We start from the raw sequence: 52,240 nt of genomic DNA, 5'->3' as shown, positions 1-52,240 counted from the left end.
TTTAGTTTTGGCTACATGAACTAACTTCAGTTTGATGGAGTCTCCATTAGATTGAAGATAGTAAATCCTACTTGGAGAATGTATAGGTTTAAGGCAGTCTTGAGGATGCAGTGAAATATGCTCCATCACCATCATGCTGAAAAGTTATAATCCAATTAATCTCTTCTAAAAGATCTGATGAGAATCAGCAACCAATGGCTTCCGTTCCCATTTTCCAACCCAATCATTTACCAGCCCAAAGTTCAGTGACACAATATTTTATGTTCCATTGTATGCCGAAAGGCCAGATTCAGCACTGGCTTTGCCAGATAAGCTTAAAAAACAACAATCTACCATTGCTCTAATAATGATCTAATAATGATCTAACCATTGCTCTAATAATGATCCCAAACTAATCCATTTTTGGGATCTGCCAAATACATACAACAATAAACTCAGTGGTCTGGATTTAAGAAGCTGGACCAACCAAAAATAGCCAAAGTAAGGTTAACACCCATCAAGTTGAAAGTGAATACATTGCAGCAGATCTAGCTGACACTCAGACAAGAGTAGACCAGCTACAACCCCACAATATTTTTATCCATAATTTACTCAACCCAATTTTTTGAGTTTGTATGACACATGGGACTATAAACTAAATTTGGGAAACACATGGAACCATTAACCAAGTTTGAATGACACACAGAACCATAAACCAAGATAGAATGATACACAGAACCATTAACCGAGTTGGATAATACATGCAACCATAAATTAAACCATGCAGGTTGGGTCCAGACATACTCAACTATGGTACAATGGCCTGAATAGTGAAGAAACCCGACATTACCATTCAGGACTGGGTGGCCAACCCATATAAGCCAAGTCGGCAGGAATCTGATTGACCCCACCCTGACATTTAATGCAGAGCATTAGTAGCAGTTTCGGTTTATCCCGCAAAGGCCGTTCTGCAGACGTCGCTCTAATCTAGGGGCCGACAGGGAGCGGTGGCGCAACAGAAGCGAAGCCACTTCCTTCTCCAAACTCGCCTGAAATGCCTTTAAATATCCTTGTAAAGAAGTTTTCCCCCACCACACACACACACCGCCATCCCCGATTGGCTGTTCCTTTCCTCCTCCAGGGAGCGGCCTGAGTGCCACCAATCGATGGGTGGGAACCGGGCGCCGGGGGTCCCTGTCTGACAAGCGATCGGGGGCGGCGGGCTGAAGGAGGAGATGCTGCCGAGCCATCCAACTGCACGCGCACGCGCGCGCGCTCTCGCCCCCGCCCCCCCCGCCCCCCAGCCTCACACGACGAGCGGCTCCGCTTAGAGCGAAAGGGGAGGGCAGAGCGAAGGAAGGGGGGGGGAATAGAGGTTTTGTGTGCCTGCGCGTGTGTGTCTGTGTGTAATTGCTGTTACAGTAGACCAGCTGAAGGGTCAGCCAGGGAATATTTATACACTCCGGCGCGCGCATGCCCGCCCAAGAAGCGCTCGCCTCAGCCGGGCCAACCCCACTTTCTTCGCTTGGCCGGCCTCGGCTCGAGAGGCAGGATCGCCAAGCTCGGAGCTTGAGACGCGGACGAGCCGTTCCAGCGCCGGGGAAAGAAGTGGCGCAGCCGCGGAGCCGCTCCGGTCGGGAGGCTAGCCTGCCTGCCTGCCTGCCTGCCAGCCAGCCGGCCGGCGTGAAGCGCTACAAGGTGAGAGGCTGCTGAGGAAACGGTACCCGGCACGTGTAACGGAGGCGCCGGGCGTTTTCAGGCCGGCCTTGGACCAGGGGGCTTTTCCGGAGGTGCCCGGCCACCGCCACCTCCCGCGCTTGGGAATGCGCCGGGAAAGCCAAGGCCGCGGATCCGGAGGGGGGAGGGTGCTGGGACCACGCGTGTCCGGCCGCCCACGGGGTGGTGGGTGGACGGACACCTCTGGAGGCGTTTGAGAATGGGCGGAACGCGCGGGAATAACTCTGGGGGTCCCGGAACTGCCAGCAGCGAGGGAGAGATGGCCCGGTCCGGGTGGTAAGCTCCCGAGGAGGGCACACTGCGCAAAGCGGGTGGAGGCAGGCTTGGACGGGCACAGCCGAGTGGCCCTTCGCCGGGACTGCGCTTCTGTCCCTCTTCCGGATTCTCTCTAAATGTGATCTCGCTAAATCCCTTTCGCGCAGTCCGCAGCCAGCGCAGAACTGGACTCTCCGGAGCTCGTGGGCGGGCGGCTTGGGGAGGGGGGTTGTGTCAGGCGCTGCTTCATTCGCAAATGCCTCCCCGTCTCCATCTGCAATCCAGGGGCAAGGAACGTTACTTCTGTTCGACTCCCCCTCCTACTCCGGAGTAGGCTTTCGCGCTGATCCCCGCGGGCTCTCTGGGCGAGAGGGGGGCGCGCGGGGTCCCCTCTTCCCCAGGAAGGCTGCGGTTGAATTCGCCGCGCAACCGCCTGGACACCTGTGGCCGCTTTCCTTCCCCTTTTGGGGGTGGGGTTGCCCGCTCTGCCCACCCTCGGCTTCCTCCTGCCTTTGGCTTCCCCCTCGCCTGCTGCGCCCGCTCCTTTCCGCCAGCGGATCGCAAGACTATCAACCGAATCCATTCGGCCCGGGGGCGCCTCCCGTTCGCCCCCATTGATAGGCTCCTGGCTTAAGCCCCGCCCCCCTTCGCGCACGCTGTGTTGTAGGTAGGACGCGTAACCTTTGAGAAAGTTCGCCGCCGGCTGCGATCGCAAACGGCTATTGGGTTTGTGTCTGTGCTTTGCTTTTGTTTTGAATATATCGTGCGGAAATTGCTACCTGCATCTTTAGGACAATGTGGACTTTCCTCACTCTTATTTTCCCCTCTGGAGTTCACACGGCAGAATAAATCCCAGGCTTCCCAACTACGGCATCTCCCTCCCCCGCGCACCCCTTTTATGCGATCCAAGCTTAAAATACTGAATTCGTTGAGGAAAACAGAACCCAGTGAACACAAGTAACAAACTCTACTTTGAACTTCAGTTAGCCATAACATCCTTTTGACTTAGTGCACTGGTTTAAAAACACCTGTTGCAGGTTATTCAGTAACCATGATCAACCATTGTGGCTTAGAGCCATGCCTGAATTTAGCCATTTTTTTAATGTAACACTATCTGGTTTTGCAACATGTAAGCTTGTAGCTCAGTTATGTCTATTAACTGCAACTGAAAATATTTCAGCTTTTATGTTTACAGTCTTCTAAGAAAAAGATTATTTTCTGCTCTGACCCTTGTCCATCATTATTAGTATTAGCAGTAAGGATGCTTTTTAATGTTAGCATTATTAGTATTACAGTATATTATTAAATGTCTCCAGAATTGGGAGTTTTCCCTCCAGAAACTGACAGTTTTCTCTTAATGTCCAGCATTCAGGGATCAGGGAATTGGTTGGCTTCTGACAGAAATCCTGTTTTTCCAAGCTGGAGATTGCATTGTTTGGGGATGAGAGGACCAGGGGGGTGGGGTGGAGAAAGACTGTTACTATGACTGTTCTTAAATGAGTCGTTTCCTCTCCAGCATTAAGCAGAAGTTAGTTTTCCTTCCTGAGAGAGAACATTTCTCTGACCCACAGGGAGTGTTCCCCCACCCTTTTTTTAAAAAAAAAATGTTGATTTTAGACTAACAGCTTTAGGAAAAGGACTGTAGCTAAGCGTTGGGGGTAGATGTTGTGAGTATAAGTGTAAGAGTGTAAGAGATGAACAGCCTGAGCTGGAGCATGGGGTTAAATGTATCATCAGTTTAGAAACATTGTGTTCCCACAAGAGACCCATGTCCAGCCCTTCCCTATGAATTCTGTTGACCCTTATCTAATGCCAGTTTGGCTTGACCGCTAGCGCAGGGGTAGGCAACCTTGGCTCTTTTATGACTCGTGGACTTCAGCTCCAAGAATTCCTGAGCCAGCTTGGCTCAGAAATTCTGGGAGTTGAAGTCCACGAGTCATAAAAGAGCCAAGGTTGCCTACCCCTGCGCTGGTGCAAGTGGTCCTTGACTTAATGACCACAACTGAGCCCAAAATTTCTGTTGTCAAGTAAGACAGTTAAGTGAATTTTGCTCCATTTTATGATCTTTCTCGCCCCAGTTGTTAAGTGAATCACTGCAATTGTTAAGTCATGTAGATTGCCCCAACTAACTGTTTTCCAGATGGGCTGCAAGGACACCTTCTAGAAGTCTAATTAGCAGGTTTTCCCATCTGGCGCTGCAATTTGAGGAAGAAATTCACATTATTTGTCAATCAGCCCATGCATTTTTCTCTAGCTAAGTTAATATTACTAAGTTTTGCACTGATAACATCTCAGCAGGTCATCTTGAGTTGTCTAGGACCAGCTGTTGTGCCAGTGTGGGATGAAATGATAGTTAAATAGAATTGCACATTAATCATCCAACTTTGGTTGACATCCTTTGGTAAGGATCTGAGAATGTAATGTTTTATTTTGTTTAGCTAAGATGTCTTTGATTCTTATGCATTATCATAGAAACAAAAGGAAATACAGTATTAAAGAGGAATCCTTGAGAATGTGATTGTCCTCTTTATAAAGTTTTAAGTTACTTCATACTGGAACTTTAGCTATATTATAGTTCTTTAAAAAAGTAATTATGCCACAAAAGTACTCACTGTGAATTACCATTTAGAAACTTGAAAAGTCAGATTGAGGATGATGATTCTGGAGAAAATCTATCTGGTTATTAAGAGTTAACACCAACTTGATGATCTCTAATCAATCAGGCAGTTGGTTATCATATTAAAGAAACCAATAGCTCATTGGAGCTAATTCATAAACTGGCATTTCTATGCAGACTCTCTAGCTTTGACCAAGCTTCATTCCTCCATGGTAACTGAGGAATTCTGGGAATTGAAGTCCACACATATTAAAATTGCCAAGGTTGGGAAACCCTGATTTAAGTATTGAAATTTATCAGGGTTTAGCAAAAAATTAGCAAAAAAATTATGTCTTCACCATACTGGGAACTGACTTCTATGTCAAGACTATGTGGCTTATTAATAATTTGTGCATTAGTGATGCATGTATTAGAGAGCTGATTTGAAAAAGAGCTTAATACCTGTATTTGTACAACATGGTTCATTCAGCTAAAATGGGATTGAGTTTTGCACTTCACATAATTGCCTTTGCATATTGTACGAACCAATCCCATCAAGCTAAATATGGCTCAGTTGTTTGGTCATCTTAAGTTACTGGAGCCCAAAATTCTGCCTTCTGGAGCATTGTATGAACCAGACACTGTTTTATTGACCTTTAGTGAATTTGCTATGTTGGTCCATTATACCCTTAAGGTTTCTTAAAACCTTCCTTGTGGCTCTGCAAATCAAAAGGCAGGCTGTGGATTAGCTCATATCTTAAAAAGAGAGAGAGGCCAGATCAAATCTTTGGATTCCCAATTGTATAAATAGCAATATCTGGGCATCTTAAATGAAGAGCTTGATGTAATGGAACTACTGTGCTATTGTGTTCTGGATGTGAAAAGCCAATTCCCACCTCCAGACTCCATGGCCAAGCAGAACAGCTTTTATTAATGTCCTGGGTAAGCTAAAGCACTAATTTGCCTGGGGAATGTTCATTACTGGCAAAGCCCCTCCCTCCTAGCAATGTCTCTATTGAAACATATGTGGCTGTTCAAAAAATGCCTTGATGTGCATTCATCATGTACTTGGGTAGTCAGCAAGTACAAAATGTAGCATATGCAGCAGCCTCCGCAATCGGTCCTCACTCCCCACATCCGCACAAAGATAACAGTCTATTCAGAGTTTTCAGTGGGATCTGGAAAATTAGAACCTTGAATAGATTCATCAAAAATATTTTTTACTTAGCTTTTCCAGTGGTAGCTTTTCCAGTGTGCAAAGGGTTTTGTCATCCTTGCACTCACTGAGACAGTACATGGGGATGTAACAAAGCTTTCCTTTTGTGACTGGGATGCTTTGTGTGCTTTGGAACAAAACAGCCCGTATTTAAGATTAAAAAAAAAAATTATGAACAGGTTAGGGCCAGATTGTTAGAAATTCGGGTTTACAGCATTGACCAACTTTTTTTTCCATCTTTAGAAGCGTCATAAGCCATTCCATGGGGGAATTCTGGAAACCGAAGTCCACCCATCTCAAAGTTGTCAAACTTGAAAAACATTGATTTACAGGCAGTCCTCTATTTATGACTGCAACTGGGACTGAAATTTTGGCCATAAGTTGAGGCTCCCATGTGACTGGTTCCGATTTTGCACCATCATAAGTCTGAATCATGTTAAGCAAATCATATGGTTGTATCTACTCAGAATCTACGCTCCCAAATGAGTAAGATATAACCAAGGGATGCTACAATCAGTTATAAATATGAACTGTTGCCAAGCACCCAAAATACAGTCCTGTGACTATGGTGCGTGTGTGTGTGTGTGTGTGTGTGTCTGTGCAACATTTTACAATGGCCAGAAGTGCTTTATTGGCCATAAAGCACTCTATCTGAGGCTGTCATAACTCTAACCAATTATTTTATCAACCAGTCATAAGTTGAGATCTATTTATAGTTCAACCCTTTGCAACATGTAGGAAAACTATTTAAAGCATTCAGGAGAAATGGTTTCCCACCCAACTTTTAAAGCCTTCAAGAGATGCAGAAATCGTAAGCTCCATAGATGGATTTAATTATTTTGTTATGCCTTGCTTTGATTGTCTGTGGAAGTTCTCAGTCATCCAGGTCATGCTTGTCCCAAAGATTCTTTCGAAAAGGCAACCGGACTTTGGGACCTTGCTTTGATTGACATCTAATCTAGCCTGCCACTGAGTGAAATAAATCCAGTGCCAGCTATAAGCAATCATCCATCTTCTGCTAGGAATACTTCATGGACAGAGAGCACCCGCTGTTTCAAAGCTGCATTTACACTTAGCTACAAGGTCACTTGCATGGATCTGGCGCAGTAGGATGGGTGAACCCAACCACTGTAGATAATGATTAAAGGTTAGTTTTTTTTCTATAAGCCCCATCTACCTATTGGGGAAATGTTGGAGGCATGTCAATGACTCCTCCTCTCTGAATATTAGCTGGCCTCCGATCACCACTATTTCTACTCCAGCATTTGTCAGTTCCATTAACCCTTTGTTTCCTGAGTTCCTTCATACCCCTCACCTCTCAGTATAACACAGATGGAAGGGACTTTGATGGTCTTCTAGTCCAACCCCCTGCTCAAGCAGGAAACCCTATACCATTTCAGACCAATGGTTGTCCAGTCTCTTCTTAAAAACCTCCAGTGTTGGAGCACCCACAACTTCTGGAGACAACTCATCCCACTGATTAAATGTTCTCACCGTCAAGAAATTTCTCCTTAGTTCTAGGTTGGTTCTCTCCTTGACTAGTTTCCATCTGCTTTTCTATCTCCCACCTCTGTTTTTGAAATCTGCTTGTTTCCAAGCTTCTGCTAAGGTAGAAGAAAATGGAGAAGATCTCTACTACTTCATTTGGGGGAAAAAGGTGCGTGTGGGTGTATTTTGCAGAATTCTCCAAAATGGAGTCGTTGAGAATCTGCCCTGAAAATCCCCAGGTTTGTCTTGCTTATTTGCAATTTTTACTTTACTTGTGACTTTCAATTGGTTTCTTCCTCTTTCCCTTAAGAGAGGTGGTTGTCCTGCAGATCAGTTTCAGTCACTACAGTCTAAATATAGTCTTAGCGAGGGCTTTTTTTGTCATAGAACGCCTAGAACGGAGTTCCGGCACCTTTTTTGGATGGAACCTTGTAGGGTAGGGAAGGTGGGTTGTATGACATGTGTGAGTTCCGGCACCTTTTTTTTTTTTTTTTTTACAAAAAAAGCACTTAGCAAGTCCAATAGAGAGGGCTGGATCTACAGTACCTAAATCCTCACTGGTTGTTTTTGTGTCCTGATATTTCCCCATTTTTCAACTTATTTTTGCTTTATTTTTTTATTGGGAATTCTAAAATGGGGAATGGGATCTGGGGCAGACAAACATTACTGCATCGTCACTAGCATGGTAGACATCACATCAAAATGTGACAATGAAGATAATCAATGTTCATGTAAGCTTGTGTACTGGGATTACTGATCGTACCAAACCATGGGTCATTTGATGATGGTTTACTGATTATTGTAAGCCACATACCATGATTTACCATTGATAATCGCTGGAATCACACAGCTCTTACACCAAGAGCAAACACTCTGCAAGCAAAACCATGAGATTTTGGAAGTGATTGCACATCACCGGTTTTCCCCTTCTTGCTTGCATAAATCTATTGTTTGACAAGGTGATTGACACATATCCTGTTCTGAGTGTTGCCATTATTAGAACAGAGGCAGAAGATGACCATTTTTTTCCCCACTAGTTCCTAGGTTGATAAGTGAATGAAGCAATAAGAAATTTTGAGAAAAACTCAATAGAAGAATTCCGGTGTCCTGGCTTTTATGTTGATAAGAGAAGATCGACAATTGTGTTTGAATTCCTTGATATACAATCTCCAGTTTCTTTGGATATCCACACTTCTGTTTTTCCTATATATTTTTCATATTTTGGAATTTCTGTCAGGGAAAGGATGAAGGGCTAGTGGGTGCTCTCTCACTCTCTCTTTCTCTGTCTCTCTTTCTCTCTCTCCATCAAATAACTCTTCTAATTTTGAGTTCTCCGAAGTTTGGTTTGAGATGCTAATAGTTTAGAAATGAGGTTTTGTTATGATTCCTCTTTGGACCAGCCTTGATCTCGTAATGTTGCACAGTTCTGTTTTTCTTATGTGTTGACCATATCTAGACATAATCTCAGAAGCGGGAAAGGCATTTTGGTCTCCAGCAGCCTGATCCTAATGCTTCTCTCCTCATCCTATGATGGAAACCCTCCTAGCATGCGCTGGACCACAGGTTCTCCCAGTCAGAGAGCTGATGAAATGAGATTTCCCAGAATCCCCTTTCTCTCTTTCAATTTCCTCTGGTCCTCCAGCTGACTTCAGCTACCAGCTGCTGTATAGTCCCTCTGAGGATGCTGGGCTGTTTTCAACTCCATCCCTGTCCTTCCCCTGTCTTGCCCTCCCTCTTGCTTTGCTTCCTCCTTGTAGTTGCAGTGAAATGGACCGGAATCTGGTGGCTTCCTGTCTCCATCCTGTTTCCCTCCAACAAACGCCCTTTACTCTCCTGCACACTTCCTCCCTGCCCTGCTCCTTACTCAGACCCTCGCCTGCTCTTAAGACCTTGCTGCTGCTTGCCCTTCCCTTTTCAGGGACGCTTTGCAAATGTACCGCTCTCTCTTCTCTGTGCAGTGCAAGTTCTAAGATTCAATGCAAATATGACTTCATAGGAAACAGTGTGTTTTTACGCTTGGAGAAGAGCAGATAAATGTTTTGAAAGGTGCTGGAATTAGCAGCGGAGTCTCCCTTATTATGGATTACTTTAAGGGGTGTGTGTATCTCTTACCAATGTATTTTAAGTGCCATTCTAATTTTTCCACCATCCTTTGTATAATATAGGTAGTCCTCGACTTATAACTATTTGTTTAGTGGCTATTAGAAGTTATAGTGGCACTGGAAAAAGTGATTTAGGATTGGGTTTCACACAATACTTAGGCTGCTTGGCAACTGGTGTGCGTCTATGACAATTGCACTGTCCTGTGGCCATATGATCACCATGTGTAACTTTCTCAGCTGGCTTCCAACAGGCAAAGTCAATGGGGGAAGCCAGATTTATTCAAGGACTGTGTTATTCACTTAGCAACTGCAGTGATCCATTTAACAACTGTGTCAGAAAGGTCACAACATGGAGCAAAACTCACTTGACAACTGTCTTGATTAAAAATGGAAATTTGGGGCTCAGTTGGAGCTGTAATTTGAGGATTACAGGTATATAGTATCAGTTCAGTGTTGAGAAACACACAATAGGTGGCCCAAGATTGCAATTGTAATTTTTAATGTGATTTAATACTGGTCTATTGAGCAATTCTATTTACTATTTGCTATTATTAAATGTGAAGAAAAAATTATAAGTAATTTCTCTCCTAGTCTCACACTTTATTTTTTGAAGTATGTCCTCTAGCATCCCACTCTGAAGCCAGCAACGGTCAACAACCTACAGTCTGGAACAGTCGCACTCCAGGTCCTGCTCCAGAACTGTATGCTCCAGCTACTACCACTTGTTTTTCACTACCTGACTGGTAAAGTCAGTCATACGGAACAAGGGTGGGGGTAAAGGAGGAAAATGCAGAACTTCTTAACTTTGGGTGCTCAGCTGCTTAATATTAAGAGAACAAAGTTGACAGGACAGCTGCTTTTGAGCTAGAGCCCAACATTTGAAAAATTTCTGTATTTGGGGGGCTGTCCAGGTCATGCAGAATAACAGGATAGCAGAGTTGGAAGGGATCTTGGAGGTCTTCTAGTCCAACCTCCTGCTCAGGTAGGAAACCCTATACCATTTTAGACAAATGGCTGTTCAGTCTTTTCTTAAAAACTTCCAGTGTTGGAGCTTTCACAACTTCTGGAGGTGAGTTGTTCTATGGGTTAGTTTATTGAATAAGCTATAAGGAAAAGTGGGACCCCTCACTTCTTCATGCTTGCCATCTGTATCTTTTATGTTTTATTGTGATTTATTTGCTTGCTTGATGTGAGCCAGCCAAAGTCATGGAGAGTTGGGCGGGTGTCGTGATGGGGATGACCCTGGGAGAAGGAAAGGAGCCAAAGTCAGGAGAAGGGGTCGGACAAAAGGTAGCGTAGCCCACAAGAGGAATGTGGACATGCAAATATCTCTTAAGAGACTCTCCCTAGTGTCTTGAGATGCAAAGAGGATGGGGGAAAATGGACTTTCAGACTTGCAAGTTCAATGTCAACCTTGTGAGGTAGTCCATACAGGAAGCTCACCCAGATGAATTCATTCAACTTTATCGTAAAGTTGCAGTAACAGGATCTTGCAAGTCTGAAAATATATTTCTCCTGCACTGCCTTTTTACCCCAAGAAACTATTAATCCCTTCTGAGACATTTATCACATCCCTATTCTTTCTGTGGACTAAGCAGCCTCTTGTCTGATGTTCCTCTGGCTGTAGTCTTCCCCCTGTTTCCCAAGGCCATTCTTATATGTCTTACAGCAGCCTACAAGTTAGCATCACCACCATCATCACCACCATTTCTACAATTCTAAGCTTTTGGAATTCCAGAATTCCTCCTTGACTTTTTTTGGAGAGGAGGTCCACTGATTGTCTCTTAGCTCTGATTCTCACACTTGGCAAGACTTGCTGAATCCCAGCATCGTCTGCTTTGCTGGCCCTCTTAGAGACCATCTGCCTCCCTGGGTAGGTTGTGGTCTTCGTGCCAGGAACTTTGCCTGTTGGAGGGGCTCAGAGGCCACTCCATAGTAAGCTGTGCCTGCCTTGTTAATCTTAAGAAGACGATGTTCTCTGCAGTCTGGTAGCTTTACATTCTTTTTATATGATGCATGAGACCTCAGCTCTTTTCCCCAATAGATCTATAAAATCTACTTTGATTGAAATGCAGTATGGCACTTTTCTATTTCTTATCTTGCCTTAAAACATCCATACATGCAAATGGCTTACAGAGAGTAAAAAAAAAAGGTGTTTTGTGAAGATGCTGCCCGGGAACCACAGATATCAAATATCCAATGTGCTGTATTTATGTCAATTCTTTTAAGCTCTTTCTCTCCAAGGACCCAACAATAAACTCTCATCTAGAAACCTGGGGCAAATGCAACAGTTTAAAATCTGATACCATTAAATTCAGCTCATCTGTCCTGGGAACTTGTTCTTGTTTTTTTTGTTCAGCCATAAAGGATTCTGAGTGAAGTGCAGATATTGAGTATGAATCATCCTAAACCCGCTTACCTTGGGCTGGAATCGGAAGGATTGCCATACAGTTGTGCTGTGTTGATGTTTTGTTTTTTTGTTTTTAGATTACTTTTATTGTGCCTTTATTATTTTATAAATAACTCAAGGCAGTGAACATATCTAATACCTAATACTTTTTCCTCCAATTTTCCCCACCACAACAACCTTGTGAGGAGGGTTGGGCTGAGGGAGAATGACTGGACCAAACTCACCCAATTGGCTAGACTGCAAAGTAAATGTCTCTCTCCATTTACTCCTTGGCAGCTATTTGGTATTTATGACATGCTACCTGTGAGTTAGGAGTTGGTAAACAGACATCAAACTGAGTTATCCCTGACAGGCAACCATTACAGCCTCTATGATTGACAAATACATATAGGGTCTCCTTCAGATAGAGCTTGACTTCTGGTGTGCTTCATTGTGTCCATGTAGCTTTCTTGCTGTGAATAAGGAAGATGCTTGTCACTCCATTTAGTAACCATGATAAACCTGAGGAACAGACAGACTAAACAGAGTTTGCAATTCATTATTTTAAAAATCCATTTTAAAAATGGATTTAATCTTTCAGGCCTGCTAAGTTTCCTTCATTTTAAAAAAAAATTGTGAAGTTTATTCTGTGAAGCAGGGAGCCTGTTCAAAAGGACAGCTGTGGCTATCAAACTTTGAGAAAATTGTTTCCCGCAAACCACTGCTTGCAGTTGACTGCTGTGAACCTCGTTTCATCTACATCTGCTGTTACCAGTGTATGTGATGCTAAAAGGAAGCAAGGTCCATCTAGTTTGTACCAAGACACAAATAATCTTCAGGGACCCACAAGGGTTTCTTTTTGAAAGCAGGGGACAGCTATTAATGACCAATGTGATGAAACCATGAGAGGAAAGCCATCACTTAGCTCTACCATGATCTATTGCTGGCCCCTTTCTAGGCATCCTTTGTGTTTTTGAAAAGCATCTGGTTGGTGGACAGGAAGTCATCTTGGAAAAGCAGGCCATGTTCTGTGCTGCCGATGACACATGCAGCCAGCTTCTGCTATCAACTCAAGATATTTGCTGCAGTCATAAATCCTTAACTGAAGCAACGCAGAAACACGTTGCAGACTTAAAATGTCCTGTTGCAAGTGCATGGAAAATGAAGGTACGAGAGAGGCTTCTCCAAAAAAACCCAGAGAGAGAGAAATTACACATTTGCGGAGAATTAAAACCAGTCAGTCTACAGCAATGGTTCTCAACCTTGGCAAGTTTAAAAGGTGAGAACTTCAGTTGCTGGCTGGGGAGTTTTGGAGGCTGAAGTCCGAACTGCTTAAAGTTGCTAAGGTTGAGAAATGCTGATCTACAGTTCAATAGGTAATTCAAGCCAGCACATTGGTGGAATGTTATTCACTACAAAGAGCTGGTCAAGCAGTCATCCCTGACTATTGTACCAGCTTGACTAATTTGCTGAATCAAGCTTCTTTTTTTCAAGAGGACACCTTGACAGTCTTTCTTCTATGCTTCATAATTTGAGCATAAGGTGAGTCTGGCCTTAGGACCTCGCCTAGCTCAGGTTCTGGATCAGTTGATTCAGCCTGTATCTGGATCTCTGGTGATTTTTCCACCAATATACTATCTTTCACAACTAACAGAGTAACAGTGTAACAGAGTTGGAAGGGATCTTGGAGGTCATCTAGTCCAACCCCCTGCTCTGGCAGGAAACCCTGTACCATTTCAGACATCTTGCATCTCAAGCTGAGATTCAGGCTAGAATGATCAGGTTTTGTGAATTTATTTTTTTTTAAAGCACAAAGTACAAATCATAGTAGTAGCAAATAAAGGACATAAATAAAAAGTAAATTTTGAAAAACAAATTATTAACATCCCTTCATCTGCTGTTTCTTTGTTTTTTTCTGATCTTTTTATAATCTTTTTATGGTTTTAATGGTAATGGCTTTAAGTATTGACTGACTGTTTTGCTTTGTTGCATGTCACTCAGGGTCACATGTATGGTGAGAAGAGTGACTAAAACTTGGCAACTGGATTTCTTTCGGTTTAAGGTGTCATTCAGTCAGTCATTCCATTAGAATGGAATGGAATAGAATCTGGAATGAAATAATAGAATAGAATAGAATAGAATAGAATAGAATAGAATAGAATAGAATAGAATAGAATACTATTGAATAGAATACTATTGAATAGAATCTGGAATGGAATGGAATGGAATAGAATCTGGAATGGAATGGAATAACAATAGAGATAGGATAGGACAGAACAGAACAGAATAGAATAGAATTTTGTATTGGCCATGTGTGGCCAATGAATTTGTCTCCGGTGCATAAGCTTTCAGTGTACATACAAGCAACATGTGATAAATCAAGATCATAATCATCAAAAAAATACATTAATCATAAATCATAAGATACAACACTTGGTGATAGTCATATCTTGCCTTTATTATTTTTACAAGTTATCTCAAGGCAGCGAACATATCCAACACACCTTCCTCCTCCTATTTTTCCCACAACAACAACAACAGTCCTGTGAGGTGGGTTGGGCTGAGAGCGAGTGACTGGCCCAAGGTCACCCAGTTGACTTTCATGGCTAAGGAGGGACTTAAACTCACAGTCTCCCATTTTCTAGCCTGGTGCCTTAACCCCTAGACCAAACTGGCTGTATGGATACAAATATAGCTTCCTATATTTGTTAGTGTGGTCTTTTTCTAGCAGCTTTACTATAAACCAGGTCTTTTCCTAGATAACTGAAAAATGTACATGAGGCTGATTTCGAAACCATCTCCTCAATCTTAATCAGGCTCTGGACAGACCATTATAATTGGCTAGGGTTGCACACCACAAAGTTATAATATAGTTGTTTACTTTGAGAGTTGCGTGATCTGTGGGCACAGCCTTTGGTGGTTTGTAACTCATGTATTATGATTTAATGCAGTGTCCAGAACCAGTCTCTTATGGCTTAGGCAACAAATCCTGATTAAATTGGCCACAGTCCTTGTGTCGACTTTATTATGCATATTTCATTTTGAAATAAATCTTGCTATATTGAATTGTAGTTAATTCATGGATAGGAGAACCTTGAGTCTTAAGGAACCGATGAATTACAATTCCCAGCAGCACCAACCAGCATATGGAATTCTAGAACTGAAGGTTTCAGTTTTCCACCTTTTATACATAGCGTCTGAATTCAGGATCTCAGTTTGCTGATATGAAAATATGTGGACACCTTGTGGCGAGATGGGAGGCGAACAGATTTAATAAATAAATATCTGCACAATATCCTATACCACAAACTAGTTGACTTTATCTTAGTTGCATAAAGTGAACAAACCAAATGATAAGTTAATGATTTAGTGCAGACCCCTGAAAGTAATTGGTTCAGCATGTATTATGCAACCCCAGCTGTGGTTATATAATTATCCAAAGCATCTCCCAGCATCAAGAGGGGGAAGCATTTAAGAGAATTTTTTTTGTACACCCCTACACAATCACTTTGAGTTCTGTAGCCCCTCATCTTAACACCTTCCTCCCTTGTTCTGAGAAGTATCGCTGTTGGTAAGTCGCAGTTTGAGGCTGCTTGAGTCAAAGCAAAAGAATAAGAGCTCCACAACTTTAGTTGTGCAATTGGATCTTACCATGGATTATTGAATAAATTACAGTGATTGAGTTCATAGAATGGTGCTAAGCTAGAATCAGGCAATCCAATTTACAGCTGATATGTGTGAACTTACCCATAGGTTGGCCAATATGGTATTTACCAGATAAATGTTATAATAATTTATGGCACCTGCCTTTTTTTTCTTCTGATAGAGAAGTTTGTGGAAAGATTTTTGAGGATGCTTTTTACCCTCCTTAACAATAAGTATGCAATAATTGTTCTTCGGATTTTCACGCTTCCTCTTGGCCACCAAGAGATAACCAAATTCTCAAATTTGATCAAATCAAACCTTCACTCAGCAGTAATTAGGCAAATGCTTGAGAGAAATGCACAACAGGTTCTATAGACAGTGACTTTCATAACATTTTCTCCTCAGTCAGTGTAGTTAAGAGAGTCATACAGTAGTCCTCGACTTATGACCACAATTGAGCCCAAAATTTCTGTTGCTAAGCGAGATAGTTGTTAAGTGAATTTTGCCCAATTTTATGACCTTTCTTACCACAATTGTTAAGCGAATCACAGCAGTTGTTAAGTTAGTAACACAGTTGTGAAGTGGATTTGACTTCCCTCCATTGATTTTGCTTGTCAGAAGGTCACAAAACATGATCACATGAACCCGGGACACTGCAACTGTCATAAATATGAGTCAATTGTCAAGCATCTGAATTTTGATCACGTGGCCAAGGAGATGCTGTGACGGTCGTAAATGTGGAAAAACGGTCATAGGTCACTTCTTTTTTAAGTGCAGTTGTAACTTTGAATGGTCACTAAATGAACAGTTGTAAGTCAAGGACTACCTGTATTAAGCTGCCTAGTTTTGATGTTTTCTAGTGTGTTTTGTATTAAAGAAAGTGATGCAGCAGATCCTGCAATTTCAGGGTTAGTTCAGGGAGAGATATGATGTCACAGTTATGATTAGTGTAGTAGGAAATAATGGAAGCTGAAATATGGAAGTGAAGACGACATGCAGATGAGGCCCATAAGGAATAGTTTTGGATCATTTGACTGAATTTGAGCCAGGGTAGTTTCCACATGATCTGAGCCCAGAAAATATGTATTAAAAACAAAAATGGGTGGGGAGACACTGTTTCCGCTTGGCTTGCTGTGTTGTGAAATTAGTGATTTCCCTCAGCTGCTGCTGGGTAGACAGATTCCTTTTCAGTGGGGTGGAATAGAAAACACCAACTCTCCCCATCTCCAATTTCACCCTTCTGAGGCTACATTCAGTCTCAGCAATAGTTAAAAGGAAGTATGTTCAGCAGGAGCCTTAATCAGGAAGATGGATGTCTGTGAAGATTCTCAGTCATCCGTGTCATGGCTGTCCCCAAAGGGCTTTTTCAAAAGGCAACTGAACTTTCTTTGTTTTCCCCTGAAGACGTTTCGTTTCTCATCCAAGAAGCTTCTTTGGTTCTGACTCTGACTTCTTTAGTTCAGTCAGAACTGAAGAAGCTTCTTGGTTGAGAAGCAAAATGTCTTCAGGGAAAACCTCTGTTATAAGTTGGGCAAGGTTGCATGATTTTTTTCACTTTACAACTGCATTGCTTAGCGATGAAATTGCCAGTCCCAGTTGCAGTCGGTAAGTGAGGACTACCTGTATGTGTTTTTATACCAGTAAATAAAACAAAAATGAACAAAACAAATGTAGCAATTTCAAAATACTAAAAGAATAAAATTAAAAGGCAGACAAGAAAGGAAAAACTTTGGGAAAAAGCAGGAAGAAAGGAAAAAAAGCAACTTCTGACTTACAACCAATTACTTAATGACTGTTCAGTTACAACAGACCTCCCAAAAGCTACTTATGTTTTGGACTTTTAACGTCTCCCCCTCCCCCCCAGTCAAACGATTGCATTTTGGGTGCTTGGCAACTTGCCTGCATTGCAGGCTACTTGCAGTGTGTGCAGTCGTGTGAGTGTGATTTAAAATGTTTTTGCCATAAACTGGCATTTACTGGTCCATATTATGGTGAACAATGGTTTCACATAACAAACACAGCATTTACTTAACAACTCTGCAAGCAAGGTCATAAAACTAGGTTCAGTCACATGGTGATTTGCTTTATGGCCATTACGCCTTATAACCGTCATTACAAATAGTCCTCACTTATGACCACAATTGAGCCCAAAATTTCTGTTGCTAAGAGAAACATTTGTCAAGTGAGTTTTGCCCCAATTTACGACCTTTCTTGCCACAGTTGTTAAGTGAATCATTGCGGTTGTTACGTTAGTAACACAGTTGTTAAGTGAACCTGGCTTCCCCTTTGACTTTGCTTCTCAGAAGGTCGCAAAAGGGGATCACATGAACCCGGGACACGGCAACCCATCGTAAATATGAGTCAGTTGCCAAGCATCTGAATTTCGATCTTGTGACTGTGAGAATGCTGCAATGGTCATAAATGTGAAAAACGGTCGTAAGTCACTTTTTTCAGTGTCATTGTAACTTTGAACAGTCACTAAATGAACTATTGACCTGGGCTCAATTATGATTGTAAATCACGGACAACCTGCAATAGATTTTGCAACCAGATCTTTGTGGAGGAGCATCAGTGACACAGTTTTCCATTTACCTGCCTCTCTCCTGCTGCTCAGTAGGGGGTTAAGGAGCTTGGGAGGTTTGGCTATTTCTAGCTTTTTTTGAGGCTCTCTCCTTTCCCCCTCTCCCCCCTTTCTTTTGGGGCTGCTGTGAAAGTCAGCACGCACCCTTAAAACAGAGGGCTCCAGTTCATTGTCCTTGGCTCTCATTATGTGAAGACACCTACCATCAACAATAATTCTGCAGATTAGCCATCAGCAGACAGTGATTTGGATTGACAATTGCGCAGTCAGCACTGGGCATGATGGCGAGGTGTACCTGATAGGCCAGAGCCTGGGTTTGTTACTGCTTATGTGAGCTTATGTCCCCAGTGCATCAAGTGGGAAACAATTTTGAACAACTGCTTCTCAAAAAGATTGGGACAGTTGGAAAAGTGAGAGTATGTACAACGCCTTTTTCACAGCATTTGTTTTTCCCCCCCCCAAGATCCAATGATCAGAGCACTGTTTTCAGGATGAAGTAAACTTAGACCAGACTTTTTGGCAGTGTTTATTGATTGCTTTTTTAAAAAAACAAAAACAAGTTTCTACACTTGACAACTCCAGAATGACCTTGGAAGGCTTCACAGATTAGGAGAACATAGAAAAGAAGCCATGTTATATCAAAAGAACAATAGCAAAACAGCCTCTTTAACATCTGCAGACTAAATGGTCATGCAGGCATCCTAACCCAAGGCCTGACCAAGGTTTTAGGTTTTGCCTGAAAGCAGATCCTCTGCAGGTGCTACCCTTCCACCTTCTCAATAACATTCTCTAGAACAGGGCTTTTCAACCTTTTCACCCATTGTGCCACTTTTAGGATATGGCAATATCCGAGTACCACCAGTTGCCCAGCAAGCTGTCAAAAACTTGATGACCCCCTCCCAAAAAAGGAAAAAAGTGATAAAGTGCAGGTAGTCCTCGACTTACAACAGTTCGCTTAGTGACTGTTTGAACTTACAATGGCACTGAAAAATGTGCCCTCCAAGCCACAGCCGAGCAAGACACCTGCCTGTCCACCAGTGGCGCTCTTCCTCCTGTCCGAGGTTTTCATTGTTGTAAGATTTTCTGTTGAGGATTGGCAGCGGGGGTGGGGTGGGGGGTGTTTAGTTTTTATTCCCCCCTCTGCTGGGTGGTTGCAGCAGGTTTTGGTCACTTAACATGACCCTGGGACACTGTGACCGTCATAAATATGAATCGGTTGCCAAGCATCTGAATGTAAATCACAAGACCCTGGAGATGCTGCAACATTCCAGCTGATCGGCGCTTCTTCTGGGCTCAGCATATGCGCCAGGATCAGCGCTGAGCTCCAGCTGGAGCCTGGCGCTGATCCTGGTGCTTCCACTGAGCCCTGACAGTCCCGAAGAAGCGCTGATCCTGGTGCTTCTGCTGAGCTCTGACAGCCCTGCAGCTCCAGCCATCTTTCGCTCAGGCTTGTGCAGCTCATTCCCCTCCCCCACTACCACTTTTCTAGGATGGTCGCGTACCACCTGCCAGATGCCAATGTGCCACAGGTGGTAACCGTACCACTGGTTAAAAAGCCCTGCTCTAGAAAGGGGAGGTTGAACAAAAATTGTCCAGGGCTCTTGGTTCAGCAGTGGCTTCTTGAGGAGAAGATGCACCACCAGCACCCCCTTCAAGGTTGATGGAACCATCTCATCTCTCAAGAGGCCAATACCACCTCAGGGACTATAATGTAATATGAGATGACCATGGAAGATGGGGAGAAGGGAAATGTTGCCTACAGCAGTGGTCCCCAATCTTTTTGGCAACAGGGACCAGTTTCATGGAAGACAATTTTTCCACAAACTGGGGGGGGGGGAGGAGTGTGCGAACTAGATCCTCGTCATGTACAGTTTCATTCATCTGCCCCTCACCTCCAGTACCAGTCCATGGCACAGGGGTTGGGGACCCCTGGCATAGAGAATGATCAGATAAAAGGAGGAGGAACTCACATCTGAGTAACAGGTAAAGAAACCTAGAAAGGATCCGCTCTAACTAATCAGATGGTAAAAGTAGATAGTGGGAGAGTTGTACTTTCAGCCTGGCAAGAGAGATGTCAATCTCCCAAGTAGACCAAACAGAATAAAAATAAAAAGATGAGCTAAATCTACTTTATTGCAATGCCACAGTAACAGAATCTTGCATATTTAAAACTACAAGTGTCTTCATTTAATTGCTTTCCTTGCTGTCATTTTGGGCATACAAATTTTGCCCTGTCTATGAATTATTGCTGTGAATTATTGCTTGTGCAAGTTGGCACTTGAAGCTGAAATTACCCTTCTACTGTACTTTAGATTAGACTCCAATTCAGATTTTTTTGGGAGGGGGGAATGAGTGGGGTTCTCTTTGAGCCTCTCCCTTTGTCTTTTGCACAAAAAGAAATTTTAGACACAATGGGGGAGTTCAAAAGACACTTTCTGCACTTCGGCATTCAAACTCAAGCTGTACCTATAGTACTTAGGCACAGGGGAAAGTTTTTGACATCATGAATAAATGAATGCAAACTCTATTTTGCACAAATGATAGCCATTTGATCTCTTATGGCCATTTAATATAAGGGCAAGGCTATCTATAGAAGATATTTTGTAAAAGTGCCTGTAATTGCAAATATATCCGCTGGCTTCAAAGATCTGTTTATTTATTCCAGGCATTTTAGTAGCAACATTTGACTTAGAAGGCAACAGGGAAAGAAGGCGAAGAAATAATAAAATTGCATTAAGATTTAAGAGGCAATTGGGAAATTTGTGAAGCCAAACCATAGGGAAAATTAGCATTTTAACAAAGGTTTCTTGTGGAGTAAATGTTAAAAGCTACAGATAATGGGAAAATCTGTATAAAAAGTCTGTTGAGGAAACTTTACCAAATGAAAACATGGATTTTCCAGTCTATTTTTAAAATAAAATTCCATAAAGCAAATTGATAGACTCAATACCACTTTGCTAATATAGTTGGTAAAAACAGACTTGACTTACATTTACATGTATATTCTAGCTTAGGTTTGAGCAAATGCAACACAATAGGCCCTGTCCTTCAGAACCGGTTTCTAAGTAACTACCGTTACAGTGGTTAAGAGTATCTGATGGCGGTGCTTTATGCTAGAGATGGTTGGTAGAAGGATAGAGAAAAATTTGTATTCTTGGTTTTTAGTCTTTATCTAATTCTTGGTCATTTTAATGTTTTTATATGTATTGCTTTATTGTATTGTAAGTGTCCCAGAGTCACTTTGAATAGTGAGATAGGTGGCAAATTTAATAAGTAAATATATATAAATAAAAATTATGCTTCTTTGATTTTCTCTCTCTCTTTAGACTCCTGTTCTCCAGCAAGAAACATGGAACAAGTGAACTGACGTGAACTCCCATTCTGGTGAGCCTTTCGTCTGATGTAGGGGTGGGTGAGTGGATGGAACACACCACTGGTCTTGGGTAGGGGGCATAGAAAATGGCTCTGAAGGACAGACAGAAAAGCCACCACCACCACCCCCCCCCAAGTGGGACTTTAGTCTATTCCAGGAAATATCTCAGACCAGCTCCCCTTAATTTATACAAAGGTAAAGGACATTCTGACTTGCAAGATTCTGTTCCTAAAATTGTTATAAAAAAGTAGTTTTAGATCTATATGGCATTGGTTTCTTGATCTGGGCTATCTTATAGGGCTGACAGGGAAAATAGAAGCAGAGATAGGTGTCCTCCATCTTTAGAGAGTTGGAGTTAAGAGGTTTAAAGATGAAATGAATCATCCAGATCTGGAGGAAGATAATTTTAAGAACCCTGTCAGAGCTTCCATCTGTTTCTCCAGGGTTGTGAGTTATCAAATTTAGGAGAGTCTGCATCCTCAAAGCTGCTTTTTTGCAGTCCTGAGAATTCTTCCCAACCTGTATTATGGGAAAGTCATGGCAAATTTTCCCCTGTGGGAAACCCTTGAAATAAATATCGCTTTGCTTGTTATTTTCCACTTGATTTCATCCAGCATCACCCCTGCTTCATCTGGATAGAAGTGGTGGAAACTTCTTGGGGGCAAAGAGAGATTGTGGGGTCTGCATTGTAGAATCTCTCACTGCCACAAAAAACAGCTTGTTCATAGAGGCCACCGTAATTTGCAAAGTAACAATAAGTTGAATTTGCAAGGCTGTGCCCCTTTCTGTGCTTTTGACCTACAGGCAATTCATGAGAATCTATCGTGTATGTGTTTGACCAAGTTATTGTCTGCCTACGTTTCTATGCTATTACTCTCCCATTACTAATGAAGGGCTGCTGTTGGCAGGTGCCTTTGGGGTCCTTGTCATTCTGAATTAGGATATATCTTCAGCTCTGCTTATTTCTCCTACAGTCTTCGCTGCTCCATGGTTACAACCCTCGACTTAGCTGCGGGAACTCTCTAGATACAATTCTATTCTTGCTTTTGTTCCCTCTACCTTCTGAAGGCAGGAAAGGATTCTGGCCACAGTCCAAAATCCCCAAATTTATCCAAAACCAGAATAAGATCCCCCATCCAATAGGGTTTGACCTTTATTGCCTTGAGTAAGGTTAATATCTTAGGACAGGAGTCTGCAACCTTGACAACTTTAAGACTTGTGGGCTTCAGCTATGCTGGCCGAGGAATTCTGGGAGCTGAAGTCCACAAGTCTTAAAGTTGTCAAGGTTGCAGACCCCCTGTCTTAGGACAATCCAGATCTGCCTGGGGTTTGCATTGCTTTGATTTGTAGGGAGAATTAGTCCTTGCTTCTTTGGGTCCCTCCCTTTTTATTCCTTCATGATACTCCCAAGAGAGATCAGAAGGCATCTCCTTCTATTTCCTTGGATTGTGGGGAATATTGTCCAGCTGGCAAGATGTTCTCTTTCCCCAACTTTCAAAAATGTTCGGTCATAATTCCATTTTCTCTGGAATACCTCTTGAGTTGAAAGCTCAGCTACCAAAGAGATTGGGTTGACCCGGGAAACTCTTCTCCTTTATTCCTGAACCTTCACAGCCCTTTTTGGAACCTTTATGAATGTCTGCAGATAAATGAGGGAAGCCCAGTCTCCCTGCAGGCTCATTTCCTGTGGTTTTGCTCAGTCAAAACTTTGCAGAACACGGCCTTGTGTGATGCAGAAATGTTTGTGGAAGTGTCATCAGTCACACTCTGAAAAGGCAGTGTTGGAAGCCAGGACTAAGCCAGGACTAGGATATGTTACTATTCCAAGCTCTGGCAGCTGCAGTAAATCTTAGACTAAGATAGACTAAGATTTATTGCAGCTGCCAGAGCTTTGCATGCAGCCTTTAAAAACTGCAGTCTCTCATTTTTGGGGTAAGCAGGGGGAATCAGTATTTTTTTGGGGGGGGGATAATTACATGTAATCCTTGACTTATGGCCAATTGCTAAGTGATGTTGCCATTAAGCAAGTGATCATGTGACTGGATCCAATTTTATGACCATTTTACCATGGTCATTACGTGAACCATATGGTTGTTAAATGAATCACACTGTGGTTAAGCGAATCTGGCTTCCCCAATTGACTTTGCTTGTTGAAAACGTGTCATTCAGCAAATGTTGACTGTAGGCCTAAATGTTTTATGCTTTTTCCTGTTTTGGTGGAGCATGTTCCACCTGGAAAAGGTTTGGCCCCCTGGCTTTGTTTGGAAGGGGTCTGGTGGTGCACTTCCTGCTCCCTGGTGCACCCACCGGGTATCCCTGACCTCTTTGGGTTCACTCCGAACCTTTCTAAATATTGTTTGTGATCCATAGCTTTTCTCCACAACACAAATGCCTTCTCTTTGGGCTGATGTGCCAAACAGGTTGCCATGCAACCAACAGACAGCAGAAAGACAGACTAGGATGGGGGGGGGGAAGCCCAACTGAATTCAGCTGCACTTGAAAAAAACAAAGCCAGAAGTGTGTTTTTCCTCCTTTGCTCCTCATGTTGAATTGCACTGTTGTCTTCTCAGCTCTGTGGCCACCATCATCCCTGCCTTTTTCCGACAAGGAAATCTTACAGACAGAAGGGAAGAAACAGCCTTCTCTTCCCCTCTCCAGGTTCTGATTTCTCCTGCCTCTTTAGTTATTCTTTACTAAGCAAATTCTATGTGCTTATTGTATGCAGGTAGTCCTCGACTTACAACTGTTTGTTTAGCGACTATTCAGAGTTACAGTGGCACTGAAAAAAGTTATGACTGACCCTCACAGCATCCTCATGGTTGCATGATCAGTATTTGGGTGCTTGGCAACTGGCATGTATTTACGACGGTTGCAGCATCCTGGGTCATGTGATCGCCATTTGTGACCTTCCCAGCCAGCTTCTGACAAAGTCAATACTGGAAGACAGATCTGCTTAACGACTGTATGATTCACTTAACAACTGCAGTGATTTGCTTAAAAGCCGTGGCAAAAGAGGTTGTAAAATTGGGCACGATTCACTTAACAACCATCTTGGTAGCAAAGAAATTCTGGTCCCAACTGAGAATTGTAAGATTTTAATTTTAATTATTTTAATTTTAATTATTTTAATTTTAATTTTGTTTGAATTTAATGCACTGTATTGGTCATTACAGTTCAATTTTGGGTACACCCCAGGAACTACTATGTCGATTTTATTTGGTTTTGTTAATTTTATTTTATTAAAATTAGGGAAAAGAAAAACCTAGCCTTCTGCGAATACAAACATGCCGGCTGCTGCAATTCGAACATTGCAAAAGGGTATCATCCACATTTGACACTGAGTAACAGCAAAATCTAATATTAGTGGATTGATGAAAAAAGTGGTTTAAGGAAACTTTATTGTAGCAAACTATGGCATTGTGTAAGGAGTGAACATAGACTCCGGTTAAGCCAGGATATAATTTCTTTGGCTTAAATCTAGTATGATATGGGAAACTATCCATTGCAGTTTGCAAACTTTAGTGTATGGTGCCACTTGTTATATGAATCAAATTAGTCGGAGAGGTTATTCAGTAAACTATGGTTAAACACACCAGGTTTCTTTCTTTCTCTTTCTCTCTCTCTCTCTCCGCTCTGGCAACTGATGCCCAGCAATGGGTTGTGTGCAATGCAAGAAAAAGAAGGCCAACCAAGCTCAGAGGAACAGCAACGATGGAACCATTAACCCACCGCCCAACTCCTGCTACGATCCTGACTCCTCAAAGCAGACCCCTCCCAACTTCGCCCGCATCCCAGACTTCAACAACTTCCCAGGGACACCGGGGCCTGTGACTCCAGCTAGTCCTGGGGGTTCCGGGCTCTACCCAACACCCTCCATTCACATGCCAGCCATGGGGATCACAGGTCAGTCTTTGCCCTGGCCAGGGAAAGCTTGAGGTTTTTCCTTCTCCCTCTTTTTCAGTTGGTTTAGTGCAAAGTTCCCCAACCTTTCCGGGTTGGTGGCCCGGAGAGAGGGAGAGGGGAAGGAGGGGATGGTTTTGTGGGAGAGGCACCCACTGCTCACAAGACCCGTGACGCTCGCACGAGTGAGCCCCGAGCGCTTGCAATGCTCATACAATTGGGGCCCCGAGCACTCATGACACTCACGAGTGGGGCCCTGACCACCTGCGATGCTCACACGAGTGGGGCCCAAAGCGCCCATGACCGTCATGAGGGCCTGAGCACCTGCGACACTCATGTGAGTGGGGCCCCGAGTACCCGTGACACTCATGCGAGTGGGGCTCAGAGCACCTGTGACATTCGTGTAAGCGGAGCCCCAAGCGCTTGCAGTGCTCATGCATATGGGACCCCAAGCACCCGTGATGCTCATATAAGTGGGGCTGTGTGTGCGCATGCACATGCACCAGCCAGCTACTCACATAGCCCGGTTGCAAATAGGCCACAGATTGGTAGTGGGCTGTGGCCCACAGGTTGGGGACCCCTGGTTTAGTATTTCAGAAGAGTGTATGACAGGTAAGGTCATATTTTCAAAGTGATTATTTGTTGTTAGTCCAAATCAGTCCTTTGCTGGATGAAGGCACTTGGAAATTGGGCATGTATTTACGACAGTTGCACTGTCTTGTGGCCATGTGCTCATCATTTGCAACCTTCCAGCTGGCTACTGACAAGCAAAGTCAGTGGGAGAAGCCAGATTTGCTTAAGCGACCGCATGATTCACTTAAAAACTAAAGTGATTCACTTAACAACTTTGGCAATAAAGATTGCAAAATGGGGCAAAACGCACTTAACAACTACCTTGTCTAGCAATGGAAATTTTGAGCTGGATTATGATTATAAGTCGAGGACAATTTGTACAATTTTACAAAACACCCAAACATTGGAAGGAGAAGCAACCATTAAAAGACAATGAGATTTGCAAGACGTGTCCTCCATGGTCACTGAAGGCTGTGGGTCAAGATCTGCCACCCTTGTCCAAGTGTATTTAGGCTGAGAGAGAGCAATCAAGTAGGCTTCTGGATCTAAGAGAAGGAAAACCTGGGTCCTGGAATCCTGGTCCAACACCTTCACTCATGCGCTGTCTTTATAGGTGGTCCTGGGCTTACCACTACAATTGAGGCCCAAATTTCCATTGCTAAGCAAGGCAGTTGTTAAGTGGCCCCGTTTTATGACCTTTATCGCCAGAACTATTAAGTAAATCACTGCAGCTCTTAATAAATCACAGCAGCTGTTAAGCAAATCATGAGGTCATTAAGTGAATCTGGCTTTCCCTATTGACTTTTTTTGTCAGAAGCCAGCTGGGAAGTTGTCACATGACCCTGGCATGCTGCAACCGTTGTAAATACAAACCAGTGCACCCCAATTTGGATCACGTGACCATGGGAATGCTGCAATGGTCATAAGTGTGAAAAACAATCATAAGTCATTTTTAGTGCCACTATAACTTTAAACGGTCAGTAAACGAATGGTTGTAAGTCAAAGATTATCTGTATTTTTATATGATATGATATTATTATAGTATAGTATAGTATAGTATAGTATAGTATTACATTACATTATTATTTTCACATTCCATTATATTATAGTATTATTTTATTATTATTTATTAGATTTATATGCCACCCATTTCTTTACTTGTGGGTTGAGAGGAAGGGACTGGCCCAAAGTCACTCAAGCAATTTGTGTGGCTGAGAGCAACAGAATCTGGCTCTCCCACTCCTAGCCTAGCACCTTCCTACACTTGTTCATTTGTTACTTTTAAAAAACTATTCTCTAATAATAGTAATGGGAGCAAAGTGGGAAGTCTTTTCATTTTTTCCTCAAAGGAAAGGGGAATCAAAGGTCAATGAAGGTCTTATGGATAAGGTGTGGACATCTGGTGGTTTTAAATTTCCCATCTTTTATTATTACCTGCCTGTAGTCTGCAGTCTTCCTACTTTCCTACACTTGGGTTAAATCCCAAGTCAAGACATTATGAGGGAACTTCCTCGGGGCTTACTCAGTCTGGGAAATGAAGGCAGCGAGGAGGACTACAGACTGACGGAGAGACCTGTAAGCAAAACCAAACATCCCCCAAACAGTAGCACTCATGGGCACTGTGTAAAAATAAAATAATAAAATAAGCTGGGGAACTGAGAGGAAGAACTTCAGAAGCACATCTAGTAGAGAAGAACATTTTCAATCCATTGGAAGACACTGTGACTTTTCACCATCTCTGTCCAACCATTCAAGAAAGTGGAGCATTGAGGGCCTTCTATGGACTTAGGATGCCATAAATGGCAATGTATCCAAGGCTGAGTTTTTCCTGCACAGCTTCTTTTGGTCCCTTTTTCTTTCTTTCTTTCTAGGTGGAGGAGTGACCCTTTTTATTGCCTTGTATGATTATGAAGCCAGAACAGAAGATGACCTGACATTCATCAAGGGAGAGAAATTCCACATCATCAACAACACGTGAGTGTTGGGTTTGGACATGATGGGAACACAGGACATCTTCCTTACCAAAGCTAAGCAGCATTGACTTTCTGGATGGGAACTACCAAGCAATGTACATTGCTTTCAGTTTCTTCACGGGAAGCGTGGGCAGGATATTAATAAAGAAACAGCCACTCTCAGTCTTAGGAGGTCAACAGGCCCGGCCTCCTTTAACTTCTGTCTGTGGAATTGCACACCTGGGATAACTATGGGCTGAGCTTAACTCGATTACGCATGTGTATATGGTTATGTCCATGTGCAAAACAATAGTGTGGGATTTTCAGGGAAATCTCTGCTCATCTTGCTTGCACAGAGTTCACTGTCGATTCAGGGCACACTGCAGGTGTGAAAAGAAGGCAGACCCCAAGGGGTTTTTGGCCAATTAGCCCAATATGGTCCACTCTTGACTGACAGTAATGCAATAAAAGGTCAATTTTATTGACTTTTTGTTCTTTTTGATGGAGCTGCTCTCTGGATTCTGTACCCTTTTGCTGGTGAAACTCTAAGCAGGGGATCACTGACGTTGTGTTTTCCCCCTCTTTTTTGCTACAGAGAGGGTGACTGGTGGGAGGCACGCTCCCTGACTACGGGAGCCACCGGCTACATCCCCAGCAATTATGTGGCTCCTGTGGACTCCATCCAAGCAGAAGAGTAAGTACAGGGGGCAGGAAGCAGACTGGAGGGATGTTTAGTGAAATCTGGCAGGTACAGTATACTACAGGCAGGCTGGGGAATTCTGTCTTAAAAGTTGAGAAACGCCGATCCAGAGCATCCCTTCTTTCTTCCCAGGTGGTACTTTGGGAAGATTGGCCGGAAGGATGCTGAGAGGCAGCTGTTGTGCCATGGCAACCCCCGGGGGACCTTTCTCATCCGCGAGAGTGAAACCACCAAAGGTACCACTGGGGTGTCACCCTCCTTCCCTTGCCTTCTGGCAAGCCCTTGGGGGACAGAACCGTGTGTGGTGCTTCCGGATTTTGCCTTCCTAGCTTAGGCTGCTGCCTTCTGGTCTGCAAGAGTCCCATCTAGATCTTGGAGAAAAAGTATTCCCTTGCATTTTTTTTCCTACCTGGTCTCATTAGATTCAGTAATAAAGAAGTTGCTTTAGAAATGTCAAAGAAGATGAGAATGTCAATAATGTAAGTGGAGGGTGGTGTTCCCACACCTGAGCATTATGTCTGTGCTGACTGGGGAATGCTGGTAGTTGAAGTCCATCCATCTTGAGATTGCTGACCTTGAGAAACACTGATCTAAACATAGAAAACCAACACAACAAACAATATAAGGGAACACTATAAATTACTTCTCAAACTCAAAACATAGCATGGACTTTGGTGAATTGCTTTGTTGTAGGGCTGCACGCTCAGAGTCTGCTTCTACCAGGGTGAATATCGTGGTTCCAGGCCGGACCACCCAGTGAAAAGACAGATTTAGAACAAGAGAGAATCTATTGGTGCAGGGGGGCGAGGGGCTTTGAGACTTCTTGTGGGGTTCCAGTGTTGGGGGAAGTAATAAGCCTTCTCTAAGCAAGGTGGTCTTAATCAGGATTGGGGAGGGGCACATTTATACAGGGGTAAACAAAAACAATATGAACTCCCTTTCCTCTAATTAAATAAATGGTGTATGGAGAAATACTTGGAGCTTAATTGGAAAGGCGTTTGGTAAACACTGAGCCACTGTGAAAAATGTTTATTTCCAATTTGTCCCTGTCTTGCTACCAATTGCAAATTGAAGTAGGGCTCCCGATATTGATGGATGTTTTGGGGAAGAATATTTGGGATAAAGATATTCTTTAAAGTATTCAGGTTGCAAATCTTTTAGGGTTTTACTGTCAGGCACAAGCAATCAAAACCTCTTGTTAATAGTCTCAAGCAAAAGCTTTAGTGTTAATCACCTATGTTAAGAATCTCACCAGACTGACTGCATTCCCTTGGGAAGGTTAGTTAAGACTTCGGTAATTCTGGGGGAGTCAGACTTGTGTTGCTTTCTACAATGCAAGGACTCTTAGCTAGGCTCCCTCTTAACACCTCCCTCTATCTAGCTGAAGATTCCACCATATCTACAAATTAAACAAACATGGAAGAACTTTCTTGCGTTAATTATACTGTAAGTCTACATCAGACTGAAGGGCACAGGAGTGATTTCCAACATTCTCTAAAATGTTGTCACCTTCTATAATCTATTACCTGAACTCCTCATTTGGGGAGGCAAGGAATATGTTGACCATCCAAGTGAGGTTAAACTACAATCCCCAGCATGGCTTGCAGTTGGCCTCCCTGGCTAAAGCTTCTGTGAATTGGAATTCAGTAGTAATGCCAAAGTCAGGTTGCCTTCACACAACCCATTTCTGCTTCCCATCTCCTTTTCCTAGGTGCCTACTCATTGTCTATCCGGGATTGGGATGAGATGAAGGGAGACCATGTCAAGCATTACAAGATCCGGAAGCTGGACAGTGGTGGCTATTACATCACCACCCGGACCCAGTTTGACACCGTGCAACAGTTGGTGCAGCATTACAGAGGTAAAGAGCGATGGATTCAAGAGAGGGGCAGGTGTTAAGATTGGTAAAGGAAAGATCAACATGCCAACCTTTCAAAGTTGTCCAGATTAGGAAAGAGACTCCACAAGAAAACTAGAACTAAGCTAATCATTGCAAGTCTGATTATGTTTTTCCTCTCCTCCCTCTTGTACTCTAATGTGATGCTTCTCAACCTTGCTGACTGGAGAATTCTGGAAGTTGAAGTCCACACATCTTATAGCCACCAGGGTTGAGAAACACAGCTCTAATGAGTCAGGGAAGAGTCAGCCTGAGCATCTTCCTCATCTTTCCCAGAACTCAAGGAATTTTTTCACCCTTTTTTGTTTTTTTGTACAGCTTCTGAATATTTTTTCCAAAGCCATCTCCATGGCTCTTTATAGCAAGAGACTGGCAGGAGAACGATGGAAGATCTGGTGCCAACTCCTGCATTTGGGGCTCCTCCTTGGGATATTTTGAGGCTGGTTGTGGAATGCTATTTAATTAATTAAGTTTCTTGAGTCCTTTGCCATCAAGATCGTTAGAGGTCCTCTATCGTGGTTCAGGGATAAATCAAGCAGACTGAAGTTGCACACGTCCTATGCTAAAAAGTGGCTCAAGGTTTATGCCTAAGAATGTTCTGCAACCAATGAGGCTGTTTTGGCTGTTTCGGGCTTTGTGCAGCCATCAGGACCCAATTCCAGCAGAGCGAATGATTTTTAAAAATGGATTCAGGAAAAGATGAAGTTCCAACCATCTTTTCTGTTGTAGTCTCAACCTGGATTTAGCCAGGGTTCTGTGGCTAGTAAATCAATACAGGTAGTCCTCGACTTACAACAACCATTGACTTTGATTGCAGGAAGCCAGGTGGAAATTGCCTTGCCTAACACTGAGGGAATTCAGTTAATGACAGCAACCGGGACTAGAGGAATTACTGTTGCTAAGCAGTGCATCCACACTTTATGACAGCATCACTTAGAGATGGAAATTCCGGTCCCAATTGCCATCATAAATCGAGGACTACCTGATCTAGAAGATAGAATAGATAGGACCTTTGAAAATCTTTTGTTAAGTACAGAATTTGGTCAATGTTCCCCTACCCGGAGTTTTCTTTGCGAAAATGTAATAATGGTGATTTCTTTAATAATTTAAATTAAATTTAAAAAAATGAAAGGCACTTTCTAACCTAACAGCCATATTTCATTTATTAAAAAACCTATAAGAGAACACAATATCTGCATTTTCAAACTACATGTCTATCAAATAAACACAGAGATAAATTAGTATCTGATGTATAGAGTATTCAAGGCCACCAGTTATGAGATCTGCTCCTGAAATGCGGTGGTGGAGTCCGCGTTGTCCAACTGATTGCACTAGGTATCTTTTATTCCTCAATTTTATATGAGCCCTGGTGGCGCAGTGGTTAGAATGCAGTATTACAGGCAAACTCTGCTCACTGCCAGGAGTTTGATCCTGACTGGCTCAAGGTTGACCCAACCGTCCATCCTTCTAAGGTTGGTAAAATGAGGACCCAAATTGTTGGGGGCAATATGCTGACTCTGTAAACCCCTTAGCACTATGAAGCGGTATATAAGTCTAACTGCTATTGCTATTGCTATGACTTTCACAGAACTGGGAAGGGGTGGTGGAAATGGGAAACCTAATAACTGCAGCTGTTTTATCGCCCTTTCAACAGGTGTGTAATGAGGCTCCGGTCCTCTGTTGCTTTCTGCAAGGACTGATAACTCTCTCTGAGCTGCGGATTGGGGGGGGGGGAGAACAGTGTTTCCTCTCTTGTTCCTTTCCAGTTCGTCCTCATCTTATCACCCTTTGTTTCTCTCTTTTGCCTCCCTGCTTCTGTGATGCATCTCTTGCTCTTCCACCTCTTCTCCCCCTCGGTTTTGGGGGCTTCTGTTGCAAGAGAGAGCTGCAGGATTGTGCTGCCGCCTGGCCGTGCCATGCCCTAAGGGGATGCCCAAACTGGCAGACCTGTCCGTCAAAACCAAAGACGTTTGGGAGATTCCTCGCGAATCGCTGCAGCTCATCAAGAAACTGGGCAATGGGCAATTCGGGGAAGTGTGGATGGGTACGACCAGCCATCAGGAGGCTGTGCGGAAGAGAAGAGGAAGAGAAGGAGCTGGGGAGACCCCGGGCGCTCGGGAGGGGACTTGGTAGTGCTGTGATAAAGGATGGAGAAAAATCAGTCTTTCTCCCGGGATGGCTGCGTTTCTTTCAACATGGCAAAGTCATGAGGCAGACGAACTGGGGAGAAGCTGCAAGATGAATTACAGGAAGTCCTTCAGACAATAGGTAGTTAAACAACGGAACTCGCTGCCACAAGAGGTAGGGATGGCTGCCAACTTGGAAGCCTTTCAAAGAGAGATAAATCCACAATAGAAAGAGTTGAATAGTGTTTATGAATCCTGGATCTCTTTCTAAGCTCCAGCATGAGAAGGAGCACATGTCTCTGATTACCAGAGGGGAGAGCGTTATTATAACCATGTGCTACTTGTGGGTTTCTTAACCCAGGGCATCTGGATGGCTTCTCCGGTAAGAAGAGAATGTAGAATTTGATAGGGATTTGGTCTGAGTTGGGGCGACTCTTCTTAAAAGTCTTGGAAGTGGTCCAGATGGTGCATGGTGATCTACGTTAAAGCAGTGACTGGTCTGGGACCAGGGGACATTCTGCCTCAATTTTCTATGCTACAATGTTAGATCTGTATTCTGAACAAGATTTTGAAAATAGCCTGTAGCTGAATCCAAAGGTGACCAGGACACCGTAGTGGAGACTTTAGCTGACAAGTCAGACATGTTCCAAATTCACTGTTCAACATTTGCAATGAAGATGCAGGAATGTAGTGCAGTCCTTGGTGTTTAAAAGTGAGCCAAGGGCACCACCTGGTGGTTGAAAGCAATATTGCTGCCTGTGCTCTGCTCCTTCTCCTCCTCCGCTCAAAGTCCAGCCTCCTCTCTTGGGTGCATGCTCCATCCATCATTCTGCTTTCCCATCTCATTCCATCCCATCTTTCCACCCTCCCTCATTCCACCCCTTACAGAATTCAATGACGGTCTCTGCTACCTCTTAACCAAAGTCTGCCCCACCCTGAGGCCCCAGACTATGGGGCTGTCTAAAGATGCGTGGGAGATCGGGCGCGAGTCCATCCACTTTGACAAGAAACTTGGCATGGGCTGTTTCGGAGATGTGTGGATGGGTAAGGCAAGGGGTCAGGGTGGGTTTTTTTATCAGGGTTAGAGGGCACACATGGATGAGGTGGGCAGCCTTCCCTGGAGAAGGGCTCCTTTTAGGCTCGGACTGTGCTTGAAGATCATTGATTAGACCAGGGGTCTTCAAACTTGGCCCTTTTATGACTTGTGGACTTCAACTCCCAGAATCCTCAGCCAGGCATGCTGGCTGAGGAATTCTGGGAGTTGAAGTCCACAAGTCATAAAAGGGCCAAGTTTGAAGACCCCTGGATTAGACCCATCAGAAGATGAATTTTACCTCTCTATTTCATTTAGGGGAACACCCTAGGGTTGTATAGTGCAGGGGTCCCCAACCCCTGTTCCATGGTCCAATACCGGGCTACGGCATGCCAGCAACCGGTCTGCACAAACAAGCAAAGCCCCATCGGTGGGATGCAGGCAGCCCACAAAACCACACACTATCTGTGGAAAAACCTTTCTCCACGGAACCGGTCCCTCATGACCAAAAGGTTGTAGTGCATTAGACTCAGTTCCAAGAAGGTGCTTTAGAGCTTGCAGAAGCGTAACCCCCATCTGCAACTCTTTACAGCAGCCACATCTTTTCTCCAGAGGATGTGGTTATCATCTGTCTTAACAGCATATCTTTCTCTCATCAAGGTTGGCATATATTCCTTTCTCACAGACTGAAAGTGGAAGACCTATATAAAATACTACGGGGCAGAATTCCTGGTCTAGATACCAGCCTGTCACTCGGATCTACTAAGATCCACAGTTAGAGAATAAGTTGAGTGTTCGTTAACATGAGGTCTCTTACATGCAGGGAGTCCTCCACTTATGACGAGAAATGGGATCAGAATTTCTGTTGCTAAGCGAGTTGTTAAGTGAGTTATGACCTTTTTTGGTCATAGTTGTTAAGTGCATCACTGCAGCTGTTAAGTAAATCATGCAGTTGTTAAGCAAGTCTGGCTTTTCCCACTGACTTTGTCAGAACCCAGCCGGGAAAATCCCAAATTATGATGACATCACTCCAGGATGCTTTAACTTCATAAATATATGCTTGTTGCCAAGCATCCTGATTTAGATCACATGACCAGGGGATGCTGTGACAGTCGTAAGTGCAAGAACTGGTCCTGAGTCACTTTTTTCAGTGTCATTGCAAATTTGAACAGTTGCTGAATGAATGGTTGTAAGTTGAGTAATATCTGAACAAGTGCACAATTATTACACCTGTAAAAACGCAACCAACCAATAAAGTAGCTCTTGCCAGATAAGACCAGTTTTGAAACCTGAACCTTAAGAAGGATGCACACAAACTCCCTTTTTACGACCCTGTAATCCCTTAATTCGGGGTATAGTCGGGGCGACCGGGTGGAGCTGAGCGTTTTCTGGATGGATGCCCTTCCTGACACCACACAGAGTTCGCAGCAGATATTTCGTCTTTGTGCCCTGATAGAGAAAACATCTGTTGCTGCCTAGGACTGAACTTTCAACCTTCTGAATGGGAAGTGAGCATCTTTAGCATTAGGCCACCATGCCTAATGCTAAAGGAAAGGAAATGTCAGCTGTGGGAAATGATTTCTTTTGAATTGAGCTCCTCAGTGTGGAGACATCCCTGACCCATCATTTCTTTCTCATCTCATGTTTGTTGCTCATCTCATTTCAATTGTTAGGGTCAGCCGTCCTTAACGTTGTGCTCCCAAGATGATTTGGGGGAATTCCAAGGATCATGGACCAGCTTAGACCTGCTGGCTAGAGATTCTAGGAACTGAAGCCCCAATGCATCTGGAGGGCCCTGGGTTGCAGGATGCTGAACCTAGACTTCTTCCAGCCATATCTGTTTCCATAACATTGGGTTAGGGGAGGTCTTGGGTTCTGGGCCCCTGCTGTCTCTATCCTCAGTGACCCTGACCCTGGTTCTTGCTGGTTCCAGGCACTTGGAATGGTACCACCAAAGTTGCGGTGAAGACGCTGAAACCTGGAACCATGTCTCCAGAAGCTTTCCTGGAAGAAGCCCAGATCATGAAGCGCTTACGGCACGACAAACTGGTGCAGCTGTATGCTGTGGTGTCGGAAGAGCCCATTTACATTGTTACTGAGTTCATGAGCCAAGGTTAGATAAGCTGCTTCCAGTGACAGCAACCTCTCTAGATGGGTGGGTGGAAACAGTGGCCAACCAGCAGGCCTCTGTGAATTGGGTGAAGTAGGAAGTGTTGGTTCAATTCAACCATCAAGTCGGTTTGATCCAAACTATTGAGTCACTTCGGGAATTTGATCCAGTGGCTTGAATTTGTTCACACCAATTGTCCAAATCAAGCATGTTTTTTAGATGTTAAAAGAGCTTGTGCGCATTCGGCAACAAGAGTTGTCCAAATGCAAGTTAATTTAGGGAGACTTGATTGAAGAAAAAAAAACTGAATTGCCTTCAAACTGAATAGCTGCCCAGGGCTACCAAAATGATACCTGAGCTTGGAGGGTTAGGATCAGAAAGATGCCCAGGGTCCAGACAGTTGACTCAGAATGAAGGGCATGTGTAGGCCCACTGACATTAAGCAGATCTAGAACCCACCCACTAACCTGGATGGAAGACCACATGTTAGGAACATCGTGTTATCAAGGCATGTGGGTGATGGAGACAGCAGCAGTATGGAGAGGGCCATGAACCACTTTCTCTTCTAAGATCACCCTACCCAAGGTATGTTTCTTTCTCAGGAAAGGGGAAATGATACAGCATAGGCAACATGGTACCTGTGGGCCTCAGGATGTTTTTAGGTATCCCTTTCATCTTCTGTCAGGTGCCTTAAAATACTGAATTACTTTCTTTTTATTAAAATTAAATAGGAACCTGGCACCCTGCGAAGGGACACAGCATCATTATTTGTAGCAGTGTCATCCTTTCAACATCAGTCCTGTGAAAATTCTAGAGTCATAAAAACAGTTTGTGCTCCAGTTTCATGCTTGTGCTGCACTTGACCTTTAAGCCCCATCCTTCCTTCAGCCTCCCACTCCCAGGAGAGAAGAGAGGGGCAAATTCAGGGTGCTGAAGAGCAGATTCAACCGTTGAATTTCCGGTTTTTCAGCCTCCATGCTCATTATGCCAGACGTTTTGGCAAGCTCTCAGGATTCCAAATGGATCCACCCGTCTGAGAACATACTCACCTGTATACTAGCTCACATTCCTTCACCTGGTACCCTCCATTGTTACCAGACTTCTGGAGCTTGGCCTGATGGGGAATGGGTTTCCAGTGTTTTGTCTCAGATACACAGATCCCGTGTCCTTCACAAAGAATTTATTCTAAGAAGAAGGAACAGGAGGAAGCAGCCAGTTTATCATAGTACAGGAATCCTACCGAGAAGTGGCTTTGCTGATCTCCCACCTCTTCTCTTCTACAGGTAGTTTGCTAGATTTTTTGAAAGATGGGGATGGCCGTTTCTTGAAGTTGCCTCAACTGGTGGACATGGCCGCACAGGTAACCTGATGGGCAGGATGTAGTATCAGTGGTCAGTCTGTCTGAAAATTGGGAGCATCATCTTCTGACTCCGTTGGAGGGAGGGGAGGAGGGAGAAGGCTGCCCAGGATCTGTTAAGAACAGAAGGAGCTGAATGATTGAATCTCCTGTGTCATCTCATCCCTGCCTTTCTGCTTCTGCACACAATCCAGATTGCAGCTGGAATGGCTTACATTGAGCGAATGAATTACATCCACCGGGATCTGCGTGCTGCCAACATCCTTGTGGGCGACAACCTTGTGTGCAAAATTGCTGACTTCGGCTTGGCCCGCCTCATTGAAGACAATGAATACACAGCTCGCCAAGGTAAACTCTCAGGGGCACCCTGGAGCAGGAGAAAGAGTCACCTTTAAGCAGGCAAAGCTATTTGTGCAATTAACCATTGATTGGCAGATGCTGTCTCTGCTCTTGGGAAGAGAGAGCTTTTCTCGGTGGTGCCGTTTTTAGCAGGAAGTGCCACACTGAAGCTGAGGATTTCTTTGTGCAAGGCTGTCATGCAGGAAGAAATAGGACTGCATGTTAAGCTCCAGTTAATCTTATTTATGGCTCACGCCTATACACAAGAATCTAGTCTACTAGCAGCATTAAATTTGCACTAGGTAAGAATCAATGGCATTCAAAAGGGGTTGGATTTAGACTGTGAAAACAACAACTCCAGGCTGATCACTCTCTTGACTCCGCCCCCCAGGCTGTGCCTGCCCTTCTCTTACAAAGGCAAACAATTCCACTGAGCAATGGCCTCTCTACAGTGCAGGGGGGCAACCAAATGACCTTCAGAAGCCCTTGCTAAAACTTACCTATATCCTTCCTACAATGTGGTGCCTCAGAGCTGAATAAAATGCTAGAAGCAGTCTGAAGTTTGCAGTAGGAGCAGTGAATCTAGAATTGGAAAAATCAGTGGTACTTCCAGAGTGGACCCCGCCACAAATGTCATTAAGATCTGGAAGGATGTGGCTGTCCATCCTAGAGCCCAATGTCAGTCACGTGAAACTGGATTCTCACACTCCAGGTGGCTGTTGTGTAAATCATATCCAGATGCAGACTGGACAACCTTCACAAAATAACAGCTTCCTCCATCCTATATTGAAAACAGGAGAAAGCAAGCAAGAAGTTATTTGCCTTTTTAAAAATAATTTTATTCCATTTTACAAAACTTACACATAAAACAACAGCAATCCAAAGGAACGATAGAATAAAAAGAGAGTAAGGATAGAAGTGTGAAAAAGTATTAAAAAGGACAAGAAAAACACAAACATATAAAAAGAATAACCTGACTTCTTCCAAGGACATAGAGAACAATTACTTTTGACTCTTAGTTTAAGGCTATAATAGTGTCCATTTTTCCCCCAAAAAGAAAAGGGGAAATTAAAAAAAAAAATTTTTTTCTTTCTAAATTTTAACAATCATCAAATCCATGTGGCAAAATTTGATTCTTCTCCATCTTCCGCAAAAAAAAAAAAAAAAGGTCCACAAAGTGCTTACAAGCACAGAGGAATTTCTTCAGTGATTTTTCTCTCATGAGGACTGTTAACTTGGCAAGAATTTTTTTAAATTGTTTGTACATGAGGTTCATATTCAGAAGCGAAAACAGTGATTGGCATGTTTTGTGCTGCCACCTTAGCCTTTTCCCTTCTAAGCCTTACTGGTCAGAGCTCATAGGGACTTGTTCCTTGATTGTCCAGATTGGTGCTTGAGGCTTCTGACAACATAAATTAAGAACACTTTCTCTTGGCTGACTCTGTTTCTCGAGGGAGGAGGCTGGTATGATCTGTGCTAAGAAGTCCATTTTAAATCCACTGGTGATGTTTCTCCCACAGTGGAGAAAGTAGGAGTCTTTCTTACCCAGGTGGCATCTCCTTCTGTATGATCGTAACCTCTTCATTCCATCTCCTTGCCAACAGGTGCCAAATTTCCCATCAAATGGACAGCTCCGGAAGCCGCTCTCTATGGCAAGTTCACCATCAAGTCAGATGTGTGGTCCTTCGGCATCCTCCTGACAGAGCTTGTGACCAAGGGCCGAGTACCTTACCCAGGTAATGTCGGAGAGGCTTCCCTTAGCTTAGGGAGGAACTGTTGCAACATTCAGGGATTGCCAGAAATTTTCTTTGGAAAAGGAATTGCCCCTTGGTTTACATAATGCATTAAACCACAACATGGTTGGGTTGGGTTGGGTCCAGCCCAATATCCAGTCATTGCAGTTGCTGCAATTTTAGCAGCTTTTAGCTTCTTGCATGAGCTCCTGTCTGAGCCTAATCTGCCATGCTTTATTTGATAAACACTGGTTAATCAGCTCCTGACTGAGCAATTTCTACAGGCTTGAAGGCCATCTCGGGATTCATGTGGTTGACTGAGGACTGTATTCCCAAAGTCATTGGGGCCCAGATTCAGAGCTGACCTGATTTGTGTGGAGAAGTGGTTGGGAGGGTAAAGAAGAGATAAAGAGGTTCTTGAAAGCACATATTTTTGGGGTCTCAGAACTTCACAAACTCTGGAAAAATCCCCTCAAAGGCCAAATTTTAGCCCCCTATTCTGTTGGGGTCTGGGGAACACCTATTTTGCATGCTGGAGTCAGTGGGTTGTGTTTTGTGACAACTATGTGTTGTGCCTCTGTGTATTCTCACCTAGCTCCTGCCTTTTTTGTGTGGGTTGACTTACCAAATTTTACAGTCCCTGTGAATTTGCACACTGGTCATTTCCTTGATTTTATTTTTGTATGCGAGTCTATGTGGTTCTGTGCCTCTGAGTCAGTCTTGGCAACAATTTCAAAAGTGATTTACCCTTGTCTTCCTCTTAGAGCTGAGAGGGAACAATTAGCCCAAAGCTGGCTTCATACCTAAGATGTAACTGGAACTCATGGTCTCCTGGTTTCTAGGCTGCTGACTTAACCACTATCCCAAACTAGCTCTCCCTTGATTCCTAGAGAGTCGTAAAAGAGCTATTCCACCACTTTCTCTTCTCATGTTCTTCTCACACAGGCATGAACAACCGGGAGGTGCTGGAGCAAGTGGAGCGGGGATACCGCATGCCCTGTCCTGGGAATTGCCCCCCGTTGTTGCACGATCTGATGGTGCAGTGCTGGAGGAAGGAGCCTGAGGAGCGCCCCACTTTTGAATACCTCCAATCATTTCTAGAAGACTACTTCACTGCTACAGAGCCTCAGTATCAGCCAGGAGACAATCAACTGTAACTGATAGATGGTGACAACCACGGAGAGCTCACCCCATGGGGACCTCTCTCAAGCGTGGTGTGAAACTGGTGTGAAACACACTGCGGAAATCTCTTCCCTAACCAGGGCCAGGAGCCAAGGGTCCCACCTTGTAGAACTGGGCTTAAGACTCCTTTCTTTTTCATTTTAATTTTATTCCCTTTGGGGGGGTGGCATTGCTTTTTTATCATTGTGGTTCTGTGTTTTAAATTTTGACTCATCCCAAATAGATGCCAGGCCAGTTTTTGGAGCTTAAAAAAAAATGGAGATGAGGAGGAGTGAGGGTGTAGATGGCAGGAGGAGAGGTTTTGTTTGTTTAATAGTGCATCCTCTCTTAATTAAGTTACTTCTGTATTAACTGGAGCACCTTTGGCCCTGGGGTGCTCTGAAGGGGCTTTGTACTTCAGCCCCATTGGTGCCAGCCCGCAACAAGGGACTGGGGGAATTGTAGCCCCAAATGCTTGAATGCACCTTTCCCCTAACCCTGCTGCAGCCTACAAGGATAAGGATAGGAAGGCTACAGGGCCATAGGATAAAGATATTTGCACGGTGAAGCTACCTAGCCATCCTGCAACCAGTCTTCTGCAATATAATGTGACTGCATCTCTCAGAATTCACCGGCTTGCAAGGGCTATACTGGCTGGGAATTCTGAGAGTTGTAGTCTCATGGCATCAGATATGGGACATTGCTCTGGAATCCCAATTGTCTTGATGCCGTTGGCCAAATAATCTTAGCGTGATAAGCATGTTTAAGTCCTGTAAGATTTGGAGTCTTGATACTCTGTTCCTTCCCTACAACATTCTGGGACATTCCCATCATACGGACAGCGGACACAATATTTCTTCTCCTTCCTCATTAGTTTTCATGCTCTGAATTCATGACTTGGTACTATCTGGATATCATGTTTGAAACCAATGAGTGACAACTGTAATATGAGAATGAATGTAGGCAGAATCCATTATAGGTCGATCAGTCAATCTCAGCCTTTTTCTTGAGAGGGTCAGCTTGACTCTGGAATGATACATTGGGGTCTGCACTTCAAGAAGGAGATGGGTCAGGACACAGCTCTAATTCACCGGTGCATAAGGGAAGCAGACAGCATTGTCTGGGACAAGCAAGGGGAAGGTGTGTGCCAAAATGCCTTTGGAGCTTGTTTACAGAAGGAGCGAGTGTCTGAACTGATTACTGTGGAACTGTGAAGTGTCTGTTCCATAGCCACATGGTGCCTTCTGACAATAAGATGACGCACCTTGCCAGAGAGGGGCTTGTGCACCATCCCTTGAAAATTAATGATTTTTGCTTGTCAACTGGAAGCTGTTCCAGATGTTGCTTACCAGATGTGCTGGGACTGCAGTCTGCAAAATTCCTAGCCAGCAATTTCAGTCTTAGCACATTTGGAGGAAACAAATTAAAAGAGGCTGCCTTACCTGATATCCATATCCCAATTATCACCCACTAATTTTTCTCCCTCTGCACAAGAATCCTCTAATCTTGAATCCTATCAGGCATGTTGAGAAATCCACCACCATAATTTTTGGAGGAAAGCTATGACTTCAACACAAATAAAAGAATAGCAGAGTTGTGGCCTTTCAGGTATGGCTGGATTAAAATTCCGTCATCCTTGATCATTGTCTTTGTTAGTTGGGATCACAGAAAGTTGGAGTCCAGGAACATCTGAAGAGCCACTAGTTCTCCAAATTGTCCTAAGAAGTGCTTCAGTAGAAACACAGAAGATAAGTGTTGTAGATGTCTAAAACCAGCTATCGTGTAGTCTACCATAGATCCAGAGGGTGAAAAATGAGTTTTCTTTCATTTCCCTCTCTCCCTGTAATTTGAAATATGGCCAAGACATTGGAAATTGCTGAAACACCTGAACTAGTATATTGCACTGGGCTGATAGTAAAGCTGTGCAGATTTACTGAGAAATAAGCTTTATTGCTTATTTCAACGGATCATCACTGTATGGCTTATTATTGACGAGCAAGGTCAGAGAAAAAGCAGAGTGAACACTAGCAGCAGTGGCTATTCCTTTGCACCTTAACAAAAGAACGAGAAGCAAAAAAATTGCTGAGCAAATGACAAGCAGTTTGGGATGAGAGATCCACCATGGGACTTTTGAGACCAGGGTTGTCCAACCTTACCATACATTGGCAACTTTAAGACTTGTGGACTTCAGCTCCCAGAATTCCCTAAACAGCAATGCTGGCTGGGGACTTCTGGCAGTTGAAGTTCACAAGTCTTAAATTTGCCAAGGTTGGACACTCCTCCTTTAGGCCAAGAGAAGGTTGGCAGCTGCCCATGATGCTGAAGAGCAACGCCATAAATCAGGGGTGTCAAATTCATAACATCACATGCCGTGTTGTGACATATTGCAACTTTTTTTGCCATTGCTGGCAATGGGGTAGGCGCGGTTTCGCAATGATGCATCTGGCCCACAGGCCAGCAGTTTGACACCCCTGCCATAGATTATAAGCCACTTAATTGGGTTTCTTCAACCTTTTCTCGATAATCTTGAGATCTACGAATAAATCAATGTAGGGTTCTAGGAGCTGAATGATGTAGTTTGGCAGAGGAAAGGCTGAGTTCACGGACAATGATGCTTTGGAGGTCCATCTCTGTTCCTTGCCACAGGCTTCCATTCAATGGGGTCCTTCCAGTGAAGCAAACAAAGCCCATCCACTAATCGTATTCTCTTTGCTTAAGGACCATATTTTTCTCTGTAGAGGCCTTTGCAGTTGATGAGTCATCTTTACTATCTAAGGTCCTGCACTTCTGGTGTGCTGTCATGTTAAGCTTCCTATCCTGGAAATGTAGTAATTTACATTTTTCCCATGTTTTTTGAAAGCCCTTTCAACAAGGTTGATTCATTGATAGGACAGCTAGACAAATCCCATGCCGGCAGACCCTGGGGGATGTGGGTGGATGAGAAAGGGAGGGCAGAGTTTTTGGGTAGGGGGGAACCACTGGCTGTTTTATAGTTAGACAATATTCAGAAACAACAGTGCAGTCAACTCAGCCCAGCTTTGAGAATGGGTTGTTCAAGTATTGCTTGGAAGAGAAATCTATGGATACTGAGCACACACAAACCTGCAAAGCAAATGGTTAAATAAAGCAAGTTTATATGCCCTGTCCAGAGATTTTTTAAAATTGTTACTCAAATGCCTAGGATCTGCCCCTTTCTATGCTATATAATGTTGTTTTTTTAAAAAAAATACTGTACATAAAGAGAAATAAACCTTTGTAACAAGAGAGGCTGGGTATGGATCTTTGTCAAGCGGAACAAGTCTGTTTTCAGAGTAATAGCAGAGCAAAGATAAATTGAATATAATCCTAGGTCACAGTTTGGTTTCTTTGACTGGGGGAGTGTGTGAAAAAAATTGAGAGAATGGCCACAAAGTGATCAAAGTCCCAATCCTTTACAGGTAGTCCTTGACTTGCAATCATTCATTTAGTGACTGTTCAAGTTACAATGGCACTGTAAAAAGTGACTTATGACTGGTTTACACACTTACAACCATTGGAGCATCCCCATGGTCATGTGATCAAAGTTCAAATGCTTGGCAACTGGCATGTATTTATGACAGTTGCACTGTCCTGGAATCATGTGATCAGCATTTGTAACCTCCCCAGCCAGCTTCCAACAAGCAAGACAATGGGGGAAGCCAGTTCCACTTAATGACCAAATGATTCAATTAACGGTTGCAGTGATTCACCTAACCACTGTGTCAAGAAAGGTCGTAAAATAGGGCAAAACTCACTTAACTGTCTTGCTTAGCAATGGAAATTTTAGGCCTCAATTGTGGTAATAAATGAAGGACTACCTGTATACATGCATAGCATGTCCAACATACATAAAAATGGATATGACTTTGATTATGTTCCAGCTTCTATCTTAATTTCCTTTATTCTTCTGCAAACATCTCTGATGCTTGGTTTGGGCTCAAGATAATTTGGGAGACCAGCTATTGCAGTTGATAAACCATGCATTAGGCTTTGTGTATGACTCAAAATTCATTTGATAAACAATGATAAAACCATGGCTTGATCATCCTTGTGTCTCCATTGCAGATTATAGAGCCAAAGGAAAGATTAAATCAGTCATTCTGAAAAAACATTCCTTTGAAAAATAGCTTATATACTCTTCTAAATAGCATAGAGCATTGTGGTCATGCTGCAGAAATTGATGGTATTCAGGAATAGCAAGAAAGCCCCATGTCTGAAGTAAGTGGTCACCTGTAAAGATTAAATCTGGCTACAGGTATCCATTAGAAACCATAGTGGAAGGTGTTCGCCACCTTGATTTATTTATAAAAATGATAAATGAAAATAGTGACATCACATGCATAATAATAAACTTTATTACGGTCGTAGACCAGCAATAGTCATCACTTTTTACAATATATTAAATAATAATAATAATAAAAATAGTACTAACATTAATAGTAAATAATAACATCCCTGTTAAGAAAATACATGTTCTCAAAATGTTAGGGTCACTTCCTAATTTACGTGAGTGGATAGCTGATTAATGTGTGAGTAAATATAATGTTCCAAACATTATTAGAGATATCTCCAAAAAATAGGCGCAAGTTGACGGCTATAAATCTGTAACGAATTTTTTTCTTGTGGACATTGCAGCAACACAGTATTTTGCCACTGCATGCGTGATAGAAGGGTTTGAGTCCTGGAGGAGAAAGCCTACATAAAAATTGTCTGCCCTCCCTGGCAATCTCTCTAATAAAGGGAGAATATATGCTGTTTTATAAACTTGATATAATTCACAGTACAATAAAACATGTGAGATATCTTCGACTTCTCTTTTATCACATATACATACCCGTTCTGCTATTGGTGTTCTTATACCTGCCCTGTAGGAGTGCTGAGGGAAGAATGTTAAATCTGGCTCTGAAAAAAGCTATTCTTTGTTTTGGGAAGGTCAGATTATTCAAATATCTTGCCGATTCCCACACACCCTGTTTGATTCTATCCCTACTGTGGCAAGGCAACCTATTTAGTTCTTCTTGGAACTCCATGTCCTTTATTCTGTTGGATACTACTTGCTTTGTTTGGTCAAAGCCTAGGGACATTAAGAATATCGAAGAGAGCCCATAAGAGCCCAGGTTATGGTCTATTGTCTGCTTCCAGGGGGAAGGAAAGTTGTCAGTCAGCACTAACGGGGACAGTCCCTCTGGAAAGAAATGCATTTTAAGCCAGTGAATGATCATCATCTTCCAGGCTCTTACCTGGATTTGGGGTATGCCTGTCTCAATTCTTAATTGGGCATTTGGGGTTCCTTTGGGTGCAGCTAAGATGACTCACAGGAATTTGGTTTGCATGGTTTCCAGCAAGTTTTTCTTTGCAAGGATTCCTGTTTGTGCCCCATATAGAATTTGCGTTAATGTTTTGGCCTCGAAAAGTTTTAAGTCCTTGACTTGCAATCATTCATTTAGTGACAGTTCAAGTTACAATGGCACTGTAAAAAGTGACTTATGACTGGTTTACACACTTACGACTATTGGAGCATCCCCATGGTCTTGTGATCAAAGTTCAAATGCTTGGCAACTGGCATGTATTTATGACAGTTGCACTGTCCTGGAATCATGTGATCAGCCAGCTTCCAACAAGCAAGACAATGGGGGAAGCCAGTTCCACTTAATGACCAAATGATTCAATTAACGGTTGCAATGATTCACCTAACCACTGTGTCAAGAAAGGTCGTAAAATAGGGCAAAACTCACTTAACTGTCTTGCTTAGCAATGGAAATTTTAGGCCTCAATTGTGGTAATAAATGAAGGACTACCTGTATACATGCATAGCATGTCCAACATACATAAAAATGGATATGACTTTGATTATGTTCCAGCTTCTATCTTAATTTCCTTTATTCTTCTGCAAACATCTCTGATGCTTGGTTTGGGCTCAAGATAATTTGGGAGACCAGCTATTGCAGTTGATAAACCATGCATTAGGCTTTGTGTATGACTCAAAATTCATTTGATAAACAATGATAAAACCATGGCTTGATCATCCTTGTGTCTCCATTGCAGATTATAGAGCCAAAGGAAAGATTAAATCAGTCATTCTGAAAAAACATTCCTTTGAAAAATAGCTTATATACTCTTCTAAATAGCATAGAGCATTGTGGTCATGCTGCAGAAATTGATGGTATTCAGGAATAGCAAGAAAGCCCCATGTCTGAAGTAAGTGGTCACCTGTAAAGATTAAATCTGGCTACAGGTATCCATTAGAAACCATAGTGGAACGCCACCTTGATTTATTTATAAAAATGATAAATGAAAATAGTGACATCACATGCATTATAATAACGGGCCTTCAAACCTGGCCCTTTTATGACTTGTGGACTTTAACTCCCAGAATTCCTCAGCTAGGCATGCTGGCTGAGGAATTCTGGGAGTCGAAATCCACAGGGCTGAGTCTGAAGACCCCTGCATTATAACATTGTGCAAATGTCACAAGTGACTTCATTACATGCTCTCAAATTGCCTATGAATCTGGAATACTTAACCTGCCATGGAGGTGGGTTAATGGAGCAACACAACAACATCATATCTCTGGTGAGATGTGATCTTTTTATTCTGAAAGTTTATTATTATTAAGCTCTTTAATTTATATCCTGCTGTTCTGGCGTGGAGGACACCCAAGATGGCTAATAGTTTTGTTTTAAAAAGAAGCAGGCATCTAGCTAAAATTGAATAAATCCTGTTAAAAACAACATTTAGCTAACTGAAATGAGGAAAAAAAAGATGAAATTGGAAGAAATAAGCTCTTGGACCCTACCCCAAAGTGCAACTATCAAGGAAGCAGTTTCTACACGTTAGCTAAATTTTGCTCATCTTGAATAATCCTTGAGTAGCCGCCAGTCCTCCTCATCAGTAAACATTTTCTAGTGAGTAAATCCTGTTTATCTCAGCCGTGGCAACAGCTGGATGACTTTGTGTTTAGAAGCTAAAAGGGGGCTGTGATTAAAATGTAGGCTGGACTGGAAAACATGTTTGAAATGAGCAGGGGATGGACTAGAAGACCTTCAAGGTCCCTTCCAACCCTGTTATTCTATATTCTGGAAGAAGAAACCTGCACAGATGAAGCCACGAAAGTTACTAAGAATAACAGAATAACAAAATAATAGTTGGGACCTTCAGGATCTTCTAGTCCAACCTCCGGCTCAAGCAGGAAACAAGATAGAAAAAGATGTTCTACTTTTTTAAGGTCCTTCCTCCAAGGAGGAACTCTGAAAAACCTACTCTAATGGCCTATAGTTGATGCCAATTGGATCCCTGGGAGCTGAAAGTGTTCTATCCCAAGTGTCTTGAATTATGAAGGCTTACTAGACTTTGTGGACCAAGATAATTGTTTCCTTCGACCTTTTGTGCTCTATTTTTGGATTATCATTTCTCATGACCAGGTATGATTTGATTTATCTACCATAGCTTTTTGCAATTCCTTACATTTGTAGTCAACTATCTGGAAGTCGTGCTCATACATCAGGCTTATCCTGATAATTGGATGAACCTGTTTTCTAGTTGGCACAAGGAGCTGAACTCCAAACGAACTCAATGGATTCCTTTTGGATAGCATGTGCAGTCCTTGTACAAACATGGCTTACTGCAGAAGGGGCTTCGTGTGTAGTATGGATGGGTTGGCTACATCTTTACCTGACCTCATTAAGCCTGCCATGTGAACAGAGCCTTTCTAAATAATGTAATGCTATTGAGTGAGTGTATTGATTTCCCCTTGGGAAGAATCTATCCAAGTCTTCAGAGGAAACCAGTGGGTAGGATCAGAGCTGAAAGTGGGAGGGGTGATCCCCTTCTTTTTCTCTGTTATGCTCGCCTTTTATCTCTTCCTTTCATTCACTGCTATTCTTTCCCTGATACTGCCCAGTTTTACACAACACCAGTTTGGTGTCTGTAGCTCTTTAGAAGACTGCCTTTTATAATGCCCGAGGCACCTTTATGTGTCCATTTGCTCAACCTTCATGGCATCTAAGCAAAGGGACAGTCTGGGTCCAGAATATGGCTTGTTTTATTAATGGTCTAGTAGTCAATTTAGACTTCAGCAAGAAGTTACAATCAAACAGTAGCTTGATGGGCTCAGTCAGATGCAGTTTGTAATTTTTTTTAAAAAAAATAAAGCTTGAAAGGGATGGGTGTTAATGGGTGTAATCTTCAAAATCAATCTGCTTGGTGTGTTTTTTTTTAACATTGGTCAGATAGTTCAAGTGGGCATTTATCGCAACAGCTTGCTGCCTCCCCCCCCCACAAAACCAAGGTAGCTTCTACTCTGACGACCTTCCAAAAACCTGGCTGCTCTGAAGAGATCAGAGGGCTGTAGAGCTCCTGGCGCCAGGAATGTTATATGAGTTATGGGTTTTTTTAAAACTGTAATTAGCACAGGTAGTCCTCAGTTAATCATGGTAATTGGGACTAGAATTGCCATTACTAAACAACGTGGTCATCAATGACATCAAATGATCATGCTTCTTAACGATGGCAGCTCTGGCACTTGTGGTTGCTGTTGTTAAGTGCAATGTCCCATGAGGTAGATTGGGGCACAGTAGAGATTCCAGGTATGTTCTTTATGGTAGGATGGTTGGCTTAACAAAATCTTGAAAGCCAATGTGAGTTTCTCTCTGCCCCATACTAAATAAGTTATTCTGAGTTTCATCATCATCATCATCAAGTTGGAAGGGACCTTGGAGGTCATCTAGTCCAACCCCCTGCTCAGGCAGGAAACCCTATATCGTTTCAGACAAATGGCTGTCCTGTCTCTTCTTAAAAACTTCCAGTGTTGGAGCATTCACAACTTCTGGAGGCAGGTTGTTCCACTGGTTAATTGTTCTCACTGTGAGGAAATTTCTTAGTGCACCTTGCTGAGAATGTGGGGAAGCTGCAAGCAGACTGTAACTGGGTTGATGACCTGTTGCACCCTAAACGGGCCTATTTATTTCAGCCCCAGTTTCTTACATGGTAGGTGCAGCTTCCCCGCATTGTTGGCAAGGTGCACCTGGTGTTCCATAGTAGCCTATTAAAGCTGGCAGTAGGGTCATCATTTAAACGCATAAAACAACCACCAGGTCCTGTTGGCGGGAATCATTACAAGATCCAGGAAGTACTTGATTCCTGCATCCACCAGGGTCGTGTACAGTACTTGGTAAGGTGGAAGGGGTACCCAATATTGGAGGCCTCCTGGATGGGGGAAGCGGATATCGAGGCTCCTCGGTTGTTCCGGCGGTGCCACCACAAATACCCTCATAAGCCGGGGGGGGGAGGAAGCTAACTGTGCCATCTCCCATGGCGCATACCTAATTGCATGTCTTTCCTTGTCTTCCAGGAGGAGCCTGGTAGAGAGGCTGCCTGTCAAGTAGTCCCCAGCAGCATTCCTCAGCCAATGAACAGCTGACGGGCTGACGGGGAGCCGTCATTGGAGCTGTGCCGACCTGCTGATGGGCCACTAGACCTCTGCTATAGCGGCTGGAATCGGACTCACCAAACTACTTGGAACGGGGGCAGAGGGGGTGATCTGTAGCTGGCTGGGGTGAAGGGAGCCGAGGATGAGGACTGAAGCCAGTTGGGACGTGGCTGTGAAAAGCCAAGAACTTGAAAGTCCTCTTTTCGAGGGAGCCGATATTACAACATCCAGACCAAGAAAAACAGTTCATTGTAGAGGCAGATGCCAGTGACCTGGCAGTGGGGGCAGTTCTGCTTTGGGAGAATGACCAAGGGGTCCTGCAACCTTGCGCATTTACATCACGTAAGCTGACCAACACCGAGCAGGTGTGGGCAATATGGGAGAAGGAGGCATTCGCCGTACGGTGGGCGTTGGCCACATGGCGACATTTCTTGGAGAGAGCCAAAGAACCATTCAAGATATGGACAGATCACAAGAACCTCGAGGCCCTACAGATGCCTCGCTGCCTTGCCCCTAAACACATGAGGTGGGCACAGTACTTCCAGAGGTTTCATTTTCGTTTGAAATACGTGCCTGGTGGGAAAAACTTTTTGGCGGATGCTTTATCCCAGATGCCAAAATACAACAGCAAGAGGGAGGAGGTTGTGCAAGCCATGATAACCCCCCTGCGGCAGCCAGTCAAAAAAGCGATCATGATTAAACCAGCAGAGGATTTGGTGCAGGAATTGCAAAGCACAAGTAAAAGCGACCCCTGGTTGTTGGGGCATCCAGCCGTATTAACTGAGAGGGGGGGTTGGCATGGAAGAGCGGCAAGATCTACGTTCCAGAGAAGGTATGGGCAAAGGTACTCCACCGAAGCTATGATGTTAAGCAGGCCGGTCACTTTGGCTTCCTGAAAACCTTGCATTTACTCAGATGCCAGTTCTGGTGGCCAGGGATGAAAGCAGATGTGGAAACATATATATGGGAATGTCCTGTATGTGCTACCACAAAACCCCGTGTGGGAAAACTGCCAGGTTTATTGCAACAGGTAGCCAACCCAAACTGGCTTTGGGAAGAGATAGCAATGGACTTTATTGTTGAGCTGCCGGACAGTTGTGGAAATATGGTGATATGGACAGTAATAGATCTTTTTTTCAAAAAAAAAAGCACAATTCATCCCGTGCAAGGGTTTACCATCTGCTCGACATTTAGCTGGTCTGTTCATAGCACATGTGTATTGTTTGCATGGGGTGCCCTGACGGATAATATCTGATCGGTGCGTACAGTTTATCGCCCGATTCTGGAGAGAGTTCGTCCACTATTGGAGCAGCTGAACGGGCCAACGTGATGGTGGAATGGTACCTGAGGTGTTACATTGACTATCAACAGACAGACTGGGCTGACCTTCTACCGTTCGCTGAGATAGCATACAACAATGCGGTCCACAGCAGCACTGGCTTCACCCCCTTTCGGGTTGTGCATGGGATGGAGTTTGTCCCGACCCTGAATGCCTGCAGGGAGACCCCTCTCTTTGTCACCTGCAGGACTGGATGCCCCGGATCCAAGAGGTGTGGGACTCTGTAAAGAAAGCTCTGAGAAAAGCAGAGAAGGTCTCGAAAACACAGACCGACAAAAAACGGGCACCACAAAAACCCTTCCAGGCAGGAGACATGGTGTAATTGTCAATATACCATGTAAGAAACTGGGGCTGAAATATATAGGCCTGTTTAGGGTGCAGCAGGTCATCAACCCAGTTATAGTCCGCTTGCAGCTTCCCCGCATTCTCGGCAAGGTGCACCCGGTTTTCCATAGTAGCCTATTGAAGCTGGCAGTAGGGTCATCATTTAGACACATGAAACAACCACCAGGTCCTGTTGGGGGAGATCGTTACGAGATCCGGGAAGTACTCGATTCCCACATCCACCGGGGCCATGTACAGTACTTGGTAAGGTGGAAGGGGTACCCAATATCGGAGGCCTCCTGGATGGGGGAAGCGGATATCGAGGCTCCTCAGTTGTTATGGTGGTACCACTACAAATACCCTCATAAGCCGGGGGGGGGGGGGAAGCTAACTGTGCCATCTTCCACGGTGCATACCTAATTGCATGTCTTCCAGGAGGAGGCCTGGTAGAGGGGCCGCCTGTCAAGCCCTCTAGGCTCGACATAGACAGGTGGGGTGGAGGGCAAGGACGGTGTGCAGGGCGGAGGACATCGGTGGCAGCCAGCACGAGCAAGACCACCTGCTTCCAGCCAGCCGGAACCCACGGCCGCCGAACAGCTGATATGCGGCCGCTTGCCAGCTGATAGTCTCTTGGCCACCGAACAGCTGATGGGCTGACGGGTCACCAGGCAGCTGGGGAGCCATCATTGGAGCTGTGCTGACCTGCTGACGGGCCGCTAGACCTCTGCTATAGCGGCTGGAATAGGACTCACCAAACTACTTGAAATGGGGGCAGAGGGGGTGATCTGTAGTTGGCTGGGGTGAAGGGAGCTGAGGACGAGGTCTGAAGCCGGTTGGGATGTGGCTGCGAAAAGCCGAAGCGAAAAGGCTGTTGGGCGTTGCAGCCAGCC

General features: G+C 43.7%; 1 protein-coding gene across 6 annotated transcripts; it reads left to right on the top strand.

Moving 5' to 3' along the window:
* Nucleotides 1–1,337: 1,337 nt before the first annotated feature.
* On the top strand, nt 1,338–43,506 carry FGR (FGR proto-oncogene, Src family tyrosine kinase). 6 transcript variants are annotated; one of them, XM_039334266.1, is made up of 13 exons: nt 1,338–1,677; nt 21,315–21,372; nt 25,013–25,264; nt 27,706–27,808; nt 28,382–28,480; nt 28,619–28,722; nt 30,198–30,347; nt 33,398–33,553; nt 35,476–35,655; nt 36,936–37,012; nt 37,204–37,357; nt 38,953–39,084; nt 40,027–43,506. In XM_039334266.1, the coding sequence occupies exons 3-13, from the start codon at nt 25,015–25,017 to the stop codon at nt 40,236–40,238; spliced, it is 1,617 nt and encodes a 538-aa protein (XP_039190200.1). In that variant the 5' UTR covers nt 1,338–1,677; nt 21,315–21,372; nt 25,013–25,014; the 3' UTR covers nt 40,239–43,506. The 6 variants fall into 6 exon arrangements, with proteins under 6 accessions (XP_039190200.1, XP_039190196.1, XP_039190201.1 ...); XM_039334262.1 differs by lacking the exon at nt 33,398–33,553 and adding an exon at nt 32,263–32,427; XM_039334264.1 differs by lacking the exons at nt 1,338–1,677; nt 33,398–33,553 and adding exons at nt 1,943–1,992; nt 32,263–32,427.
* The last annotated feature ends 8,734 nt before the right edge of the window (nt 43,507–52,240 follow it).

Source organism: Crotalus tigris, unplaced genomic scaffold, assembly GCF_016545835.1.
Source record: "Crotalus tigris isolate CLP2741 ecotype Arizona unplaced genomic scaffold, ASM1654583v1 scf7180000017628.32516253702:7417878, whole genome shotgun sequence".
NCBI classification, from domain to species: Eukaryota; Metazoa; Chordata; class Lepidosauria; order Squamata; family Viperidae; genus Crotalus; species Crotalus tigris.
Note: the sequence above shows the minus strand (reverse complement) of the source record. Positions and strands in the feature narration are given on the sequence as shown.

Coding starts and splice junctions, on each gene's coding strand:
- FGR (XM_039334262.1), top strand. CDS start 25,015: ATGGGTTGTGTGCAATGCAAGAAAAAGAAGGCCAACCAAGCTCAGAGG. Junction 27,809..28,381: donor TTCCACATCATCAACAACAC/GTGAGTGTTGGG, acceptor TTTTTGCTACAG/AGAGGGTGACTGGTGGGAGG. Junction 39,085..40,026: donor GGGCCGAGTACCTTACCCAG/GTAATGTCGGAG, acceptor CTTCTCACACAG/GCATGAACAACCGGGAGGTG.